The sequence below is a fragment of the Pinus tabuliformis genome, chromosome J, assembly GCF_031772625.1.
Source record: "Pinus tabuliformis cultivar Carrire ecotype Pingquan chromosome J, CPIR1, whole genome shotgun sequence".
NCBI classification, from domain to species: domain Eukaryota; kingdom Viridiplantae; phylum Streptophyta; class Pinopsida; order Pinales; family Pinaceae; genus Pinus; species Pinus tabuliformis.
The window spans coordinates 1,526,421,826-1,526,493,914 of record NC_142295.1 but is presented as its reverse complement, the minus strand read 5'-3'; positions in this window follow the sequence as shown (position 1 = coordinate 1,526,493,914).

Genomic DNA, 72,089 nt, shown 5'->3' with positions numbered 1-72,089 from the left:
AGTTACACCATTCAACACTCCCTCTTATTGAGGGAGGTATATCCACTGCTCGGAAGCATCTTGTCAATGTTTGTGACACTAGCCCAATCTCTAGCATTCACCACTGCAACATACCCTATAGAATTAACAACATTATTCTCACTAGTGTCTCTCCCTCAATCCCATCAGAAATTGAAGATTCAAACTTCCATAGGCCATACTCCTTTTGAAGCTAGACTCCCTCTATGTCTACACAACCTCCACTAGCTCACACTTCTACTGAACTTATGTCCTTCCAAGGCCAGTTTGAGCTATGGTAAAACATTGGGCCTCATTTAGACCACCACATCTCAACTCAGTACGTGATATCGTCCTCCTAGTCAAAATAACTCACATGCACATGACATCATTATCCAATGTGCAACTTCACAACGTAATGAAGATACTAGCATGGCATCATCTCATCCTTCACACAAAGCGAATTTTTTCATGCCAAAGAATCCTTTGAGTAGTCTCAATAATATTTGACAAGTCATCGGAAGTCCATGATCTACGACCTACCACACAAAAAATATTTCTCACCAAGTTCTCCAATAATCCACCATTACTGCCAACCTATCTCATCACTTAGCCAGTCAAGATAAAATTTCTATGTTCTTAGCTGAATCTTCTACTCCATGTTTTAGGAAATTCTAGTGACTCCCTCTTAAGACAATTCCCTCTACATACTCTGATTTAGATGTCCCTTCATAGTAGCTCAGATAATACCATGTTGATTTTCCCTTGGCACTTCATAATAAAGTCTATGTATAAAAACATGATAACAAAGACACTAAATTTCCAAAACAAAATCATTTTGCATAGTGGAAAATGTACAAAAGTGAATCAATGTTAACAGTAGCACACAATAGAAATTTTCAACCCAAAAATTGTATATTACAACTTTAATACAACAAACATAGGGCTCTTGTACTAGGGGTCATCACCCTTACATGTATCCCTGATACAAGAAGAATTAGGGCTTGAGATCAAATACACTTGACAGCCAATCTTCCCTATGAATAAGACACACATGAATTACTTGTTGAAGCATATTTTGACTCATCCATTTCAATCCATGTACCTTGAACTCCTAGCAGTTCCTTTTCCACTTTTTCTGCTACCCAAAAGCAGTTCTGCAAATTTAGAATTCTTGCATCTCCAGATAACCAATCTATCTCTATCAACCTTCTAGTTGCTTCTAGAATTACTAAACATAGGCCTCTAACTTTCCCTCTATCCACTCTCTTTCTCCTCCAATATAATCTGCTCTTAGGGTGTTCATAATTTTTCCCTCTTATCACTGATTTTCCAACTCAAATTATTGAACTAGGTCATCACCCAAACTGCCCTCTAGCAACGACAACATTGAACCAATATCATCGCTCTTAAGTGATTCAACCAATTACCCAATAATTGTCTCCTTTATACTCCTATGATGACAAAACTTAGGGCTTCCACATTCAATCCTCTAAACAACCTCTCAACTGCTATGAGTGATTGCTTCTTAGTGCATGCAATAATCTTTCTTCTATGATTAGTTTGGTTCATCAAACATACTAAACATAAGGGCTTCAAAGCATTACCTTTTAATAATGACAATTATGCTTCTTATTCATTATAATAGGGCACATAAATATTGCTATTCAATACCCTTGGAGAAACCCTACCACCATAGAAATTCAACAATAAAAGACAACAAGATTTACCTTTTTCCTGAACTCACTTTAGTCCATTTGATATTCCACGGTTTTGGGAAATATTATGACTATGATCCTCATCCTACTTTAGTTTAGGCCTATGGTTACATTAGGCTTTCAATTACCTATTCACTTAAAAAGGAGTTTTATTGGCTTGGAATGAAAAAGGAGGTTTCCAAATATATAACAAAGTGTAAGGAATGTCAATTGGGGAAAGCACAACACCAACATCTGGAAGTATTATTGAGACCCCTACTGATTCCTGAGTGGAAATGGGAGGTGATATCTTTGGAATTTATTAATAGTATACTCAAAAAAATAAAACAACACGATTCCCTTATGGTAGTGGTGGACAAACTAACTAAGAATACTCACTTTACTCTTGTACGTCCACCTATAAGGCTGCACAAGTGGTATAAGCTTTTATGAGTGAAATATTTTAATTACACAGAATGCCTATGACTATAATATTAGATAGGAATGCAAAGTTCACACTAAACTTTTAGAAATATTTTTTTGCTAGGTTAGGAATGCATATGAATTTTAGCACCACATATCATCCATAGATGGATCGAAAAATAGAAAGAGAAAATTAGGTATTGAATGACATGTTGTGCATGTATACTATGCACCAACCCACTAAGTGGGAATATTACCTACACCTGGTGGAGATTGCTTACAACAATGGGTATTAGGACTCACTTAGGATGAGTCCCTTCAAACCCTTGAACGAAAAAATATGTCACTTTCTTTTGAATTGGTGCAAAATAGAAGACATACCCATATTAGGACCAGAATAGTTGGAAGAACTCGAGGAAATGATAAAAAATATCAAAAATAATTTAAAATCTTCCCATTACATGAAGAAGAGTTATGTTGATCTCAAAAGAACACATAAATAATTTAGTGTGGGATAATTTCTCTATGTCAAAGTAAAACCAAAGAGCTCCTTAGAACCTGGGAACTTTTCTAAATTAGATCCACGATTTTGTGGACCCTTTGATATTTTGGAATGAATTGGGCTAGTGGCTTGTTAATTGGAATTACCAACACATGTAAAAGTTCATAATATTTTTCATGTATCTTTGTTTAAAACCTATGTATATAATCCATCTCACATAATTGATTGTAATGTGGTATAGGTATAACCAGAAGGAGAATTCTAGGCCGCCATGACACAAGTTAAAGTGTAGTGGAAGCACTTTGGACTTGAGGAGGCTACTTGAGAATTAGAATATGGAATGAAAAATTATTTCCCAATGTTTTTTAATTGAATATTAACCTGTGAAAGTACACCAAGGACAATGTTTTTCTTTAGAGGGGGAGATGTAATACCCTTTGAAAAGTACTATATGACTTATTCATTTTAATTTTTGAGTAAATAAAATAAATGACATGTGATGAGTGTTATAATGGAAATATTTTTTGTCAAATATGAAATTATGGAATTATATTAAGTTGTTAATCCTCTCTAGATAAAAAGTAGAAGGCTAACATAAGAGATTATCCCTAACTATCAGGAAAAAAAATTGGAGATGGTTGTGCCTAGGAAGGCAGTGACAAAAAAAAAATCATCCTTCTATCAATTCCTATGGGAGAGAAATAGAATAAAGATAGATCAATATACTACAATGTATTGTATGGTTGGGGATAAATGCCATAAAGTGGAATATGTGAAAAAATCAAGATCTTTGGGAGATAAAGATAATTCTTGAACATAAACTAGTGGGAGAGAAAGACTAGTAGAACCCAATGATTCTTGTAGGATACTACTAAGGATTAAGGAGGTATTAAATATAGATATTTGACTCTTTTCGTGATATTATTTTTCATGATAGTTGGGGATATCCTGAGGGGAACTAGTGAAGAATTAGTTCAAGGTTGGGTGGAAAGTGGTAGCCCCTTACTTTTTCTCCATAGAAAATTTAGATAAGAGTAGATTATTATTATTGTGTATAGATGTAACTAAGATTAGAATAGTAATATAGAAGAAAAAAAATTCATTTTGAAATGACTGTGTATTTTACAGGAAGAACAATACATAAAATGTGTACTATAATAGGAAGATCTAGGTTTTGTGTAGAAGAAAGATAATTGTGAAAGGCTAGTTGACTAACTATGACATGTTATAGGAAAGGAGAAGACTAAGCAAGAAAATAAATAAACACTTCTAAGACATAGGATCGGTATACTAATAGTATGGGTTGATTACAGGTATTCAACATTATCTTAAGTTGTTATGAATATCTCACTAGAACTATTTACGTATACGAAATAAATGTATGGTTCTGCGGTATTTAAGTACACACACATATACAATGTTAAATAAATAAATAAAAGTTATCCGGGTTAGAAGGAACAATGAGAGAGTAAAAATCCATAGAAAACCTTCAATCCTAGACGAATAAAAAATAAGACGTAGAGAAAGTGTAGGGATTCTTTGTTACAGAGATCCCTTGGGTTATCTCTATACTAGAATATATTATTTTAATAGGAAATATGTTTACTAAAACATGTAGAATATTATAGATGATTCTAATATCAGTACATCCGATTAGATAATTGAATATCTCAAACAAAGAGTAGTATAATAATTGTGTATTTAAATGTAAAAGGAAAACTCTAAGTATAAGCTAGATTGCTACTGTGCAGGAAACAAAACCATGTTAGGAAACAAAAGAGGCAGTTAGTTATCCCACTAGAAAAAGCATACAACAGTTCTTTCAAAATCTTTATTTTATGCAAACAAAATTTGATACTTAAATGTATATGTATTTATAATCGTTAGAATTGGAAAGAATAAATCAGAAATTTAAATTATTCTAATGAAATTATCTATTAAGGTTTCAATGTTAATAACTTAACCCTGATATATGTGTGTGTGTGTATATATATATATATATATATATATATATATATATATATAATCACTAGAATTGCAAAGAGGAGACCAAAAAAATAAATTCTTGTAATGAAATTGTTTATGAGAGTTTCAATGCTAATACCTTAACCCTAATTAATATCTATATATATATATATATATATATATATATATATATATATATATATATATATATATATATATATAGATAGATAGATAGATAGATAGATATATACATGATGTATGTAACTGAGAAAAGATATTTGAAATCTAGATACGAGAATCCATTACAGAGGCATGAAAACAATGTCACCTTACAATACAAAGGAGTCACAACTTTACTTTTGCTGGAAATAATACGGAATAGAAATTATACATAAAAATTGTTTCTTTGATAACCACTGGAACAAGAAAAGGATAGATATGTTCATTCGGACCTCACAGTCCGTCAAGCAAGGAAACTTAGCAAATACCAACCATAACCTATTTTTTTCAAGAAAAACACCTTTAACAGAGTTTATACATATTACAAATTGAATGTAGGAAGCATCAAAATATATACCCATCTACAATAGAGCTAGGGTTTCATAAAAATAATTATAGTGTATAATTCCATAATCTGGATTTTTAATCGTAACCTAGAGCCAACAAGATAAAATATTTAATCTCATAACAACTTGTCTTATATAAGTGAAACCCTTTCACTCCAAAGTGTAACTACATAGATGAAATCGTACCTACCACAAAGTCAAGTACAATAAAAGTATTAGAATTTTAGATGTGGAAATAAATTCTACAAGAAGGACCCAATTAAAACATCATATTTAGGGTCGAAACCTACTACCTATAAGGGTTATACAAGGTGTGGCCAATGTTACTTGAAATAAAAACCCAAGTGAATAAAGAACTTTAGATGTTAAACTTCTAAGGGACAAAGAGAAATAATCATGCATTAAATTCCCACTCTCTAATCCTCTTTGAGCATTAACGGAAACATAATTGAGGAGTTAGTTAAACAATAGGATCATAAATAAAGTCAGTAAGTCAATAACCATGATTTATGTCCAAGATTGCAACATATATTATCTACCAGTGGAAACATGTGGGCATTACTTATCTGTAATAATTCTAGGTAACTAAGTGTGGGATGAAACCTCTCCTTCTAACCATAGAATGGGATTGTAATATGATCTTTCCCGGTCACCCCTAAGCCAGATTATTAGGCATGAGGAGGGACCATAATCTCAGAAATGTTTCTCAAATCCTTTCTCTATATATATTGACTCTTTCTTCTTCGACTTAGTTCAATGTTTGTCTTATCTTTTCTCTCTACCCTTATTTTTACATCATGATATCCTTATCATTGCATGCACGTTGCTATCACCATCCATGCCCAATTCTCCCTCCTTCAATCCTTTTGTGTTGTTCGAGCCGTCCCTTCTAGTGGTTAGCGTCCAACTCGGTCCTCATTTGTAGGACGAACCAAAATTTCTCCATTTGCCCCTTACCATTTTATTTTTATGGTGGTTGGATCAATCATCACTAGTGAGTCTTGCTAGACAATGATCATCATGTCATTTGGTCCTTGACCCTTTGCTTTCCATCTATCCCAGGAAGCATGTCCACCTAAGCATGCGAACTTGTGTCCCTAACTCAACTTGTTTTATTTAGTTAATCCTTTTCTTCAATGTTTATGATAAAGGGGAAATGTGATCGGGGCTATTATAAGTTAGATCTCTCTAAGGCCCAATAAGAGATTGATGCAATTGAAAGAATTGGATGAGATTTGATAATATTCCATACATAATCTAGCAAAAGAGGGCAAGGTGGCATGATACGTTCATCAAATTCAAAAAGATCAAGCTAGGTGATTGGGCTCTTCCCTTTGATTCCAAGTTTAAATATTTTCAAGCGAAACTTCAAAACATATTGGCTAGGTCCCAATGAGATAGAAATTGTTTTTGATAATGGAGCAGATAGAATTAATACCATTGTTGAAGAATGAATTAATTTTCTTGTTAATGGGCATATATTAAAGCTACATCATAAGTATTTGATAAGATAATAATTTGTTCAAAACATGCTAGAAAATTTTGATTTAAATTTTGTAGGAAAAGGAGAGCCTTTTCCTCTACTACCAAAAGAAGTTTCATTTCTTTTCTCTAAAATAAATAAATAAAAAAATAAACAAACAAATTATAAGAATATTTATGAAAACCAACATTGTTTGCATACACTATGCAAAAAATATTAGTTGAAAACCAAAAGTCCTATGGCAGATTTTCTTCTTTGCACAAAAAATCCCAGTTCAAACTAATTGATTTGAATAATTTGTTTCTCTTTTAAAGAGAACTCGTCAACATTCATCAACATTATCATCCTTGAGCGAGCATCAATAGTTCTATAGAATTGAAACAAACCTTTTAGGATTGTCAACATTCTACACCTAGTTCAACATTTCGTAGTTGATTCATCGAAACTATAGATATTTGAGTTAATGGACCTATTATAACATTTCATTGGACTCTTAATATTAAGTTTATGGATTGCATGTATTTCAATGATGAAACTAATCACAACTAATTCCCTATCATTTTGTTCCATCATATTTTGAAAATATCCCTATCCTATACGAATAATTGAAACTCCGAAGCCTATGACGATATCAAAGGATCATATCCCAAGGGTTAATGGGAAATTATGATTTTAAAAGGGAAATTCCTATTATAATACTATCACTGAAAGTCATTCACTTTCATATAACCCATAATCCTTGATTGAATTTCTTCCATCTCACCATCCATTTTCCTCCACTGATAAATCATCAAAAAGGTGATTTAGAAGTGAGACTTCCTCTTGCAGAAACGAGAGTCATCATCCCCCATGAGCCTAAGGGTGTAAAATTCCTAATTTCTTATCCTAAAGTCAGAGAACAGTTGCACAAGGTGGGATGGTTAAAATTCTTTGAAAATTCAATGGTTTTGAATTGGAAGTGGTTAGAATATTTGCATGAGGATTTGATGGAGTTGAAGAAAAAATTGGGGATATCAAACCAAAATTGACAGAGTCATTTATTACCAAAGTTACAGAACTTCCTAGAAATGGAAAAATTTGGTTCAAGAACCAGAGATTGAAAGATGAGAATTGGACATCCTTTCTACATAACCCAGGTATGGAAATTTTGACATTCAATAAGGGTATCATGTTTCTACACTAAAATTAGAATGGTGAAATCTATGGTTTGTATTATGAAAATTCCTTACTTGTGACTGAAGGTATGGAACCCTTCCATTAGAGAAATTTAGAGGTAAAAAATAGGCCTAAAAAAAAATGTAAACAAAGATCAAATTTATATAAACTAATAAGATTCAATATGATGATGTCAACCACGGGGTATGATTCATCATTTTTTTAGTAAAATGGTAAAAAGATAAAAAAATAAAAAAAACTAGTTTTTCAGCTCATATTTTCAACTTATCTCCCTATGATTTTACTCAAATTTCAAGCACGAACAGTCATTGGATGCAAAAAATAATTTTCCATACAAAGAGTGCCCATGTTGCATAATTTTGGTGGATCCTAATACATATAAAATGTGAAATACATAAAAAAAAAAATGTTATTGCAATCACATTTTTTCATGTACTTCACATTTTTCACGTAGTAGGGTCCATCTAAAGTATGCAATAGGGATACTCATTGGATAAAAAATTAATTTATCCATCCAACGAGTGATCTTGCTCGAAATTTAAGTAAAATCATAGGGAGATAAATTGAAAACACAAGTTGAAAATTTTTTCCCTCCAAAACTTGTTGGATAATCTAATATTATTTTATTATTTCCACTATTATTTTATCATATTCATTAGCATACCAATTTTAGACGTCAAAATTTTTCTAATGTATTTTATCATGCTAGATTGTTAATGAATTTAATTAAAGGGAAATAATTTAATTTACCATATTATCTCATGTGGTGTTCAAAGAAGATGGCATTTAACATCCAACCAGACTCTATAAATACAAAAAAATCCATCATGGTTTAGTCAAAATTCTTGTTGAGGTAGAATAAAAGAACAATAATGATAATTGGGAAGATTTTTTCGTGAGAAATAATTTTATTTAAAATTTATATGAAGAAAAATTTAATAAACTAGGAGAAATTGAAGCGAGATTTCCTCAAACCCTAACCCTAATCATGAAGTTAAAGAACATGAGAATTTGACCGCAGACAATGTAGTAGAGATAGAGGCTCATAAAATTTAATATATGGAGAATACATCACACTCAAATAACTATTAAAGAAAGGAAAACCTTATAGGGCTAGACCAAGGAAAAAGCAAAGTAATGAAGAACATAAGGAAAATAAATCAGAGAATCTTAGAAGAAAGAGAGCTAGAGAAGCAAACCAAGAAGAACTACCTAAGGAAGGCATAGAAAAACCTTGGAGACATTACTAAAAGGAAAGGTAATAAAATAATTGTGGAACCAACATAGCAGGAAAGGAAGAGTAGAAGGTTCATAAGAAGCATGACTAGATAATTCAAACAACATCCACTAAATACCATACATATTGATGACACAAAGACAAAGGTGCCAACAAAATCTTCTATAAGAAAAATCCAAAAGTAGATTTTGTTCAACAATAAGCTTATGATTACTTTGAAACATTGGAGAAAGAAGAATGGTAGGAAAAGGTAAAATCTCCTCTTGAGCAAGAATTACATGATGATATTTTATATGATGATATTCCAATCATTGATCAACCTGAACTAGAAACCAGCATTCCTTCTCCTAAGTAACAAGAGAATATTAAAACACTAAACAAGGAGATATTTGAATACTAGTTATTAAATAACCATATGTTGATGGTCTTTGATTCCACCAACATGTAAGGGGATCCCCCCGATGTGAAGTACTAATTAGACCTCACACTATTGGGTGTAGAAGTCCCTTCTAGCTGTATGGTCTAGCCACCATTGGAAAGGTTTCATAGATGTGCCTTGGCTACAAAACACAAACAAGAGATCATAACACCTATTTGGGGAAGAAAGTATGTAATATTTGTGATACAAGAAATAAGGTGCACAGGGAACTTCCACCGCTGGTATATGAAAACGAGCCTCTGGTTAGGGAACTAATAGTATTATCCTAAAGGGGGTCTAGTGTTATAACATCATTTATCACCCTTGTATACTTGATGCTCTAAGTCATGGCCTTGGGTAGCCCTTTCCCTTCAGACTTGGTCCATTTACTAAAAAAACATTATTTTAAATTCCATATGTGACTTTTCCATTCAAAAAGCGCATGCACATGTGGGTCCATATATACCCAACCCACGTATATAATTTGAAATATTAAAAAATATGAAATCCCTATTTTATGGTAGGGGTTTATGGGTTACACCAGAAGCCCACCTAAAGGAGCCCATGGCCTAACTGTATCCCAACTAAAACAATTGTTTTTAGGTGGTATAAATACACCTCATGGGAAGACCTAAGGGGAGAGAAAGATATGATATTGATATTATATCCAATTGGTCCCTGATCAAGATTGATTTATCCCTATCCCTCCTACACTCCCAGCTATAGGAACCCCTTGTTTCCTCATAAATATGTCGATCTCCTTTATATGGCATCTATGTGTATGCATTTGAAAGAGGATTGTTGAGGCTTGGGTTGGACGGATCAGGAGGAAGGTTTCAATTGGAGCCATGGTTGAGTCAGGTTGTATTCTTCCACATTCTTTACAAACATCAATAAAGAAGCTATGTATTGTTCCCAATGTGATGATATTTAAGCTTTATCTCATGTTATGATTTAATTATGTATGATCTCATGTTTTATATCTATATTCTCATATGATCTAACATTCATATCTTGGACATGCTTTGAACTCCTACTAGTATATATGCTTTTTCTGAATGAGTTGCAAGTTTTGAAGCATTGGAGGAAGCAGAGGGTTTGGACCCTACGAGAAAATCCTCAAACGTAGGACTTACGGGTACTATCTCTTCATCCCACTTTAGTATTTTAAGCATTAGCACTGCTTGTTTGCTCAATTCTTGTTGGTGTATGCCCTTCGATCTATTGGGGTTCTCAACCTAGATCCTAGGGTGTTTTATCCCATAACACAATTGGAAACTCCACTAGGGAATACAATTTTGTATTTCCTTGTTTGGGTTGTTTCTCTCTTGATCTCGGCCTTCTTGTTTGGTTTATTGGATTTTCCACTATCTTTGACTTGTTTTCAATCTAGGCAAAAAGTCTGATCTTTTGGATCATGCTTGAATTTTTATTTTTTCTTTGATGGCTTTTGTATACACAATTTTTAATTCACACAGTTGAGTACACATGCATTTTTCTCCAAAGAAACACACATATACACATGTTTGCTTGATTACAGTCACGTATACACACAATTATGTCACTAAACAATCGCGTATGTTTGGTTTTGAATGTATTCTTCAAATTCTGAGTCCAGTGAAGGCTTTTGCCTGATTTTTATCACTTATATTTAGTCAATGATTGTCTTGGAGAGTCTTGCTTCTTGCAAATTTTCAGTTTCCCATCTCCCTTTGTGGAAAAACCTAATCAACCTAGGGTTTTCTTCTTGGTGAAGTGTTAGTTTTTTGTGTTTGGGTTCAAGGCTTCTTAGTGGAGTTCTTGGTTGTTTTGAGCCTTCAAACATGGAATTGGTCTCAATTCACTTATAACCTAGCTTTTACATTTATTTATTTTTCTTTCTTGAAAGTTGACATATTTAGTTTTTTCTTGGTTTTAGAGAAGGTCCTTGCAATCTTGAAAAGTTTTTCTTGGTCTTCTTGAAATATTTCTTGTTTGCTAGAGTTTGCATGTTGTTTTTTAGATCAATTTGTTTGAGTTTGTAACCTATTTTCACTTTAAGTCTTGTCATGTTAATGATTCCTATGGCTTGTGAAATTTGAGGTTATTTATGATTGAATATTGATATTGAAGTCTTTAGTAGTTTTTGTTTTCTCAAGAATTCTTTTTTCCCTTAGAAAGAAAAACAATAAAAACATATTTTTGTTGCATTTCTTTTTCTTTCTGGTTTTTTTTTTTCGGTCTTCTTATCATTTTAGAGCAAGTGTGAAGTCTTTTCACTAGGTTTAATTTGCTTGATTTTGGAAAAAAGTTTGTGAATGAATTTGTTCCTCCTTTTTGTCAAGTTTTGGTTTGTTGGTCTCTTTGAGAAACACATTTTCTTGCTTTAAGAGTAATCCTTAGAATATTTCATTCAGAAATTTTAGCTTTCATTAGGATAGTTGCGTTGTAAGAATTTTTAGTCTTTTCTAGATTTTCAGTGTGTGGGCGTGTGTTTTCAAAAATAAAAGAAAATTTTTCTTTGTTAGTTTGTTCATAGAACCTTTTGTAGAAATATATTTCATCGAAGAAAAAGAGTTATATATGCATGTAGCCAAGTTTTCTATTGATTTACTCTTGTGTCAAATAGAATCATAAGTTTCACTTCCATTATTCCTTGACTTAAGATCAGCCACTAAAATCAAGCGCTAAAACTAAAATTAACTATAATATTTTTTATTTGTCATAGTTACATTAACTAGTTTAGGTCACTTAGGGCCTAGGAATAGGTGTGTGGAGAGTTAACTCTCCAATGGCCAGTCTAAATTTAAACATAGAAGTTGATTAAAGAGTGAAATCCAGTGTCGTTAAGTTTTCCTGGAAAGATCTTCTCTTATGGGAGTTAAGCATGAGGGCGAGTGAAAGTGGGGAAGAGAGATACCTCCTCTCCTACTTGTTGGATCTCGACCAAAATACTATTCCACTCAGATTCCAATACGAAGTTGTGACCTTAGTTTCCATTCCTAGGCACCACATAGGTGACTGCAGGGGGGAATACTCATGATAACTAAGGTCGACATTTTATCACTCTCATTAGTACTTCTGGAGGGTTCCCTTGTGAAGTTCTGGTACTTGCACCGACAAAGGCTTTCATCTGTGGGTCAGCATAACTATTTTTGTTACCTTCGCTAGTAGGCTTGGTCCATAATTATCCCAAACTATATTTGGAAGGTCCTTATCTTTGCTTTGTTGTTTTTTGGTGTCTGGTCCTAATCACTCAAAGCGGAAATACCTAAAAGTAGCTTGATTGGTTGTATCTTTAGGGAAATTTTAGTGAGTTCTCTTTGCTCCTATATTTCCATAGATTTATAATTTTTTGAGTCTTTACAAGTTCTCTTAATAATTAAAAGTGGTTGATAGACCGGTTCATCAGTGCAGAAGGCTTTTTGGACTCTCACCTATGAGTGTTGAGCCTTCTTCTAGAAGGCATAGGAGCCATTCTTCTAGTGATTTTCAATCAGTAGAAGTGCACAAATTGAAGATTGATCCTCTGTTTCAGGTTGTAGTTTCATAGGGTGGACCTAGTGTAAGTCGTGATTTGGAGAAGTACACTCCAGTCCTTTCTAGGGTTCTCTTCGAGTCAGAAGACGAATTTGAAGTTGAAGAGATTCTTGAGTCCCTTGTGACTCCTGCTTCACTTCTTGCTCCCAATTTTCTAAACATTCTATTATAGGTTAGGACCCAAACTCACAAGCCTAGGAGCCCTGGTATTTATCATCCTTTTCCTTTGATGACCACTGCTTGGAGCACGAATCTAACTATCAGTGCTACTAGTGTGCATACTCCTCTTTCAGTTCGAGGGGAGGTACTATTTCTATATCTACTATCACTCCTAGCACTACAATATTTCACTCTACCTCCATTCCATCCTCGACTGGGGGCACTAAATATTTTCTACCACACTGGTTCCTTCCCCTTTGGGATTCCTTCTAGTGCAATTTCATTAGTTCCTCTAACCCTCTCATCTATTGCTTCCACAACTATGAATTCTATGGCTAGTGGTTCAACCTCTTTCCAGGGTTTTCCTTTTCGAGTGGTCATATACCTCATTCTAACCCTTCTTTGGGATCACTCCCTTTCTCCACTCAAGGTTAAGGTTATAATCCTTTTCAAGGATAAACTAACCCTACTTTTAGTGGTTTAGGAGCCAAGAATTAGTTTTCTTTTGGTCAACAGGGGAACATGCCTTACTCCTCTGTAAGTACTTTTCAGGGTTATTCTCCCTTCGCCAATGCATGTAACCCTTACCAAGGGCTTTCCCCTCCTTTTAATACTTCACTTGGGGCAAATTTTCCTCGTTATGGTAACCTTTCAGCAGGAGGTGGTCAAACTCTAAATTTTTCTAGACCAAAATGTTTTCCTTATGGTTTAGTTTCTTCTATGAAAAATCCTCGATGACCTGGTGCCTCTATAAATCCAAGATATTCTTTTCAAAATGTTGGGAATCCTAGTCATGGTGGGTGGAATTATTAAGCTCCTCTGCGCTTACCATTCTTGGCAACCCTAAATATTCCAAATCTTTCAAAATTGAAAATTAATCTGATCTAATACAATCCATATTTATAGGTTTTAACCCCGTACAGAAATTACCTGCATACGAATTCTAAAACACAGAAAATAAACAATGTGAGAGAATAACACATAAAACACATATACACAAAGATTTTCCCTAGATCCCAAAACTGGGACTACCAGCTTGATTTTTCATTATGTTCCATTCAATGTTATAATACATATTTATACATGCTGAAGCATCCAATACCATGGACTGAAAACCATCGCATCCAAAACTATGTGTGAAAATCATGCACAAAACTATAGGTAGGTCTTCCCAACCTAATATAGGGTCCAAAAAAATAACACAGCCCAACATTATACTAGTTATTGCTTTGTTTCCGTAGGGGGGCACAAGAGAGCTTAGTCATTTATCCACCCGTGAAATGCCCATTGTTTCTCTACACCAACAGAACTTCTCATAGCTCACATATTTTGTCAATGCATTTGCAGTATTCTTTAAAGTGTCCACCTTTACCAGCAACACCTTTTTGTCTTCTATCATATCCCTCACAAAGTGATACTGAACATCAATGTGCTTTTTCTTTGAGTGGTAAGCAGGGTTCTTTGCCAAGAAAATTGTACTTTGGCTGCCATAGTCTATCCTTATAGCTCCATGTACTAACCCCATACTTGAACACAATCTCTGCAACCAAGCTGCTTCCTTTCTTGCATGAGTGGTTGCCATGTATTCTGCCTTTGTAGTTGATAGTTCCACTATATGTTTTTTCTTACTCATCCAACTAACTGCACCTCTAAATAGGTTAAACACATACCCACTTGTAGATCTTCTCTAATCTAGATCTCCAGCCCAATCCACATCAACAAAGCCACGGATATCCAAAACTCTGTCCAGTGTTGGTCTTCCTTGGTAGCACAAACCATAATCACTATTTCCACGCAAATACCTGAAAACCCACTTCACTGTTGTCCAATGATCCTTCCCTAATTTTGACATAAACCTGCTCAATACTCCCACTGCATGTGCAATGTCTAGTCTAGTACAGACCATCACATACATCAGGCTACTGACTGCGCTTGCATATGGAACACAAGACATATCCTCTTCCTCTTGTTGTGCCTTGGGACACTGTTCAGCAGATAACTTTACACCTATAGGAATAGGAACCTTCACAAGTTTACTATCCTGCATATTAAACCTCTCCAATATTCTCTCGACATACTTCCTTTGGTTTAACCAGAGCTTCTTCTTTGCCCGATCTCTTTTAATTTCCATGCTCAAAATATAGTTTGCAGCACCAAGATCTTTCATTTCGAATTTGGAGGATAATTGGGTCTTCAAATCCTGGATAATTTCTTTGTCATTTCCAACCAGCAACATATCATCCACATATAAGACCAGATAAATAACACAGTCACCAATTGATTTAAAATACACATAGTGATTTTATTTTCTTCTGGTGAAGCCAAGTCCCCATATAAATGTATCAAATTTTTGATACCACAACATTGGTGATTGTTTTAACCCATACAAAGACTTCTTTAACTTGCATACTAGTTATTTCTTAGCCTTCACCACAAAACCTTTGGGTTGCTTCATGTGGATCTCCTCTTCTAGATCCTTGGGAAGAAATGTTGTCTTCACATCCATCTGTTCTACCTCAAAATAAAAAACAACAACAATAGATAAAAGTAATTTAATAGAAGTTACCTTGGAAACAGGAGAAAAAATATCACCAAAATCAATTCCTGTCACCTAGGAATAACCTTTCTCTACCAACCGAGCTTTGTATTTCTCCACCTTGCCTTCTGCATTTGTCTTCTTCTTGAACACCCATTTGCTGTCAATGGGTTTCCTTCCCGCCATCAACTCCACCAAATCCCAAGCCTCATTTTTATGCAAAGACTCCATTTCATCGACCATGGCCTCTTTCCAGAGTTTTCCATCCTTTGAATCTACTGCTTCCTTCACAGTTCTGGCTCTTCATCTTCTGATTCCTCCTCTGCTGTAAAGTCTGATTCTTCCTCCTTTAGCTCAAACTCTATCTTCTCAGGTTCCTTTGGTTGGACTTAATGTTTAATAACATCTTTTACCTCTCTGAACACCACATCTTGGTTGTACACAACCTTCCTTGTTACTGGGTTCCAAAGCTTATAACCCTTTAAACCATCCTTATACCCAATAAATATGCACTTTTCAAATTTAGTATCTCATTTTTCCTTTAGAACATGTACATATGCATCACATCAAAATACCCTAAGATGTGAAAGAGAGGGTTTCTTACCATTCCATACCTCTTGTGGAGTCTTATCCTCCAACGCTGATGAAGGTGTTATGTTGACCAAGTAACATGTTGTCTCCACCACTTCTGCCCAGAAGTCCTATCCTAACCCAGCACCACTGAGCATGCTTCTTTCCCTTTTCATCAACATCTTGTTCATTCTTTCTACAACTCCATTTTGATGAGGTGTATATGGAGTAGTCTTCTGTCATGCTATACCACACTTCTCACAAAATTCTTCAAATTCCTTACTACAAAAAGCTCCACCGTTATCTGTTCTCAGCACCTTTATCTTCTTCTCTGTCTAGTTTTCCACCAAAGCCTTAAATTCTTTAAACCTGTCAAAGACTTCAGATTTCTTCTTAAGGAAATATAGCCATGTATTCCTTGAGAATTCATCTATAAATGATACATAGTACACAAAATTACTCAGTGATGGAACCTTCACAGGTCCAAATACATCACTGTGCACAAGCTCTAATATCTGTTTCACCCTCTTACCACCAGAGGGGAAACTCACCCGATTTTTCTTCCCATATACACAATTTTCACAGAAATCAAAATCCAGAGAGCTATTACTCATACCTTATACCATAACTTTACCATGAAGTATTCAAAGGCCCTTCTCTCCAATATGTCCAAGCCTTTAATGCCACAGTGTGGTCTTCTCTCCAGAGACCACTAGATTTTCTGCTCCACTTTCAAGAACCACAGAACTATTGCATCCATCAATAATAGTGCTACCTTGAAACTTGTACATAGTTCCAATTTGAACTCCCCACATCAATACGAGTGCTCCCCGAACCATCTTGTAGGTGTCCTTCTCGAACACTATCTTTACACCTGCATCATGCAGCTTGCTTATAGAAATTAGATTTCTGGCTAATGCAGGAATATGCAGAACACTCGAAGTGTTCTAACCCTTCCTTCTTGCAGCTTCAACTTTACTTTTCCACGACCAACGATTCTAGCCTTCATGTCATCCCCCAAGAAGACATCACACCATCATATTTCTCATACTCGTAGAACCACTCTCTATGGGGAGTAAAGTCAAAGGATGCACCTGAGTCAATAAAACATGCCTCATGATCTACATATGTACTTGAAGAAGCCAAATACACATCCCCACCTTCATCTGAGGTGGTTTCCGCCTCTACAGAAGGAGAATCATCAGATCCCTTTCCTTTGTTAGGAGCTTTAGATTTATAATCCCTTTTGTAGTGCCCTTCCTTTCCGCATTTCCAACAAACCACCTTTACAGTTTTTTCAGGAGATTTAGATCTCCCTCTAGATTTAAATCTCCCACTCGATGACTTATTTTTGTTTCTGTTCTGGGACCATCCTCGTACAGACAAGGCATCACCATTCTGGCTCTCCATATTTTTCCTTCTTATCTCCTCTGTCAGCAAGGATGAGACTATATCATCAAACTGTAAGGTTGTTGCATTGCTACCTATTGCAATAACAAGACTATCCCATGAATCTGGTAGAGAACACAACAAACTAATTCACTTATCTTCATCTAAAATTTTGATATCAACAGATGATAACTAACTTAACACAGTATTAAATGCATTCATATTCTCTATGATGAGTATCCATCTTTCATCCTTAGGTTATACAACTTTTTCCTTAGGAATAGTTTGTTCACCAGAGACTTAGATTGGTGTAAAGTCCCTAACTAGTCCCATAAAGCCTTCATAGTAGCTTCCTCTAATACATTCAACAATACTGAATCTAAGACACATAATTGTATTATGCTCTTTGCCTTTTGATCCAATTTCTTTCATTCTTCATCAGACACTCCCGTTGGTTTAGTACCCAGATCTACCATGATCCACTGATCTTTATCCATCAACAGATCCTCCATCTTGAGTTTCCACAACTCAAAACTCTAACCATTAAATTTCTCGATCTTTATCTTTCCACTACTCGCCATCTTATTTCACCACTAGAATTGATCCCGCAGATCTCCCAGTGAAAGGGGTCTACCACAAGCCCTAGTGAAACCCCTCAGCAACAAAGGCGTTCCCTTAAAGCCAAAACAACTCTGATACCAAATGTAGGTTTTAACCCTGTACATAGATTATCTGCATACGAATTCTAAAACACAAAAAATAAACAATGTGAGAGCATAACACATAAAACACATATACATAGAGATTTTCCCCTGTATCCCAGAACCAGGACTACCAGCTTGATTTTTCATTATTTTCCTTTCAATGTTACAATACATATTTATACATGTTGAAGCATCAAATACCATGGACCAAAAACCATTGCATCCAAAACCATGGAGCGAAAACCATTGCTTCCGAAACCATGTGCGAAATTCATGCACAAAACCATAGGTAGGTCCACCCAACCTAATATAGGGTCCAAAAACAATTTCCCAGGGCACTACCCTAGACCCCATAGAGGGGGGCTACGCACCCCCCTAAAACACCCCTATGACCCCCCCATTGTGCAATCAATGCAACAAAGGGGGGACTCTACCCCCCTTCTAACCCCTCGGTTCACTACATGGCCTAGTCGTGGAAAGAATAACACAACCCAACAGGCTTGGCCTCGTTTCCCACCAAACTTCCATTGGATGTTACAAAATTTGAAGGAAATTTTGGGGAGGATCTAGCTGACCATATGTTATGAAACCAACTCACAAAAAGATAAAAAAGAAAGATCAATGCCTTAGAATTCAGCCTTTTCGAGGGGGAAACCTCTTTTACGTTACACGAATGAAAAAATTTTGGATGATACAAATGACAACACCTCCTTTCTATATATAGGAGTCTAAAGGGTCATAATATAATGAGAGCCGACATAACAATATTAATGTAAGGGCACAATAATAACAATATGGGGACTAAATGGGCACACCAATATAATAAGGGGGTTGTAATAATAACAATAAGGGGTTACACTAGTAGTATAAGGACCTAATACCACATAACAACATTCCATTTCTGGTTTTCATCTAACTCCGTAATTGACGATTTAATTAGTTTGAGATTGTTCCAATGCACCTTAACTGGAAATGATGTTAAGTGGTATATAGAGCTTAGTGGGGGTACCTTTGCCTCATTTGGTGAATTGGATACTATGTTTCTGAACCATTTTTAGTTTCCCATTTGATATGAGCTAGAACTAAGCCATTGACTAGTTTCCAACAAGATAAGGCAACCCACATTTCTGACCATATTCAGGAATGGTGAAGAAGAAAGAGGCTCATCAAAGCCTATATTCCTAATGAATTCCTTCTAGGGGACTTTTGAGGTCTAAAAAGGGCCTCCTAAGAAAAATTTACAACCAAAATAAACTTTATAAGAACGAATAGGATTCAAGATGATGATGTCAACCATGGGGAATGATTCACCATTTTGGAGTAAAAAAGTAAAAAGACTAAAAAATAATAAAACTATTTTTTCAACTCGTATTTTCAACTTATATCCCTAATTTTTTGTTGAAGTTGTGAGTGGGAGTACTCATTGGATGTAAAATTTAATTCCTCATCCAAAGAGTATCCATATTGAATACTTTCGATGGACCCTACTACATGAAAAAATAAAAATACATGAAAACACGTGATTGTAATCACATTTTTCATGTATTTCTCAATTTTCGTGTAGAAGGGTCCATCAAAAGTATGCAACATGAGTAATCCTTGGATGAGGAATTAAATTATGCATCTAATGGGTGTTCCGCTAGAAATTTGAGTAAACCCATAAGGAGATAAGCTGAAAATACAAGTTGAAAAAATAGCTTTTTATTTTTTCCCTATAAAATTTGATGATGTCATCTAATCTTATTTTATTATTTCCAATATTATTTTATAATTTCCTTAGGAGGCCCATTTTATACCTAAAAAATCACCTAATGGATGTATCACTCTTCGGGGCATTCACTCAAGAACAAGCTATCTTTAGATCCCAGCAGTTAGAACTTATATACTATCATTCAAGGATTCTTGAAAAGATTTTTCCTAATGCTCCTCAATCCAAGATCGATTTAGCCAAACTGAAGCCAGGTCCCCATGCCGACGGTAGCTTATCTCTGAAATGTGTTATAATGAGGCTCAAAGGCCTATTTATTGTTGAGAAACAATGGAAAATCCTAAAAATCCAAAAACATAACCCTAGGAGATGAAACAGCAAACTATGGGCCCCGTTTCAAGTAAATTGGTACATCAACTTCCTAGGCTCGTAACTTTGGCATAGAATCTTTGTTTGATGCACACAATAGCTTGTTAGAAATATCTATCCATGGAATACAACTTTCAGAAGATAAACATTGATACATAGCCCCATGTTGCTGCTAGATTTTACAAAAAAGGTCGTTTAGGGCCTCAAAATGTCTCCGGAAGTTCAGGACTCGAAAAACTAATAAAAATAGTAAATTGTGCTACAAATAATGAAACAAAAAAGCTGAATGAGATAGTTGTGGGGGTGCAAGTGGGATAGGTGAGTGGCCACCAACATCCACCTGGATCATTCCTCCCCCCTTAGGAAGCAATGGTCCCCATTGCGTTGAGTTCCTCCATCTTCTGAACTTGGTCCATGATGAGTTGTTTTGTAATCTCTGATGTGTCTAGTAATGGTGGGAAGCATGGTAGAGGTTGGTCCACATTGAACACTCGATGCAAGAAAAAGAATGGGGGAATGTTGTGCTCCAAACTATTATTCCCCACAACCTTGGTACTAGTGTAAGGACCATGTCGCTTCTTGTACTTGTCATTTTGCAGAATGGAGTGGTGATATATTGGCCCATTGGGTAGAGGTGCTCTAGGAGTCAGGTAGAATGAATGGTTCACCTAGCAGTGCAACGATACCCCTGTGGGTGAGGAGAAGATGTTCATTTGTTCTTTCATGACGGTATCCATCTACTGCTACTGCGGGGTGGAGGAACCCTTCATGGGGATCATGGATGTGTCGATGATATTCCTCTTACTTTTGGAGTGAACCAAATAGAAAATGAATTTCCTAGTCTAGGAGATGAGCTTGCTGCATTTCTTAGCAGTGATCAAAGAGGTGGTGATAGGTGGGGCTACCTCTGGTATCCTCTATAATGAATTAAAGTAATAAGAACAATGTGAGGCCTTGACTCATACACAACATGTCGCCTCCATAAGTATTGTTGGCCTAATAGTACACGACAAACATCAAGAGGTGCAACATCACACAATACCTCATCTATGAAGGACTTGGTGCTATAGGGAAGGCGGCACTGTTGGCGGACTCGGAGATCTCGTCCTTCGTGAAGCCACCCAATACTGTACGGATCCAGGTGTGGTGTAGTTGGTAGGACCAACCACTTCATGACCTCTGCTGAAATGAGGTTCTTTTGGCTCCCACTGTCAACAATGAATTGCAACAGTGAACCCTTTACCCACATCTGTGAGTGGAAAATATGCTACCCCTCATCTGGATCTTTAGGCTCATTCTTCTGGACCTTGGTGGTGGCAACAATGGCATTGGGATCTGCATCAATGATTTGCTTCCCTTTGTCATTCTCCTTCTCGGGTTCTAACTCAAGGTCAAAACATGCATCTGATTTGGAAGCCTTCAACTTGACCATCGAAGACTGCTTGGTCCGACACTCACTTGTGTTGTGAGTGGAGCTCTTATGGAACTCACCCACTTTCTTGTGTCCTTCTTTGACTTCATGGTGTTGTTCTTTTCTTGCGGCTTCAATGGTTTGTCTTGGGTCCTTTATTATTTGGATTCACAGATCCAAAGTCTCACTTCTTTTGTTTAAACTTCTGCTCGATTTTGATAGCGTATCGGTACACTGTGTCGAGCGAGGAGATGCTCAGGAACTCCATCTCATCCTGGATGTACCTATGTAGGTAGACGCGGTTCTTCAGTACCAAATTCAGCTTAGAGTCCTTGACACCCAACTGTGTGTGAAGGGTATGGAAAATGTTTCTGAAATCCGACAGATCTTGGTCCCTTCCCTGCCACAGTGTGGTACACTTTATGTATTTTTCCTCATAGCTTTTGACACAGCAGTACTGCTCCTTTATGGCATCCTAGAATGAATTCCAAGTGGGTCTGGCTGAAAATAGTGAGCCCGTACTTTGATCCTTCTACTCATAGTAGGTTTCCCACCAATCCTTGACGTGGGGGGCTACTTTGAGAATAGCAAAAATAATCTTTTCCTAACTGGAATGTCATGAACAGAAAAATACCTTTCTAGAATATTTAACCATTTATCTACAACATCTATGTCTATCTGACCCTTGAATATGAGGATTTCAAAATTAACTTGTACCTTAAAGGGTGCGGTGTTTCCAGAGTAGCTGTTGGAAGCCCATGCGTCACCCCTAGGTAGCTGCTAAAGGATCTGGGCCAATTTTTCCATCATCGCGTTCCTTTGTTGCTCAAGGGCTTCTTCAAGCAAGATTTTGATAGGATCTCCTACCCCCTCATCTTTCTTTTCATCCACCATGGGATGCCGTCGAGATTTTCAAGGTTGGTCTTGCAAAGGTTTGACCAGTTCAAGCCCTAACTCCTTATATCCCAACCTTGTTGGCGACATGCAAATAAAAACAAGGAAAGAGAAGACCTCTCTAATACCACTGATCCGGATTTAGAAAAGAATGCAACAAAATATAGAAATACCCATATACACAGAGATGTATTGGAAATAATACTTCATTTCATTACTGTAAAATACTAAAATATGTGTACAAACAGAAATTGAAATACACTAGCTAGGGCGATGGTAGCTTATCTCTCAGAAGAGATGCCATGGCTACATGCCTTTGAACTGTGTTATAATGAGGCTAGAAGGCCTATTTATTTTTTAGAAAGAATTGAAAACCCTAAACATCAAAAAACGTAACCCTAGGAGATGAAACACCAAACTATGGGCCTCGTTTCAGGTAAATTGGTACACCAACTTCCCGGGGTCATAACTTTGGCATACGATCTCCATTTGATGCACATAATAGCTCATTAGAAAGATATATCTGAGGACTACAACTTTGGGAAGAGAAGCATTGGTCCATGGACCTATGCTTCTCCCATATTTCCCAAAAAATTTCATTTAGGGCCTCAAAACGGCTCCGGAAGTTCAGGACCCAAGAAACAGCTAAAAATAGTAAATTGTGCTACAAATAAGGAAACTGAAAAACTGAAAGAGATAGTTGTGGGGGTCCAAGTGGGATAGTTGGGTGGCCACCAACATCCACCTGGATCATTAGTGTAGTAGAATTCTTCTAGCTCCCAAGATTTTCTAACTAACCTTTTTCCCCAAGGGCAACAAATGTTTGCTCGCACGAATGCTAATACTGGAACCCCCAGAGGGGGCAACGAGGAAGGGGAAAATCTGTCGAATGTATACATGATGAGTTCTCATGTTGATGTTGCTACAAGATCACATGATTACGGTGAACCAGAATCCTCTAAGGCTAAGGCCACTCCCGATGTTCTAGAGCCACTCCTTATTAAGAGGCCTGCAGTTGAGCCTATACCTTAGATTCCAAAAGGCTTTACAAGATGTTCAACGATCAAACCTAATGCCAAGGCTGCCCATAAATGCTCCATTATTGAAGATCTAGCTCAAGGTCCTTGTGTGATGTCTGCATTGGAGGTGTTCCAATCGTTCCATCATAAATGAGTGCATTTCTCACTGTGACTGGGGAAATAGATAAGAAAAACTCTCTTATTGTTACATTTGACATGTCAAATATTAAGAAGAGAATACCTCACCACATGGATTTTTAGATTAAATCTACATATGGAATGACCAATGCCTTTCAACCTATAGTTGATGAGGGAGCTTTCACATGTGTCATGTCAATTGCATGTTGGAAAGCTATCATATCTCCTCGAGCTATTCCTTCACCTACTCTCTTGAATGCATTTGATGGTCATTCTCATAGGACGCATGGAATTATTCTAGCCTTTTCCGTCTATGTTGGGGGAAAGGTGGTCAATATCGAGGTGGAAATAGTCAATGTGAATTTGGATTATAATATTTTATTGGGAGAAAATTGGATTCATGAAATGGATGCCATTGTATCATCATTATTTTGTATCCTATGCTTTCCCCGTCAAGGGAAAATTTTTGTTGTTGATCAGATGGATTATTCTCTGAAAGCATCTAATGCATCCCTTGATTCTACCATTCCCTTCTTGAAGAATTCCAAGCAGCCTGTTCAAAATTTAAGAATTGGAATGTATTCCTCATTGATGGGTATTTTTTATCTTCCTTTTCCTATCACTCGAATAAATTCCATTTCATCATCCAAGGCCCCTTCTCTAAGAGAGTTCTTTAGAACTCATCATTTTTCAGATACTTGGTCATTACCCTCTTCTACAACCACATTAGAAGAAGGGCAAGTGGGTGGAATGACGTATCCCATGCCTGTAGCTGAAGTTGCTTACCAATATATAGTTAACACTAGATATTCCGATGCTGCTCCTCATTCACCTAAGGATTTGGATGGAGATGTGGCTCCTTCTTGGACTCTTGAATCTATTTCTTCTATGGACTGCCTTGATATTATTTTACAATCTGAGGAAGAAATCCTGAAGCAATGACGACTATAGAAAGACTGTGGGATGAATTGAATCATCGATCATATTTTCTCCCAGACTTGCATGAAGTAGAATCATGTTTTTCTATCCCTTCATCAATTGTTGGTGTTCACACAATTTTAAACCCTTTGGCTCCAGCATAGATATTTTCCAAAGGTAACATGTCTATCATTTTGGAAACAATTATGATGAACATATCTAGGGATCCTATATAATTGAGAATGTTTTCATCAGAGCCGAATGCTCCAATTTATACCGAACTTTTTAAAGAGTTCCTTGATGTTTTTGCTTGGTATTTCGAGGAAATGCTTGGAATTGGTCCATCAATAGTCCAACATGAGATTAAGACTTACGCGAATGCGAAGCTTATATGGCAAAATATTTGGCCGGTAAATCCTAGGAAAGCGGCAGCTATCAAAGATCGGGTTGAGAAGCTGCATAAGGTGGGTCTCATATACCCCATTCCATTGGCTAAGTGGATCTCAAATCTAGTCCCGGTTGATAAAAAGCAAGGAAAGATCCATGTATTCATAGACTTTAGGGATTTAAATTAGGCTTGTCCAAAAGATAATTTCCCCACACCTTTTATTGATCAGATTATATATGAATGTGCGGGAAATGAGATTTTATTATTCATGGATGGCTTCTCGGTTTATGATCAAACTACTATTCATTTTGAAGATCAACATAAGACAACTTTTATCTACCCCTGGGGCACCTTTGCATACGAAAATATGTCTTTTGGCCTTAAAAATGTCGGAGTGAGTTTTCAATGGGCCATGTCCTACGCTTTCCATGATATCGAACATATCATCGAAGCTTATTTGGATGACCTAGCTGCTAGCTCTTGAAAGATAATTGATCATCCTCATCATCTTCGATTAACTTTTGAGTGATGTTGTTATATAAAATTTCGTTGAATCTGAATAAATGTGTTTTTTTGTCACATCTAGTCGATTATTAGTATTCATAGTGTCTAATGAAGGTATTTGCATATATTCTTTCAAGATTGAGGCAATACTTCAATTGCCTCCCCATCTACCATCTGTCAAATTCAAAGTCTCTAAGGAAAAGCCAATTTCTTGAGGATATTTATCGTCAATTATGCTCAGATCACAAAGGGATTTATGAGATTGCTGAAAAAAGGAGTTCCATTTATATGGGACGATTTCACTTAGCACTCATTCGATACTTTGAAAAAAGCATTGACCTCTACTCCTTTACTGAGTCCACTAAATTATAGCAAATATTTCTTCTTATATCACGTTGTGGCAGAATCAACCATTGGTATGGTTCTGGTTCAGGGAGACAATGCTCTCTAGGAGAACATAATTTATTATTTGAGTTGAGACTTGGTAGGTCCTAAATTACGATACTCTCCTATAGAGAAATTAGCTTTGGCAGTTGTTCATGTTGTCCAGTGACTTCAACAATATATTTTACTTAGAAAAACTTTTTTCTTAGCAATTGTCAACCCATTTCAGTTTGTTCTTAGTAGGCGAGTGATTGGGGTAAAATATAACAGATGGATTGTTATTTTACAAGAATTCTATCTCGAGTTCTTTTCAGCCAAATCTAAGACATCTTTTGTATTTGCATAATTAATCTCAGACTTTCCTTGTGAAGAAGAAATGGTTTATGAGGAATCATTCCCTGATGAACATCTTTTCCTTATTTCTTCACAAGATCCTTGATACAAAAATATTATAATATATCTTCAGACTTCGAAGTTTCCTCTCACTTTTTTAAAGGATGAGTGAAGAAAATTGCGTCACTTAGCTAAAAGTTATGTTATTATTGGTGACACTTTATATCGTCACGAGGTTGATTCAATCCTTAGACGATGCTTGAATTTAGAAGAAGCTGAGTCAATGCTAAATGATTTTCACAGTGGAGCTCGTGGTGGTCATCTATCTTGGATTGCTACAACCCAAAAAGTCTTACGTGGAGGTTATTTTTGGCCTTCGATTTTCAGCAATTGTGTTGAAGTGGTCAAAAAATGCCATCCTTGTGAGGTTTATACTTGGAAAATGCATTCTTATCTAGTTCCTCTCTTTCCTGTTATTACCATAGATCTGCTCACAAAGTGGGGGCATGAATTTTACAAATTGTAACCAGCCTTCGACAAAGGGTCATAAGTATATTATTGTAGCAGTGGACTACTTTACTAAGTGGGCCAAAGCTATGGCCACTTTTGTGAATGATGGTGAGACATCAGCTGTGTTTCTTTTCAACTAAGTCATTTCTCATTTCAATATTTCAAAGGATATTGTCACTGACCATTGGTGACCATTTCAAGAACAATATGATGATTGAATTGGCTCTCAAGTTGGGTTTCCAACAGGAGCATTCATCTCCTTACTATCCTTAGGCCAATGGTTACGTGGAAGCCGTGAATAAATCCTTGAAAGTTATGCTGCAAAGGACAATTAATAAATCTTGATCCAAATGGAATATCATGTTATATCCTACGCTTTGGGCATATTAGATGTCGGTTAACACTACTACAGGTTTCACTCCTTTTCAACTAGTTTATGGTTTGGAATTAATCTTCCCTGTGGAATGTGAAATTTATTCTCTTAAATTAGCTATAGAACTTCTTCTAGACACTTCAACTCTTGAAGAACTCCTCATTTATTTGGAATCTCTTTATGAGCAGTGTCGAGATGCAGCCACAATTAATGAAGCTCATAAAAAGAGAGTGAATACCCAATATGATAAGGTTGTGCGTCATAGGATTTTCTCTAAAGGTGACCCTGTACTGGTCTATGACTAAGACAAATATTCCTTGGGGGCAGGTAAGTTAAAACCCATGTGGTGCACTCCTTTTATCGTTAAAAAGGTCTTGAAAGAGTGAGCTTATGAATTGGTTGATTTTGATGGAAACAAGCTGGAGGAGCCCAGAAATGGGCTCTATCTTAGAAAGTGTTATGCCTAGGATTATGCCTAGCATTTTCTTGGTGTTGTAGATATTGTATATATTTGTGCATATCTATCTATAGGTTTCATAGTGATATCGATATTTTTGATCTGCTTTGGCAGGTATCGATGGATGATTTGGTATATCTAGGGTTTTCTGATGGCACTAGTCGAAATACTCAGAATTTGGCAGTATCTCTTGGTATTGATTCGTTAGTAGTATACTTGGATTCACAACTAATGGTGTATCAGTTAAAAAACATCTATTGTGTGAAAGATCCTTATTTATATCACCAATTTCTAAGAGTGCATTTATTACAAAGATCATTTAATTTTATCACATTTATTCATATTCCACAATCAGAAAATTCATTTGTTGATTCCATAGATAATCAAGAATTATATTGGAATATTAATCATTCATCACATTAAAATAAAAAATAGTCAAAAATCATTTGTATATATGGTCGTCACATCATGAAACAGTTTGTATATAGATAGAAGTTATATGTTCAAAATATTATACAAAATTGGGACAAAAATGTCCTACAAAATTAGGGCTTAAGCCCAATCATGTCTATGAAAAAGATGAGGATGTCCCTAATATATATTTGTAGGCCCTGCCTTGGATGTGCATCTCAGAAGAATACGATGGCAGTAGCCAGCTATTGTAAAATCCGCACCCAATCTCATGGCACTCCTACCACACGTCTTTGCATTGCCTCTGGTAGATCCTCTACTACTGCCATAGGTACCTTGTGAGTCAATCTCTCCAAGTTCCTCTGTACGACATGGAGAACTCTCTCAGTATCAGATGCGAAAACCTCTGCATCTCTTCCACGACACCTATACCTGGATAGACCCTTAGATCTTACCAGTCCCACATCTGTATCATGATAGAACAATTTTGTAAGAATTTTTGTCTCATCAAAAATAATTTCAATTGATAATTTTGAAATCCAAAAAATCTAATAATATTAAAAACGTAAAAATAAATGGCACCCCATGTAGCACCGAATGGAAACATGAGATCTGGATCCACTCTAAAATCCATGCCTGCATAGGGGTAGTCCTTGATGGACATGACTTGTTCTTCCCGCCAACGGAAAAAATCGTGATCAAATGTCATTCTAGGGACCTCACCACCTCATAGTCTCTTCATTAAGTCATCCCATATACCTATCCATGGATATCTTGGGTTTTTGATAGTGGAAATCACTTTGCGTCGAAGTCCTGGTAGTCTCTCAGAGAAGAAAGTACAAACTATAGTACCATACCCAAAATGTTTTGTATTACTCTTCTTGATGGAAGTCGTTATCACTGAAAACGTTTTCTAAAATTTTCGACAACCCACATGGTTCCAAAGTTTTTGTGTTAGACATGGTCAAGTCAATTTTATGTTTCTTAAAGTCTAAATCATAGAGTGGAGTCTTGTTCCCATTATCAAATAAGGTCAACAATCTTGTTTTACCTATCATTGATCCCACATTATTTCAAAAGTGTCATGTGTTAAGGCTGTTTCAAAATTGACATGTGCTATGAAATTGCCTAGGAGTTTTCATAGCGCAAAACTCAGAAAATACACTATATGTGCTACAAAATAGGGGATTCGTAGTTAGGAGTTTTTGTAGCACAAAACCCAGAATTTGCACTGGATGCGCTATGAAACTGTTGTAGCTGCCAGTTTTGTTTTTTGTGGATCTATTTCGAAAGGAAAAGGAGATTATTTTGGAAAGGGTGTTGTTGCAGAGGTGTAAGAATATCACTTGAGAAGTTTTGAGCCCTAAGCAAAAGGTAAATTCAAGAAATGAAGACATATACACATACCAAACCTTGCGCTATGAAATCACTCAAGCATCTTTTTTCAGCAGAAAAATTGTTTTAAGTAGTCAAGTTCCAGGAGGTCTCTTGAGCCACTAAAAGTATATTTTGGAAAACTGAAAGAGTTTTTGATTCCTAACATACTAAACTACAACAACCTCTTTCATTTTCTTCAAATTCATTATGAGCTGGAGAAATTGATGACTAAAATTGTGCTACGAAACTGTTGTAGGAGCGGTTTTTCAGAAATCACAATTTCCAATTTACACCTGATATTCAAAAACCGTTTCTGGGAATTAGGAAAGGTATTGCAAATAATCAAGAGAGGTTTTTTTTCAGAATAGAGTGTTATAAAAAATCCTCCTTCGTGTTTTCAAAATACATTTTTGATGATGAAAAAAAGGCTCTGTCCCAACACCTATAGCTAGAACAGAGCAGGGGACAGTTTCCTAGTTTTCAGGGCAGATGAAGGAGAAGCTATCGGAGGCTAGCTGGGCAGTTATGGACATCACCATGTTCGAATTTAAGAAGGAGTATCTATCAAAAACCGAATTTATTTCACAGTCAAGGTTTTTGCCAGCATAATAAGGAGTTACAATCCTAGTTGTATTAGGTGTCTAGGACTGTTAATTAACAAATAGTTGTAATTAATAGTTTGTTTAAGTATCAATAGGTGTCAGGTCAATTAAAATCCAAATTCCCCTCATGTTGGAGGAAGGAATCCAAGATTGTAATGAACTCTATATATGACAAGAGATGTAATGCACCAGAGGTTGGAAATTTTCAAAAGAAACAGTCATACTGTGTCATTGTGGGAGACTGTGTTTTTTATGTTAATACAGGGATGTTTGGCTTCACTACTCAGGATTCAAAAGAGAGTTTTAATGTTTGATTTTCTCATGGTTTCCTTTATTTACTCACTTGCATTGGTATGAACACATGTTACTTAGAATTCATTGGCAATGCTCTAACTTCCTTCATGTGTTTATAGACTGTGTTCCTTACATTATTTCTCTGTTTTGCTGATATATTAAGACTCTTTATGCCCTAACTTCCATGTTAAGATAATATTCCTATGATACTAAAAAATATTCTGACTCCATAAGCCCAATGTATGTTTATTGATTGTGTTCAACCATTATATTTTTTCACTTGTTTTTTCCATAGAGTTAGCCATCTAATATTTAAACTAAAATCTTTAACCTAGGGAGAGAGCCCTCTCAGGTTGAGGAGGCTAAGCCTCAGCCAAAATTTTGGTTTGAAATAGTTACTCAAAGTCTTCCTCATCAGCAGCCTATCAGGAGAAGGTTTTGTGATAACAGAAGTAAGTTATTTTTTCAGATTGGTTAGGAGGGCTATGCACCAATCAAAAACTATGGTAAGGCAATCTACTGCTAAGTTTAGTGTAACACAAGAAGCTTGGTGCAATGAGGCTGATCTAGCTACCCTCACAATGGTAAAATTGAGAATCCTTAGCGATAGACTTTCCACATGCTTGATTGGGATCTGTATTCCTACCTTCTTGGGGTTTTCGGGGCAATAAATATGAATTTAATCATCCACACTAAGGCTTCCTCAAGCCTTCCCTTGCAAATTAACTGACTCTCCTCTACGCAAAAGTCTAGCAATGAATTATATGTATTATACTTCAATATGTAGGGGAATCTGATCAATCATGAATGCATCTTCTTCTGGATCCTAGTAGTTGACGAGCATTTCCAGCAACCTTGTATTGGTTTTCATATTTGGCATTTTGAAAAACTTCAACAATCCACATCCTCTCAGTGCATCTAGTGCTAATGGATCATTCATAACTTCATTATCTACTGTACTATTCTCTCTTTCCTTCCAAGTAATTGTCATCCTATAGTTTCAAGTATTTTGATCCATTAAAATCCATGATTTAAAATCTTTGACTGCGCGCACGTAGGTTTGCTTCATACACAGTCGCATATAGGGCTTCCAAATACACGACTTCAATATACCCAACCCATGTACGTGTAGAGTAAAAATCCAAAAATAAATTTCTTACGATAAAATTATTGAAAAAATACTTGAAATGCATGAAATTTCATTGAGAAATTGAATTAGGAGATTACCTGGAAGATTGATAGCTATTCTAGCTGAGAAATTTGGTGGATTTTGATTGTCAGGTTTTTCTCCATAGCTCTTGCACTCAATTGTCTAAAACACAAATGAGGCTTGGTAAGTCAAAAGGTCTATTTATAAGTTGTAATTTCAAAAAATTTAAAAAACCCACTTTTTCAAAGTTTATGTTTTATTTCTTTTAATTTTTTAAACTTTGTGACCTTTTGGCTTTGAGTGCAGGGATAGGTTTTTTTCAAGTTAAATGGGAGATTTTGAGACATTTTTTACCACTTCGATTCCATGATCGATGACACGTCATGGCAAGTATCGTTTTCGTAACTGGTATATAGGTTAGGGAAGACCACTTTTTCCATTGCATTAAGCATTCTAACCTCCATATTGTGATATGTTGCCATAAAGTCAACCCCATTATGCTATGATTCTTAAACCATTTTCACTCATTGACTTATAAAATCATGACATGATGGTAGAGCCATCCTTTACATCAGATTCTTAGTTATATCCTCACTAGCATATGTTTCCCTTGCTGCAAAGATTGAGTAGGCTTGGGAGTCCTCTCTAGTCCTGCCATGACTTTTGCGACGAACCTTCATTCTCCTTCTTCTTTGCTACCTTTCTGGATTTATACTCTAGAGGCTCCCACATGTTGAGTTGTACTACTACATTTCATGTTGACTATTTGTACCTTTTGGCCTCAAGCCAGCTTCACTTGGACTCATGTATAAGACACTTTTTGACCATGTCTTTCTGCAAAATCAACCTTGCAATCACTTAGCCTCTGTGACTTGACACCTTATGCCTGTGGAAAGAACATTCCTTTGAGTGTCATTGACCAATTTTGTCACCTTGCATTGAGCATAGGAATGTTCCACTCCCATGAATTAGTGCATCTATATTTAGACACTCGTTGTTTCAATTGTACCATAGGCATTATTTTATTCCTTTTCAGGATTTTTAAATATGAAAAAAGACAAAAAATTATATATTGTAAAAAAGAGAGGGAATGGGTTATACTTCCATAATTGATGGCAGCAAGATTCAGTTGTGTCACCCTTGAACAAATCATTCAAATAAGTCTTTCCTTCATTGGGACAGGTTTTAATTTGACTTAGGAGAGCCATAACCTTGTCATTGAGTCAGTACTCCTCTTATTGGTTATATCTTCGAATCAAATTGAGAGTTTTTTTATGCCTCCTACATGACAAACTTATACAAAGTTATTGTATGATTTCATGTAGTCACATTTCAGTCGTGCTTTTGTTCAAGGGAAGCAAACCTGAGTTTCCCTTTCTGTGGTGTCTCTTGACACATTTTTAGTTAGCCATACACAGTCTGTCAAAGTTATGTTCAGTATCACATAAACTATTTGGCCCTTTGCTCGTGCGAGTTAAGAAGGTCTCCATTGACATCTTGCTGGTAGGTCTTCTCTTCTCGACTTCAACAATTTTCTCTGAGAGTAGGCCTAGAGCGCACCTTCGCCCTATTTCCATCACTGATAGGTGACCTTGTACTCAACATAAATCAATATTATGGGTCTTTGACTAAGTGGTTTCCCTTGTGTTTGACGTCATATTACATTATCACACATTGGGATTCATGCAGTACCTTGGTGTCCATTTGACCCTATTGGTGGATTCCTCACCTTTGTGTTAGTTTTCATTATTGGTTGGTTTAGAGGGTTTCTGTCATGCGCTAGCCACATCTTGTGTACACCAGAAACGTGCTCCGGTATGGTTACTTCATCTTTCTTCGTTCGATTCCTTCCAAATTATTGGCCTGTAGGTTACACTCACACTAGATTAATGTGGGATACCTTAATGCATTCCTTCCAGTAGATATTTTCCCATTGACTCCAACTCATTACTCTGGGAATAAGGTCTAGAGTTCTTTTTCAGTACCTTAGGGTTTGCAATCATTAGTGGCAGAATTCTTCACTATCGATAGTGAGAATACATCAATGTCTCCTGATTGATAGATTCTCTCAAGTGTTTGACTTCAACTCGTTTATTTGCACTTGTTAGATTGTACTGGGGTACCTTGAATCTCATCATTATTATTGGTGATTTGTCTCACATTTGTTAATGGTATACATCAATGACTGATAATCAAACGATTTCTCACATGGTCGACTTCAACTTATTTATTCCCATAGTGTAGAAATTTACCACGGCGATCGGTGAAGACCTCGATTTTCATCAACATTTTTTGGTTCACTTGTCAATTCCTCCAATTTTTTGCTAGTGACACCATCCACCTTATACGTTGCAGTTCATCACAACAACATTTTATATGTTGGCACCCGAGTTGCATGCAATACCATTATTCCACATTTTGACTTGGTACTTTGAGGATTAGTTGTGTGAAATCAATTATCAAATATCTCCTTCAGCGTCATTGATCAGTTCTTTTATATCTGAAATTGTGATGTGGCCTTGATATGTACTTTTGTAGCTAGGATCGGATGATCCACTATGTATTCCTCAGTTTCCTTTGTACTTTTATACATATTGGATATGCTCTACACCTAATATGCACACGTTCTTTAGTATCTCTAAGCATGGGTATGCCTGCCTCAGACATGAGATTTATTTCTGATCTTTTCCACTGGTTTGGCAGCCTGGAATTTGGAGATCTCCTCCCAAGTGCTCGCATGATTCTTTCTATACACTTAATACATTTTGCCCATCATGTACCCCTTCTAACCTCATATATTAGGGGGAATCTATTATAACATCATTTATAACCCTTGTATACTTGATGCTTTGAGTCATGGAATTGGGCATCCCTTTCCCTTTAGACTTGGCCCATTCACTAAAAAACATTATTTTAAATTCCATACATGACTTTTCCCTTCAAAAAGTGTGTGCACATGCAGGTCCAGCTATACCCAACCCATGTATATAATTTGAAATATTATAAATGTATAAGATCACTATTTCATGGGAGGGGTTTATGAGTTACACCGGAAGCCTACCTATAGGAGCCTGTGACCTAAATGTATCCCAAATGAAACAAATATTTTGATGTGATATAAATACACCCCATGGGAAGGCCTAAGGGGAGAGAAATATAGGATATTGATATTATATCCAATTAGTCCCTGATTAGGACTGATTTATCCCTGCGCCTCCTACACTCCCAGCTATAGGAAACCCTTGTTTCCTCATAGAGATGTCCATCTCCTTTATATGGAATCCAGGTGTATGCATTTGAAAGAGGATTGTTGAGGCTTGTTCTGGATGGATATTGAGGAAGGTTTTTCTTGGAGCCATGGTCAAATCAGGTTGTATTCTTCGACATTATTTGTAGACATCAATAAAGAAGCTATGTCTTGTTCATGATGTTATGATCTTTATGCTTTAACTCATGTTATGATTTAATTATGTATGATCTCATGTTTTATATCTATATTCTTATATGATCTAACATTCATATCTTGAACATGCTTTGAACTACTACTAGTATATATGCTTTTCTGGAATGAGTTGCAGGTTTTGAAGCATTGGAGGAAGTAGAGGGTTTGGACCCTACGGGAAAATCCTCAAACATAGGACCTATGGGTACTATCTCTTCATCCCACTTTAGTAGTTTAAGCATTAGGAATGCTTCTTTTCTTGCTTCTTGTTGGTGTATTCCCTTCGATCTGTTGGGGTTCTCAACCCAAACCCTAGGGTGTTTTATCTCATAACACGTGGGAACAAAGAGAAAGGCTTGTTGATTACCTACAAATTACTCCACATAATAAACAAAAATCATGAAAGTAAAACAACACCTATTCAATAATAACCATATCTATCAAACAAAATAGTTCATTAAACTTAGTATGTAATTAAGTCAACATATACTACAAACATAACAAGAATAATCGTACTATATTCATGATACATGTATGAAGAAGTGTCAACACGTAGAGATTTGGATTACAAATGAATGATCCCACATACACTGTTACATAGATGAAACACTACTTCCAGTAGTGGAACTTGAATCCACAACTTTCTCCTCCAAAGAATCATCTATCTCTTATGTACTACAAGAGAAGCCTAAGCAAGGCACAAAGAATCCAAGCCTCCAAAAGCCCTTTTCTTGAGTTGTGAGGAGCTATTTATAATAAATGAAAATGACCTTTGGGCTTTTTTGTAGCTTTAGACAACACCTTCAACACTAGTGCTTTAGGGGACATAGAAAGCATCCTAGAGACAACCTCTGGGTTGATTGTAGACTAGTGCCTAGGACATCTTAAATAGAGGAGTGCATGGAAGATTATGAGTGGTGTTTCTATTGCACTCCAATTGTCACATAAGTAAAAAGATTATAAAGGGGGCTTGGTTCAATAGTCCATCATGCAGGTAAACTCAAGCTGATACATGGATACAAACACTCAGGGGGTAAATTGAGTCAACCTCAAAGAGAAGTGTCTGGATCTGGTGGCTAGCACACAAGAAAAGGTAGCTTTATATTGAAGTTGTAGTAAAGTGAAGAGGAGGGAAGGAAGGATGGAATTTGATGCAGAGGGATGTAAACATGAAAAAATCCTAAGCAGCAATGTTCTGGCCGAAGGATGGAATTCCATACATAGGGCTGCAAACACCACAAAATCCTAAGCAATGATGTTCCAACAAAAGCATGGAAGAGAGAGGAGCTGGAAAGATAGAAACAATGGAGTTATTATTGGGTTTTTATACCAGGTGTAACATGGGTACCCCTATCACCAAACAATGTGTGTAAATCTTTGCTCATATAGGTACTATGGGTTTATCTAATAACACAAGTAAATCTATCATTACTATTGATATTGTAGGCTATTGAATAACACAAGTAAATTCATAATATACACAGGTATTGTTCTCTATTTAGTAGCCAGTATAAATCCATGAATCAGGGAGAAACCAACAGTCTCATTACACTATATCAGAGAAGGGAAAGAAGATATGAAATGGGGTTACAGAAGGGAAAACATACTGTACATTCATTTTCTTGGAATCACCAAATAGTTTCGTTAATCTTTAAAATGGGTTCAAGTATGAGTCCATCACATTCGTTAATTTATCACTCAAGTCCTCACGAATAGGAAACTTAGAACCAAGAATGGCATCTTAGAATTTGACCACTACGGGTGCAGAATTCTGGAACCTTTACTAAGAGTTTCTTCCCCCTATTTATAAGGGGGGGAGCTTTCGGTATAATAAAAAAATATCTTCACCGGAGTATCCATATGTCTGCTAGACTAGCTGTCTTGGTGTGCATGGCCCTACTGTCCAAAATTATTACAATCAAGATTTGATCCCTTATTGGAAATAGATAAAATGACAGAATAATTGAAAGAAAGAGGAAAGCTAAAAGATGATGGAGGAAGCTATTTTCTTGTGCTTCCTGTGAAGGCCCCTGGTCAAGCCACGTCTCGGTTATTTTGCGTCCCTCTAGCTGCTCAGTTGGTCCCTATCACTTTCACCTTAACTGCCTTAGTAGCTCGTTCTCCAGAGTTGGGAATGGGTCAACTGTGAATGCCTGTTGCGAAGTAGGAATGGAGCATGTCTCAAAAGTCCCTTTGCTATGTGATAGAGTGGATCATCATACCTCCATTAAGTCTTCTTGAGTCTCCACATACTAATTTTCCCCCATGTGCCATGTTTTCATTTAATATTTCAATTGTCGAACCATCCACCTTCAAATCCTTGAACCATATTATTGGGGATTTGCTGCATCGAGACTTTTACTCTTAGAGGCATTGTAGGATGGTGGGTTCTGATGCTATTTGGCCCTCTTTGGTGTGGCCCCTGTCTACATTTCTTCTTATATAGTCGGGGGGCTATGACCAAGTGCTTAGTTCTCAAGCGCTAGGGCCTTTGGCGGGAGACAGTGTAGGGATGAGTGGTTTTCGAAGGGGGTCGTGAGAGGTAAGTGGTGAGTGGGGGGGTGCGAAATGATATGATAGGAACACATGTCAGCGGGGCCCAACAGGGAAATCACTTTTCGGACCCCCCCTACCGATAAAGGAAAACATGGTGGGGGGGTCGAAAAGGCCTCTGAGCCGTTGCTCAGGGCGGAGTTAATTTGAGCCATCTAGAGAATGGGGGTGTCTACTTAGTATGTGTCCTTTGAAAAGGGATGAACCCAACATCCTATTAAATCAATTGTATAAAATATCACATCCGAGAGAGACCTCGGTGGAGGAGGGACCTTTGCTTTGTGAAATCACTGATTTTCAATGGGTGACATCATCAATGCCACATGTTTAGTTGTGATAGGTGACATTTGTCACCAGAAAATGCCCCCTTAGCACCCTGAAAATGCCAAATCATAATGCCACATGTCATTCCATACCGCCACATCATGTTGACGTCATCTGCCATTGTTATAGACATTTTTGTGCCTCGCGTCAAGGAGCATGGAATGTCAATAATTACAGGGATCCTCAGTCCCTAAACATGTTGTTCTTACCCCTAAAAGAACAAGGTCATCAAACAACAGCACTTCCAATCAGTTCTCCACCTGAAAACACTTCAAAACAGGCTTATTTTGGATCATGTCAGCTGCTCCACTGAGCTTCTGCGCTGGAATGCAACTGTCCCTCCTTGTACCTGCGCTGGAAGTCAAAAGTAATGAAGGCTACCTGCGCTGGGCGAGATTGGCCAAGTGGCACAGTCATCCTGCAAAGTGTCAACTGCCCAGGAAGCTTCCAAACTGACACTTGGTTCATAAGATTCGCCCTGTGATGAGTAAGAGGTACTTGATCACCATGTGTAACCAAGGATCTCCAAGTGGACTCAAGAACTGAAGATAAACTGAAGAGGGAGAGGACACAAGGCAGCTTCATGTCAGTCTCAAGCTGACTCATCCTCTCTTCTTCTATCCTATATATAGAGCTCTTCTATGAGGTCTAAAGAGGCTGGAATTTTGTGTTAAGCAAGGAGGTGCTGTTGGATTACAGTTAGAGCTATTGGGTGATTGTTTTACTAGAGGTGAAGAGGAGAGTTCTTGCTGCTGGGGAGGTGCTGCTGGATTGGAGCCATCATTGGTTGTAACCTTCTCAGAACCCTGTTACTTCTATCAATAAAGTTTTGCATGTTCTCCTATATACTTGTATTGCATTGATGTATTGTATTTACATGTATATTTGATTCACTCTAATCCATGCATCAGTTATGAGTACTTGTATCTTGTAGTTTCCTCTCTTGTTTTGTGCAGGATCTGTGTGTAGCTGGACCGGCAAAGAGAGCAAGGAGCTGGGAACAAGAGACAAGGAGAGAGGACAAGGATCAACTAAGCGAAAGACACCAAGTTGGTTGGCTTTCTTTTCACTCTCTCTGTACTTTCATAAAGGAAATCATCAAAGCTTTACTTTCAGTTGTTGCTAAAGACTGTCACCTTTAGAGTAGGGATAGGGTCATCCGCATCGGATACTTTTCCCCACAACAAACTGGCGACTCCGCTGGGGAACCCAGTATCTTGTTGGTGTTTGTAGTATTTTGCTATTCATTTCTTGAAGAAAAGAGTACCAAATCGAAAAGCTTTTGACTATATCAAAAGCGAAGTAGAGGGACTGCTACTCTTGCTCTTTTGCTGAGCAGATTCAAGATTTGAAGAGCTAATCTACAAAAGACTCTTTACTCTTTGTGATAGATCTTCATCCTCTTGATCATCCCTTAGCCTGTACTTGACCTATAGCTTTTTATTTCAGCAAAAACAGTGCATTTTTGAGCTTTTTATGACCCGGAAAACTTTGTAGACGAAACTCTCGTGAGTCAGTGCAGGCTGTACACAAGCAGCCTGCATTATAGCGCAGGTACTCCCTTCGGGAACTGCGCTGAGAGTCAAATTGGCAGACTAGAACCTGCGCTGGTCCAGTTAGCCATTGTCTTCCAGAGGTGTCCCTTTGTGTCTTGGCCCTGTTTTCACTTGTTTTTGCTGATTGCTTGCTGGTCATTGTACTTGCTGTAGACCACTTCTCCTTGACATTATTCCGCCTCAGTTGTGTGATGAAACTGTGAATGTTCTTTCAGTATTTCTTGTTTCAGTTACAGTTTCCCATTGTGAAAAACGAACCAGTATAGCTGTGGCCTCTTAGATCCTGAACTGTAAAAGTGTCTTTGTGATCTTATGAGCTAGTTTTATTACTGTTCATGGCTGTTTGAGTTTGTTTGTTTTTCATTTTATGGTTTGAATCTATACATTTCCTGTGTTTAAACAAGTCTATCATAAGGTGTCTTTTTGATTGTGGACAAGCTTGTTTATTTCTACTTGAAATTAGATTCAAAATTATACAACAGTTTCCTTTTTGTCTAGCATCAACATTAAGGATAACGAAAAGAAATACATGCATTGTGCATTTTGCATTTGACTGTATGCTTGACGATTTAGGAAAATGTGCATTTTAGTGTGTGTTCTTTGATCTGTGGAAAAAGTTGTGTCTTTCTTTTCCCTCAAGTAGATTAAGGTTTTCAAAGTTGAAAGATTGAAAAGATTTGCTTCTCATCTTAGATTGCATATAGGAAGTTGTATATATACATCTCGTGGCGAACATGAAAGGCAAACTGTTAAGAAAGATCAACATTAAAATAAACTCAATTTACATAACAACGCTTTGGAATTTAACGCAAACATCTAGAGGTCTAGGTAGAGACGTGTTCCGGCGTCGTTAAACATAGTGACTGTCGATCTCTACGAAGGTGGGTGATTCCTCCTGAGAGTCGGTGGCACTAACACGGACTTGAGCTCCCGCGTAGCGTCGCGTATATTGGGAGACCCCTATAGGCTTTTATCCTTTATCCTTAGGAAACCGTGTCGGCCGCCCTACTGATCGCGATGCAGTGAACACAGCATTCACGAAGATCGACCACCCGTACCGTAAAACGTATTCTGTGGTTTCGCGAAAGGTTTGGCACACCCTCTGCCTAGATCTCCAGAGCAGTTTCTTTTGGCCTTTTTCAAACTCTATAACTGAAAAAGTCCAACCGAGCATTTGTCACTTCGGGCTCGTTAATACATCGAAGGCGACTAGAGTCATCTTTAGCTTTTTCTCGACTCTTAAAACATGAAAAAGCAAGTTTGTGTCTAAAAGCGTCGTTAATAAAATTTATTTTAAGCGGAACATAATCATCTGTTATTCCCACGTTGATCTTTCAGTTGAAAAGTATGGAGCCCACCAACCAAGGAAGTAACCTTGGCAGAAGTCCAAATCCCTTCTCCTCTTGGGGAGATGTTGGTGCGCCTCATATGGCTACATTGTCGCTTCCAGGATTGACAATCGGCCTCCCTGTATGGCTCTTTTCAACTAATGTAGTCCAAATCGCCACTAATCCTGAGCAGTCGAATCAACAGTCAGAACAATCTAGAACTACCCACCAGCCTTCCACTTCTTATGATACTTACTCTGATCCTTCATCTTCGCAAGGTAGAGCCGGCAAAAGTCAGCCTCCCAAGGAGAAGAAGGAAAAGAAGAAGAGAGAAAAGAAGCAGAAGGAGCCTCTGGCGAAGGCGACTGGGGGCAAGCAGAAGAAAGCTGACAAAAACGCACACACTGCACCGACCGGGCCTAAATCGCCATGTGTCATTTGCAAAGGGATCCACTTCCATCGTGATTGTCCTTGTATTCCCCGGATACTAAGGGACTGGTCCCCAAGGTTGCACAATCCGGTAGCATCAACCTCTGGTTGTCATGTTGATTGCATTCCGTCAACTAGCGAGAGTGAAGGACAAAGAAGGGGACCAAGATCACCCTGTCTATTGTGTGAAGGTAATCATGCCCTCCACAAATGTCCATTCTTAGATGAGGCAAAGAGAGTTTTGGAAGATCGCCCGGTGTCGCCGGTGCAACTTCCTCCTGGATACCGAAAACTCGCGCCTAATCCCTCGATAGTTGAAAATCCAGTTGAACCACTCAAGTGGTCAGCTGAAGTGTCGGTCATTGAGAATGAACCTATTGAATCTAGACCAGACGGAAGTCTAAAGGTCGATACGGCAGTTGGCCCGGTTCTTCCTTCAGAGGTTCTATCGTCCAATGACTCCGTCATTGAAGATCCGTCTTCAAATGACACCGTCGTCGAAGAGTCATCTTCATGCGACACCCTCACTGATGAGAACAAGGATGACACCATCCAGGTTCTCTTCATCAACACCGACTCCGATGAGCATCCGGGCAATGCGCCCATTCCTTTATCGCAGGAAGGAACATCATCAGAGTCATATCCGGCCGTATATTCGGTCCCACCACCAAGCAACCTGGTTGTATCCTTTGATTGGAATCAACTAGGCAGGCCCCAGTTACCAGCCAGTGTACCATTCAGAATCATTGTCCAGATCTATAGAATGATTATGGCTGGTACTATCATTGATGAAGGGGCGTCTGTGAGTATCCTTTCCTCTGTTGCTTGGAAAGCACTGGGTTCCCCAGCGCTTTTACCTGAGTTGAGAAATCTCTCAGGTTTTGATAAAGGAACCAGTCGACCATTAGGGATCCTCCCTGATGTACCTGTTACATTGAAAGGGAAGACCGTCAGGATGAATGTGTTGGTAGTTCAAGGACCCTTGGATTATAACCTACTCCTTGGACGCGACTATATTTATTGCATGGGAGCGATAGTCTCCTCACTCTTTAGAGTAATGTGTTTTCCACATAAAGGAAAGGTGGTCAAGCCCGTAGACCAACTTTCATTTCCGGGATCTCGCATCGCAAATAGTCAAATACCAATCCTAAATGGTCTATTCACTCAAGATTCGCCTCCGCCCCCGGTCCTCCTTCCCGATGAGCGCGAGTAATTCGGAAAGAAAGACTAGGACCCAGGGGGCATGCACCCTGGTCTGCTTCGGGCAGAAGAAACTCCGGGTATAAGAAAGAATTTCCGCAGAAGAACATGACTAGTCCGTACCCCGTCCGTAGGAAGTGGGGTTGTTCTAGAATAATGATCTTTTGTTAAAGTTATGTGTCTGGGAATCATTCACCTTTGTCTAAAAAAGTGGGCAATGCCCAAGTAGGAATTCCCTTATTGCAACAAGTAGTCACCATCTTTAAATTCAAGCCTCGCCCATCGAAACATATGTTTTGAAGGATAAGCAGGGGCAGTCTACGAAGAAGGAGACCGTATTGTTGTGACAGAGGGTAACCATCTTTGGACAACCCAATGATAGACACCGCCGAAGAAAGAGATTGATTTGCGGCAGCAAATCGAACCTTCTTTGGAATAATAAGAAAGAGGCAAGCCTCCCTCAATAATGCCAATGTTTTATCTTTGAGTGATGTTCTTCTATTGTCACAAATAGCTGTTTGTTAAAAGTGGGCCGACGGGAAGCCTGAGTACTGCGTAAGACCCCTTAAAATAACGAGAAGACAAGTATCGTTAGCATTAGATTGGCAAGATGACAAGTAAATGTGAACACCCAAAGAAAAGCAGAAGTAGGGGAGAGGAGGGGCAGCCTCGAAATTCTATCCTATACCTGGGGGCATGCAAACCTTCTGAAGTGCAAGCTAGGGGCGGTTATTTATCTGGTTTTAAGATTAGCCGTTTCCAAACTTGCATGAAAGAAGCCTGTGGGGCAAAAGTAAAATTTGCCAAAATTAGAGCATAGCTGTGGTAAGGCATAAGCTCTATAAAAATTGGTCCTTACGAGAGGCGTTCTTCATATGACTGGTATATCGAGCAGTTTTAGCATATAGTTCATGCTCGTTAAAAAATAAACGCAAATCCGAGCAGTTTTAGGACTGAATTTATGCTCGTTAAAAAATAGAAAAGTGTGAGCAAAAGTTTCCCCCAGAGTTCAAGCTCATGGAAAAAATGAACCGGTAAATAACCTTTTGAGATCGTAAATTCATCAGCCATAAGAGCCTTGGTCGTGTTTTCATCCATCACCTCCACCATCATTTGGCCGATCATTCACTTCCATTTGTGTGTTTACCTCTTTTGAGAAACAGCTGCGAAGAGTGATTTCACCTAGCCATCCTTGTGACACTGCCGTGATTGGAAAATTCCAACCTGTACCTGGAATCTGTAGCTATCCCTGTTTATCACTCGTTCCTCAAAAGACGAGTCTTCTTTCAGCTCTTTTCACTGACTCGTAAAATATGAAAAGTTTGCCGAGTTTTGGCCTTCCAGCTCGTTAAATAACCGGAACGCTATCCCTCCTCTAAATTTTAATCTTTTTGGACCTGAGGGATTATTGCACAAAAGGATCGAGAGCTTGTCTTGTTCGGCTCGTTAAAAGTACCGAACAGCCATCCCTTCTGTATTGTTTTATACTTTTTCGGACTTAAGGGATTAGCTGACGAAAAAGGAATTATGGAGTTGACTTTCTGTACCTTTTCAGACTCTCTAAAAATGAAAAGGACCGAGTTTTCATTGTCGTTAGACTCGTTAAAATGATTAAATAGCGACAAACTTGTCTTTAGACGAGAACGAGTTTCCCTATCGCTAGGCTCGTTAAATCATAGCGACGGGCTTGCCCGAAGGGTAGGTTATAGAACAAGCATATGTTATCCTCCTCAAGCTTGACAAAAATAAAGAGGTACTGGTCAGAAATGACTGGGGAAAAATTGGGAGAACATTCAAAGTTTAAAGGTAGCAAGTCACTCTTGAACATGACACTTTTCCTCCGTACCACATCGGGTTGGGTTGTTTCATTCACCGGTCTCATCACCATGGTCCTCGCCACACCATCCACATTTGGGGTAATGCTACCGATCCATCGCATCAGTGTCGTTATATGTTCAAGAGGGGTCATTCTGAAAGTGTCAACCGTGTCCCATCCACTACCATACATTATCCTTCATCCATTCATGATCGCCACCCTGAATCATATGTCACAGTTTGTTTTCACCTCCACTAAAATCATTAGCTCCGTTCCGTGTCATTGATGTGGGATTCATTAAGGCCCTCCTTTGACGGATCGCTTCTTGTCGACTTCAGCTCATTATCCAAGAAGTTGATCTAGGAACACCCCCATCAGTACTTTGAAGCTTGCATGCCTCAATGGCAAGTTTCTCACTTCCGGCGACAGGTATACATCAATGACCTTCGACCAGAAGATTTTGCGTGGCGTTCGACGCCAAGTCCTTTATTCACGTCACGTGAATTGTACTGCAGTACCTTGAGGGTCATCGTCATTATTGGTGATTCCTCTCGCGCTTGTTAACGGTTTTCATTATTGACCGGTAATCAAGCGATGTCTTTCCATGTTCGACTTCAGCGCAATTCTCACATGGATCGACTTGTACTTAGAGTGAAGATCGAACGAGTTTGAAGACCCCGGATCTAGTTTCATCCATCCGGGCTGCGATATATATTCAGGAAATATAAAAGCATTTGCCATGTACATCATTGCAGCAGATGATCATCCTATTCAAAGGATGATAATTTCAGCAGAAAATTATCAGTCTTCTTCAGACGATCGTCTGTCATATGTACCAAAATGTATTTATAAAAGCTGAGCATGGGAATGCCCGCCTCAGCTAGATCATGAAAGTTGAATGAAAAATAATGTATTATATTGTATTGTATTACAGGGCACTCTCCTCAGCACTGGAACGAACTTCGGACCCTCTAGCTAAAGCATTTCACCCGATAAACGGCCTCATACTTTAGGGGGTGTCACACGGAATTTGTCAAGGGTGCGGACACGACTGACCTTCCTAGAAGTCTAAGACGTTCTAATGACAAACAAGACAAAATGGAGTGATCTTTCTCTAAATATACCTTTTAAAACATGAAAACTACAAGTGTTTAGGCTTACCTTATTCCAAAACGCGGTTGTTGTAGTCCGTTCTTGACGATCCGGATGAGCTCCTCCTTCAAGTCAATTCCTGCAACCACAAACAATCAAACAATTACCAAGCACTTGCATTTCATATAATAAAACATATATTCAACATGCAGACCAAGGAACACATGAAATAACTCATTAACACAAGCTATTGAGAAAAATAAACCAGTTTGTATTAATAACGAAACAAAGAAACTCTTACAACCTGGCCTTGGTGTTGTGCAAGTTCCTCCCAGGATCCATCAAGGGTTTTCCTCTACTTTGACAAAGCTCACCCTCTTCCAAGTAGAATCAAGTGAAGACAATCTCTCCTCACAAAGGCTCTAATGGAAGACCTAAATCCTGCAGCATTTACCCAAAGAAAATGTATAGCTCCAACCTCTCCTCCTTCTGGCTCAATGCCTTTATTTATAGTGCTGTAAAGAGGTTATTCAGGTCCACTATCAATGGGATCATCCCCCTCTATGGGTGGGATAGCTCCCTTATTGATGGGATAAGTTCCCCCTTAATAGAGATACATGAACCAACTGGAGGCGCATCCATTTCATCAAACCGACCTCTAGAATGTTCTAGAAGTAACCACAAGTAACTTTTTCAAGATAAAACTCACGCATTTTGCCTTTTACAGAGGGACGCACCTGTCCCTTAACATACAGAGCGTCCATGGATGCAGATTTTGTGAACATGGTCAGCGTCCCCGCAGGTAAGGCTAGAGAGAACCTGCGACCCCAGAGATAAACATAGTTTTTACAAGACTTTCTCTCTTCTTTGAGTTTGAGATGGATAACAGAGGCATGAGACTTGCCTAAGAGGGTAGCATGACTGTTGATTTGAGCCATACTAACTGTAAGTAGTCAAGGTGACATTTTTTAGTGTAACAGATTGCCCCCTAAAGTGCGAAGCCTGGAATAGAATAGGGTTTTGTAATTCTAGGAAGGGTGAAGCGCTTTATCATTTCAAGGATTGTCTTGTGGATGGCCTGGTTGGAACCTGCAATTTTCAACACAAAATACATGGATAAGATTATATCATCACTGAGGTAGGCATTCCCATACTCAGATTCAAAACTTTAACTAATGGACTAACTATTCTGATACAGGAATGATCTTGCAGTACATCATTTTTTATAGACTTTTGTAGATACAGTATGGACGCAGCCATCTGTTTATGATTAGTCTACATAGATAATGAATACAAAACTCCTCGCAGCCTGGATGGTAGAAACTAGATCCAGGGTCTTCACTTCTACTTCCCGAATTGGTACGATTCTAGCCATGTGATTAAATGATTTGATGTCGAACATGTTAGAAACCACTTGATTACCAGTCGATGATGTAAACTGTTAACAAGCGTGAGAGAGACCACCAGTAATGTCAATGGTTCTCAAAGTACCAAGCACAACCCATGAAATGTGAATAGATGTTTTGATGTCGAACACTTCACGGAATCCTTTGATCGAAAGTCAATGATGTAAACTGACGTCAAAGGCGAGAAACCTACCATTGATGCATGCAGACTTCAAGGTACTGTCGATTCCTAAGTCATCTTTCTAGATAATGTGTCGATGTCGATAGAAAGCGACCCGTTGCAGGCAAGCCCGCAACACGAAATCATTGTTCAAGTTGAAGAAATGTTGCTGTAAGGACTGACTCAGGGATGGTCAAATGGATGACAAGTATTTTGCAGATGAAAGTTTTTTCTTGCAGACCTCTTGAACACATAACGACACAACAGATGGCTTGGTGACGTATAACTCAAAGTTAACCCCTGGAACCCGGTTAAAGACTTTCAAAGTGATTTGGTCAACTGTGAGGTAAAAGATTTCCCAACCCAGGTGAATGAAAAGTGTCGTGTTCAAGAGCGGTAATAAAGTTTCTTCTGAGACAAAAGGTGACAAATAGGTTCATTCTTCTCTTTTTTCCCCCACCATTTCTGGCAACTACCTCTTTATTTTTAACAAGCTTGAGGAGGATAACATATGCTTGATTATAAGCTCATCCTTCGGACGAGTCCAACCTAGTTTAAATTCGAACCCTAGGAAGGAGTGGTTCGTTCCTGTTTGTAATTGAACAGGTCCTCTACTGTAAAAGTTTAACGAGCCCAGTATAGGAGAAACTCGGCGTTTTTCAATTTTAGAGAGTCTGAAAAAACTAAAGGAGACTCCACGTTGAACTTTTTCGTATATTTGTGTCCCTCAAGCCCGAAAAAGTATAAAATAATACCTGGGGGAACCGCTTGATCTTGCGACCAAGGAGTACTTTCATAATAGTGTCGTTAACCTGAAAAGTAAAAAGCGATCAAGGACACGTCGTTTTATTTCCTTATCGAGTTCGAAACGACAAAAACCCGGCAATCTTTTCCTGATTTTGCGGTCAAAAAAGAGCTAAAAGGGGACCGTCTTTTAATTCCGTTTTAACGAGTGAAAAAGAAACACTCGGCGATCTTTTCATGTTTTAGGAGTCAGAAAAGGGCTTAAAAGATGACTCTGAGGTTTCACTTTTTCGTAAGTTTTAACGAGTTTGAAAAAGGGATAAAAACGTACTCATGGTTTTCACTTTTTCGTAAATTTTAATGAGTTCGAAAAAGGGATAAAAATGTACTCATATGGCCGACTTTCAATTTAATTTACGAGCAGGAAAAGACGGAAAGAACTCGGCATTTTCATTTGTTTTACGAGAATGAAAGATAGTAAAATAATCTCGGTATTTTCATGAGTTTAACGAGTCTTGAAAATAACTGAAATTGACTCGAGATAGGTTTCATTTTTACAAAAGCTTGAAACAGACAAAAACTATGCTTCAAAAGTAGTTTCATTTTTACACAAGCTTGAAACAAAGATAAAACTGTGCTGGATGCCCCCTAAGCATAACTGCTAGAGCGCATGCCCCCCAGCTTCATTTCATTCAACCAGTTGGATGAAATGAAGGTTGAGTTACGAGATCATTTGAAAGACTGGACCTAAAACTACAAGAAAATTACACAAAAAACTGAAATAACTAACCTAAATACTTAACGTTTACGAGATCTAGTCAATCTTTCGACTCAAGTAGAGGAGGATTTGTTTCATTTTTTAACGAGCTTGACACAGGAAAAGAACTATGCTCGGATTCGGTTTCATGTTTACACAAGCTTGAAACGAAAAATTATGCTTGTTATAAGTTCACATGCCCCCAGCATAATGACGCAAAACGAGGTACATGCCCCCCAAGCTTTATTGCATTCAATGAGGTGGATGGAATGAAGCTTTACTTTCAATATCTTGGAAAGACTGGTGGGAGTTGTTTCATTTTTTAGGGAGGTTGACACAGGAAAAGAACTATCCTCAAAATCCTTGTTTCATTTTTTTAAACGAGCTTGACACAAGATAAGGAACTATGCTCATAACTACTCTCTATAATTTACCTAACAAAAACTCTACTCTAAAAACCTTGATTCATTTTTTAACGAGCTTGACACAAGACAAGGAACTGTGCTCTAAAAACCTTGATTCATTTTTTAATGAGCTTGACACAAGACAAGGAACTATGCTCTAAAATCCTTGTTTCATTTTTTAACGAGCTTGACACAAGACAAAGAACTATGCTCATGACTACTATCTAGAATCTACCTACTTAACCTATCCTTGTTTCATTTTTTAACGAGCTTGACACAAGACAAGGAACTATGCTCAAAAAGTTCGCATGCCCCCAGCATAATGATGCGAAATGAGGTACATGCCCCCCAGGCTTCATTGCATTCAACCGGCTGGATGAAATGAAGGTTTACTTTCAATATTTAACTTGAAAAGGGAGTTGTTTCATTTTTAAAGAGGTTGACACAAGAAAAGAACTATCCTCATACCTAATTCATTTTTTAACGAGGTTGACTCAGTAACAGGAACTATCCTCATACCTGATTCATTTTTTAATGAGGTTGACTCAGTAACAGGAACTATCCTCAAAACCCTACTTTCTACAATCTACCTACATATCCTAAAATCTAGCTGATTCATTTTTTAATGAGGTTGACTCAGTAAAAGAACTGTCCTCATGCTAGCCTATTTCATTTTTTAACGAGGTTGATACAGGAAAAAAATATCCTCGTACTCACTGATTCATTTTTTAACGAGGTTGACACAGTAAAAGGAACTTTCCTCGTACCATCCAGTTTCATTTTTTAACGAGGTTGAGAGAGGAACAAACTATCCTCGTTACACCCTATTTCATTTTTTAACGAGGTTGACACAGGAGCAAAACTATCCTCGCGCCTGATTCATTTTTTAACGAGGTTGACTCAGTAACAGGAACTGTCCTCGCACACACTGATTCATTTTTTAACGAGGTTGACACAGTAAAAGGAACTTTCCTCGGACCATCCAGTTTCATTTTTTAACGAGGTTAAGAGAGGAACAAACTATCCTCGTACTCACTGATTCATTTTTTAACGAGGTCGACACAGTAAAAGGAACTTTCCTCGTACACACTGATTCATTTTTTAACGAGGTTGACACAGTAAAAGGAACTTTCCTCATTATAGCCTATTTCATTTTTTAACGAGGTTGATACAGGAAAAAACTATCCTCGTACTCACTGATTCATTTTTTAACGAGGTCGACACAGTAAAAGGAACTTTCCTCGTACCATCCAGTTTCATTTTTAACGAGGTTGAGAGAGGAACAAACTATCCTCATCAACTGATTCATTTTTTAACGAGGTTGACATAGTAAAAGGAACTTTCCTCGGAACTCCTTGTTTCATTTTTTAATGAGCTTGACACAAGACAAGGAACTATGCTCATGACTTCCAGTTTCATTTTTTAACGAGGTTGAGACTAGAAGAAACTATCCTCACAACAGCCTATTTCATTTTTTAACGAGGTTGATACAGGAAAAAACTCTCCTCGTATCCACTGATCATGGCTTCCAACTGGAAGAAAGACATGTCAATGGACATACCTTGATCATGGCTTCCAAGAGGTCTTCATCAGAAGGAAGAATACTTCTTTGGAAGGAACACATGTCAAGGGACTCAAAAGGGATAAGAAAATCGTGTTCAAGTAATCCCATAGAGTTTTCCATGTCAATTACCGGAGCTAAATCAAAGGAAGATGAGCAAACAGTGAGAGGCTCACTTACATCGGTAACTGAAGTCATGGGACCAGTTGCCACATAATTAACCCGTGGCAGGGTAGATACCACTTTAGAATCAGGAACATTTAGGGGTGTCATATTATTGGTAGTTGAAACAAGACTAGGGAACTAAAGCTGGTCTACAGTCACAATACTGCCATCGTGAGGGAAAGACATCACGCGAAAGAGTGTCGATACGACAGCTTTCATTGCATAAACATAGTCTCGCCCAAGGAGTAAATTGAAATCCAAGGGACCTCGAACTACCATAAGATCAACACAAACAGTTTTACCTTCCAAGGTAATAGAAAACTTAGGAAGGATCCCTAAAGGTTCACTAATTGTTCTGTTAAAAGCTTTCAGATTCTGCGTAATAGGCGCAAGCTGAGGGGAACCCAAAGCTTTCCAAACAGCTGAGGATAAAATACTAACAGAAGCACCTTCATCTACTTGAGTACGATGTATGTCCCTACCACCAGCCTTGACAATTATTTGGAAAGGGATGGAGGAAGGAAGACGAGGTTCTGTCAGTCTATTCCAATCAAAGGAAAAGACCTCAGTACTTGGAGGGGGTTCTGTAGAAACAGGTGAAATGCCCCCCGGCATAGAAGAATCCGATGTAACAAGAAGAACATCAGCGGTATAAAATTTACTCTCGAAAAGGAGAGTGTGATCGACCGAATGTGAAATTGAATCGACCACTTGATCAACTAATGGATCATCAACCTGAGTGACATGAGTTTCACTCTCCAATGGGAGAGTGTGATCGACTGTACTTGAATTTAGATCAATCACTCCGTCAGTTGACGGTAGGTTGGGAGAAAGTTTACGGTAACCAGTTGGAAATTCTTGCTGTGGAACAGTAAGGTTTTCCAACAATGTTGAGGCTTCATCCATGTGAGGGCAAATGTGAGTTTGATGACTCCCTTTGCATAACTTACAAGGAAACCTAACTTTACCCTTTTTCCCAGAAACCTGACTATCACTGGTTGATGGATCAATGGAAAGTTGATGAGATTTTTCTGACCATACTTCCAAGACCTTTGGAATACCAGGACAATTGACAAGGAAGTGGTCACCCTTACAAAGCCTGCAAGGGTATTTGGGTTTACGGTGCATGTTGGAATTTTCCTCAACACAACTAACACTTACAGCCATGGTTGGTTGGTTGACTTCTTTCTTATCTTGCTTCTTCTTCTTCTTCTTCTTCTTCCCTTTCTTCTTCTTCTTAGCCTCCTGGTTACTAGCATCAAGGCTTTTACCAGGCGAAGAGGAAGAAATGGAGGAAGAAAAATTAGGCGAAGAAGGTAAAGGGTCAACAGAAGGTTGGTCATGTTGAGATGGTGAACTCTGTTGAGGTGAAGCATCCGGTTGAGGTGGAACAATTGGAGTATTTTGGGCCAACGAAGTTGAAAATAACCATATCAGTAAACCTATTGTAAATCCAGGTAATGACAAAGTAGCCATATAAGGAGGACCAACATTTCCAAAGTAAGGAAAAGTACTAGGATTCTCATTAGGAGGGGTTCCTAGGTTGATAAATTCCGGAACATTTGCCATTATATTCAACTTCAGTGAATTTTATTAACAATTTAAAACTAAAATTAACAATTCACAATTCACACTTAACAACTAAAATTCACAATTCACACCTATGGTCTCTAAAAGTAAAAACAAACAAATTAACACGCGCTATCAAATCTAGGAGTCAAACCACACACAAACAGTAGCCTTCCGGACCGAAAACACTAGTTGGTGATTAAGCCCAACCTCGCAGAATCCAGTACAGAAATAGTGGGTGGAACAGTTACCCCGACAACCTGCTTAATGAATAGACTGGACCAAGTTCCTCCACTTTAACCGTCTCGAGTGAAGTGAACCCCCCAGAAAATCCAAGTGAGTATAGCCGACGTCTGCTCCAGGTACAGTGGGACCTTCCCTCCACCGTCACCTTGGGTAGAATCCTAGAGATTATGGTCACTAAGGTTACCAACGGCCACAAGTACACCTGGGGGAACAGTCTAAACTCCGACAGCACGCAAGGGCAGAGTAGCAAGCTCAATCCCCTTACCGGCTCCTTGACAGTAATCCAAGGTTTACCGATAAGTGACCCCTGGCTCCTCGACAATGGTTAATCCGAGGTTTACCGTTTGTAATACGTACTGTCTGGCGTCGTTCTCAACGAGGGGGGAATGATCCCCTCACTGGTTCGGACACGAGCTCGTGCTTCTCCTTTAAGAGGAGCTTTCCCAGAGTGTAAATGTAACAATTGGATTTGATTCTATCACAAGATCGACTACTTGTTTGGTTTTACTGTCTTGGAGAGTTAAGTACTCACCTACTCCAAGACACTAGCCTAAGCTATGTTGGTGCTTCAGAGCCCTAGAAATGTTAAAAATACTAGATGAATTTTAATTAAGTGTTGTGTTATTAAGGCTGTTATTACTCAAATGGGTAAATGGAGATGAAACCAATGGTGTTATGACCCGACTCAACTGAATGCAATCGAATATGATAATGTAATCTTTTCAATTCGATGAATCCTAACTAAAGTAAAGAGAGAGTTTCCATTCACTTCCGACAATGCAAAAAATTGATGCACTAATTTTATCAAGAAAAACTAATGCAAATCAATTCCAAACCATTTTTTATTTTTATTTTTTGTGCAAATTCAAATCAAAGAAAGCTGATCTAAATCTACAATAGATTTTTCAGAATGTAAACTATGCAATTGTAATCTAAGCACAATTCACTTGAAAAGTATGCAAATGTAATCTATGCACATTTTTCAATAATATTCTGAAAATGAGAATTCTAATTGTGCAAATGTGATCTATGCAAAAGAATTCTCAAACACAAGACGATTCTAATGTGATCTAAGAACCAATCAAGTGCAAATTGAAAAAATTGGGTGAGAGTTCCAAAGATCAAAACATAAAAACACTCAAAGGCGATTAACACTCATACACAATTTAGCCCCCCCCGGCGAATGAGGGGGAAATTTTTTTGCAAAAACAAAAGCAAAAAGATGCAAAATTGTGAAAAGACTGAGACAAACCTCCAAGCAATGATCAAAGGAAATCAAATCAAGAATTTCTCAAGAAAGAGACTCAAAACACCCAATTGATGAAAGCTAAGAGCAGGAACAAGCTTAGGTGAAGATTCTGGACAAGGGACTAATGAATCTGGGCAGAAAAAACTAAGAAAAAACAAAATCTAAGAGTAAAAAAGGCAAAAAAATGGAATTTTCTCAAATTTTGGCAGGGGACGCAGGCAACCCGTTAGCACATGTGCGGGCCCGCTCTGTGCACACAGCAAAAGTGCGTCTAGGGACGCACTGTGCAGCACTCAGAGGATGCGTCCGTCTGAAAAACTCAAGAAAAACCAAAATAAAACTAATCCTAAGCTAACCCACCCAGAGACAGAATCACAGAGCCAAAACCAGAAAAATAAACCAATTTTCTCAAAGCAAAGTTCACATAAAGGAAAAGACTTTCTCATTAATGGTTTCCCCAGCGGAGTCGCCAATTTGTCACACGGAATTTGTCAAGGGTGCGGACACGACTGACCTTCCTAGAAGTCTAAGACGTTCTAATGACAAACAAGACAAAATGGAGTGATCTTTCTCTAAATATACCTTTTAAAACATGAAAACTACAAGTGTTTAGGCTTACCTTATTCCAAAACGCGGTTGTTGTAGTCCGTTCTTGACGATCCGGATGAGCTCCTCCTTCAAGTCAATTCCTGCAACCACAAACAATCAAACAATTACCAAGCACTTGCATTTCATATAATAAAACATATATTCAACATGCAGACCAAGGAACACATGAAATAACTCATTAACACAAGCTATTGAGAAAAATAAACCAGTTTGTATTAATAACGAAACAAAGAAACTCTTACAACCTGGCCTTGGTGTTGTGCAAGTTCCTCCCAGGGTCCATCAAGGGTTTTCCTCTACTTTGACAAAGCTCACCCTCTTCCAAGTAGAATCAAGTGAAGACAATCTCTCCTCACAAAGGCTCTAATGGAAGACCTAAATCCTGCAGCATTTACCCAAAGAAAATGTATAGCTCCAACCTCTCCTCCTTCTGGCTCAATGCCTTTATTTATAGTGCTGTAAAGAGGTTATTCAGGTCCACTATCAATGGGATCATCCCCCTCTATGGGTGGGATAGCTCCCTTATTGATGGGATAAGTTCCCCCTTAATAGAGATACATGAACCAACTGGAGGCGCATCCATTTCATCAAACCGACCTCTAGAATGTTCTAGAAGTAACCACAAGTAACTTTTTCAAGATAAAACTCGCGCATTTTGCCTTTTATAGAGGGACGCACCTGTCCCTTAACATACAGAGTGTCCATGGACGCAGATTTTGTGAACATGGTCAGCGTCCCCGCAGGTAAGGCTAGAGAGAACCTGCGACCCCAGAGATAAACATAGTTTTTACAAGACTTTCTCTCTTCTTTGAGTTTGAGATGGATAACAGAGGCATGAGACTTGCCTAAGAGGGTAGCATGACTGTTGATTTGAGCCATACTAACTGTAAGTAGTCAAGGTGACATTTTTTAGTGTAACAGGGGGCAACTGTTATAGACATTTTTGTGCCTCGCGTCAAGGAGCATGGAATGTCAATAATTACAGGGATCCTCAGTCCCTAAACATGTTGTTCTTACCCCTAAAAGAACAAGGTCATCAAACAACAGCACTTCCAATCAGTTCTCCACCTGAAAACACTTCAAAACAGGCTTATTTTGGATCATGTCAGCTGCTCCACTGAGCTTCTGCGCTGGAATGCAACTATCCCTCCTTGTACCTGCGCTGGAAGTCAAAAGTAATGAAGGCTACCTGCGCTGGGCGAGATTGGCCAAGTGGCACAGTCATCCTGCAAAGTGTCAACTGCCCAGGAAGCTTCCAAACTGACACTTGGTTCATAAGATTCGCCCTGTGATGAGTAAGAGGTACTTGATCACCATGTGTAACCAAGGATCTCCAAGTGGACTCAAGAACTGAAGATAAACTGAAGAGGGAGAGGACACAAGGCAGCTTCATGTCAGTCTCAAGCTGACTCATCCTCTCTTCTTCTATCCTATATATAGAGCTCTTCTATGAGGTCTAAAGAGGCTGGAATTTTGTGTTAAGCAAGGAGGTGCTGTTGGATTACAGTTAGAGCTATTGGGTGATTGTTTTACTAGAGGTGAAGAGGAGAGTTCTTGCTACTGGGGAGGTGCTGCTGGATTGGAGCCATCATTGGTTGTAACCTTCTCAGAACCCTGTTACTTCTATCAATAAAGTTTTGCATGTTCTCCTATATACTTGTATTGCATTGATGTATTGTATTTACATGTATATTTGATTCACTCTAATCCATGCATCAGTTATGAGTACTTGTATCTTGTAGTTTCCTCTCTTGTTTTGTGCAGGATCTGTGTGTAGCTGGACCGGCAAAGAGAGCAAGGAGCTGGGAACAAGAGACAAGGAGAGAGGACAAGGATCAACTAAGCGAAAGACACCAGGTTGGTTGGCCTTCTTTTCACTCTCTCTGTACTTTCATAAAGGAAATCATCAAAGCTTTACTTTCAGTTGTTGCTAAAGACTGTCACCTTTAGAGTAGGGATAGGGTCATCCGCATCGGATACTTTTCCCCACAACAGCCATGTGTCTTTATTAGGACCAATCCTGTGCTACAATGTGTCTTGTTGGAGGAGAGAGAAAAGGCCCACCTTCCCTTGGGTTTCCACTAATTTTCTTTGTTAATATTTTTTCAGCCCTCCCATCTCTTTACCACTAATCATATCACAAATCACGATATCACAACTTTTTCGAGTTGAAAACAAAGGAGAAACTCGTGACTTGAGTGATCTTCGATTGTGATATCACAATCAGTGAGGGAGGGATTATCAAAATCAGAGAGAAGGAGTGGTGATGGGACTTGGATGTGGCAATAGGTGGAGAACTTTTGCGATATGCCGTATCGGCAGATGATTTGCGATATCACAATCTGCGAGCAGAGAAGGGACTTATATGATGATCATCAGGGAAACTGCAATATGTGATATCTCAATCACAATAGGGTAAGTGAGGTGAGCGGAAATGTATGACAAACGGGAATGAGCTGATATTGATTTGAGGTGGACTCCTAGACCTCCGATATGGCATCTCTTTCATTTCAAGGCAACATAACCCCCATATTCAAACTACTCTATCTTCTGATCCAAAAGTCTGTTTTCGGACTTCCATATGCCATTGGAAAGCTTGTTCTAAGCACTATGCAATGGAGAGGGTATGATTAAGCTTAGATAACCTCTGTGGCTTGGAGGGCGGTTTCAAAATTCATTGCTCTTTATTACCCTTTTCACAGCTGAAAACATATTTGGTAGTGAGTGACAACAAACTTCATCATGACTTTTCACCTCTTATGATTTTTCATATTTTATACATGACAATTTACATTCCATATGTGTATTTTCACATTCCACATGTGTCCCTTCGACTTATTACATACAAATTTAATGCAAAAGAAAAATTACATATGAGATAGTGGCTATATGATGCAAAAAGGATAATAGGAAAAATTCTTATCAAATTGACAAATCATTTGCTTCCTCATGGAGCTCATTAGTGATGTATGTGTGCCATGATCTCAACTATGTGGAGCTGGCTTTGACTCGTACAGGAAATTCCACTGCATACCGCATATTCACCTCCAATGCCTCTGTTAGTATGGTCTTAGAGCTTGAGTGTACATTATTCCACATCCATGAGAGTTTCATACGAATTTTGGTGGGTGCGATGGGATATTGTTGAATAATTCCTTTGGTGGTCTCCAAGTATTCTTGTTCCAATGTTTTCTTGATATATTATATGCCTGATCTCCTTGAAGATCATTTCTATGCCTTTGATTTCTCTAAGTGATACTACTGAAGGCATCATGTGTTTCTGTGCTAGAGACTCGAAACTGTAGTGCAAATGATCATAAGTAATAATGGTGTTAGTCACCTATTCTCTAAGATGGTTGTAGTCTTGATGATGGAGTCTCACTTGTACTCACTCCATTTCAGCAGAAATCCTATCCTTTCTAACCAACTATGGTGAAACATTTAGATACTTGGCAGCCCATTCCTAAAATTGGTCGACTGCTCTCCTTGCCACTTTTAGGGTTTTCAAGACCTCTTGAGCTTTCTTCTAAATGACAATGAGGGGAGCCACCACTTTCTATAGAAGTATCATCTCATCATATAACCATGCCATGGTGTCCTCCATTGGCCCTAGTTTTGCCTGCATGGTTGACTGCCATTCTACTATACTAAATATTTATGAAGATAATCATTAGTTCTTTATAGCAAGATGTTCCACTTTTTTCTTCACAACAACTAACTCTCTTCCTAATCTAGCATTCTCTTTTACCATATATTTAGAGTTATCTTGCTTTTTTGTAGCAAAAGAAACATTTTCTACCATTATTTCCCTGGGACTCCTTCTGGTATTGGTAGCTATCATCTTCTTTGTAGATATTGAGACTCGGTTCTAAGGATCATTCAAGAAGTATCTTCCCCAATGTTGCACGATCCTCTTCTTGAGATGATCAAACATGACATTTCACACATACATGACTCTATCTTCAGGTGGAGTTGTGATTTCCATTTCACCAAATGGGAAATGACCACCCATGAGATGAGGTTCTCTTAGAGAATTAGGTTCATTGTCTATGGGATGGATGATGACCTCTTCCTCCAAATATTCCTCTATATCCTAAGTCAATTATTTTTCTGCAAGTCTCTATGATGCTTCTTTCTCCTGGGAGTACCTTTGTTCTTCTTCTTTTTGTTTCCTTCTTTCCTTTTCTTCTTCTTATTTCTTCATGAGAAACTCATTCTGCATGTTCAAAGGATCAACTTTCCATTTCCTATTGCTTCTCCTATTTAATCATACTTGATCCTTTTCCTAGGAGCTACACTCTTTTCGTGAGGGGTTATCTATTTAGCCTCTTATACATGGATATCCTTTGATAGTGGATCTTTGGGTGAATTGGTCTCCATTCCTGGATATATCTTTCTAACTGCATTGTACCAATTCTTCACCTTCTCATCTTCTAGGCTAGACATTGATGAATATGCCCAATTAAAGTTCCTTTCACAATTTTTCTTGCACACTCTCCTGGGATCATATCCATGAAATTCCTTAGTTGTGAAGTGAAAGCAATCCAACTCTTGTATTTTTATAGCTATCCCCTTGTGGCTCTTTAATTCATATAATCTGATCCTCAAAGGGAAGGTGGGCCAAGGACCTTTCTTCCTTGTATGAAGGACTCCTTATAACACTTTGTCCAATTGATATGCTACTTCTTGCAAGACCACTTTATAAGTCACATATCGCGACATGAGGTGAGGGGATATTTGACAACCAAATAATTTGATGTATGTACCTTCATGCACTATAAACCAATCTGTGATATGTTGTAGTGAATCCTTCACCTAATCAGTCATGCAAGGAGGATTGATCTCGAATTTCATGTGGAATATAACCGCAAAGAAGTCCTATGCTAACCTATCATATGTGCCTCTAAAGCATGATTCTGACAACACTCTACAGTGGAATTATACTGGAAGCTTGTCTATGGGGTCTAGTTCTAGTACATTCATGGGAACACATATTTTGCACATATTCTAATAGAAATGCATAAATATAGAATTTTGGTGCCTGGTTTGCCCTCAAAGATGATTTTTCCTGCCCCACATGATGCTATAACTTAAATGAAAATATATCTACCCAATTGAAGATATTACCATGGGTAACCACCATATTGAGCATATATATCTAGTTTTCTTGAAACACCTCAATGATCTTGCACCCATGCAACCGATAACACATGGAAATAAGATACTCATATAGATTTCTAAGAATCATGGTCGAATACACTGCAGATGGTAAGTGACAAAACTTATAAGGCTCTCACCAAAAAGATTTGATGATGTCACTTGTGTCAAGATTAGCCCATCTGATGTAGATGTCATTATTTTCACATTTTGTGGGCCTAAGTATCTCGTAGTAAGTGTGCATGCCTTCTTCATAATAGGTTTCAAGATAACCACCACTTTCACTATGAAGCACAAGATGAGAGTTATCCATGTGGGTAACAATCCACTCAATCACTTTTGCACAGGGGATGACTATGAATCTACAAGTGACCCTATGTATCCTGGACTGCTTGATGTTGATGTATACTTCTAGATCCTCCAAGTTTTCAGTGACCTGTTTGATCTAGGTGGATACTGGTGGCCACCCGCCTATTCCAGTTGGAGATATTCAAAACAAGGTATTACGTTACCGAAACAGAGATCGTATGCAAAAGTTATGACCTTGTGAAGTGGATGTACCAATTTACCCAAACGAGCCCCACATTTTTGGTGCTTTATCTCCTAGGGTTAGGTTTTTGGATGTTTAAGATTTTCCATTATTTGTTAATAATAAATAGGCCTTTGAGCCTCATTGTAACATACTTTAGAGGCATGTAGCTACCACATCTCTTCTCAGAGGTAAGTTAAGATCGCCCGAGCTACTTTATTTCCATTTAGGTATGTAAGCATATTTCAGTTTTATTTTATTTTAATGAAATGAAGTTTTATTTCTATTGCATCTCTTTGTTTATGTGTACATCTTTATTTGTTGCATTGCTCCATAAACCTGGATCACTATTTCTACATGAATGTGTCTTTATGTCACTCCATGTGACCTCAGTAGACTTATCTATGAAGTGTTGTGTGCCTTCAGATATCGGAATGGTAGGCTTTGTCACTTCAACTATTTCCTCAGTGCTTGCCTCCTAAGCTTCATTGGAGGGCACTTTAGGTGTAGCAGGACGCATGCTTCCAACAAATGAAGAAAGAGTAACAATATTTGTAGCTCAAACACCTACTTGTGGAAGGACACTCATAGAATCAATAATTAGCTTCATAAAATCCCCTATCTATTACAAGAAACAACTTATAAAATCATATTCAAAGAGCCATGTGATCTAACTAAGAATGTAATCATGCTAATAATGACACATAATTACTTACATGGGTGAAAAATATGCATGCAAAAAAGGAGGGTGCACTTTCAAAGAATGAAGGTAGTTCAAGGGTCATTTGAGGCTTTGTAGTGCGCTCATTCGCTCATGCACTCAAACAAGAGAAGGGAAACATCAAGGGCACAAGGGTGTACTCTGAAGAGATGAAGGAGTGAGGCTTTAGGTCTTCAGGCCTTCAAGGTCTGATCATGTGCTCAAAGAGATAGAGAGGGCACAAGGATGCACTCTGAAGAGATGAAGGAAATAAGATTCAGATCTTCAAGCCTTCAAGGTGCACTCATTCACTCAAGGACAAGGAGGGTGCATTGGAACATGCCAAAGAGATGAAGGGAAAACATTAAAACCTTTGGGGTGCACTCATGTGCTCAAAGAATCATCCATGATACTTGAACAATCATCACCATACAATTCATATAAAAGGAAATCATTAGGGTCATTGTTTCTTTTCCAAGGAAAAAAACAGTAACCTTTTATTAAAGAATTAATGAAAAGTTACACTAGTAGATGCAATGAAGCATTCAGATAATTGCCACTTGGGCACGAGTGCTGACGCACCCCAAAGAAGAAAAGAAGAGAATAGAACAGAGACAAAAAAGGGGGAAAAAATGTCTCCAGCAATGAGCGAGGCTCATGCTTCATGTTTTTCGCCCCTTTTTCTTTTCGACCTTGCGCCACTCACCCAGAGTGGGCTCGATCGAAGCAATGACTATCTGAGTTGTTTCGTTCGGCTGCCCTGATTCTTTATCTGAATCTGAAGTGTCTGAGTGGTGGTGCCTTTTGTTGCCTCCCATGCTTTGATCCACGCTTATCAGCTCTGCATTGTTTTGCTGGGTCTCTGCCTGAATAATATGTGGTTTTGGTTCCTTGTTGACTGCTCTGTTTTCCTTCTGATTCTCTATTTCAACTTCCTCTATGGTGGTATCATCCTCTTCTGCTTCTGTTTCTTCCTCTTCTGTTACCGGAGGGGTTTTCTTTCGTGCTGTTCTCCTCTTTAATACTTCATCTAGGTTCTGCCACCCTTTGTGCTTCCTTTGTTGTGGCTTGCTCTTGCTGGGACATGCATTGAGCAAATGACCTGTTTGTTGACATCCCCTGCACCTGAATGCTGTGTTTTCATAATCCAAATGTTGTTTCCACTGAATATTGTTAAAGTTCAGGATGATGTTTTCAGGTAATCCTTGGCTGAGATCTACCTCGACGCATATCCTAGCAAAAGTAAAAATTCCTTTTAAATGTCTATCTGTATCAATCTTTAACATTCTTCTAAGGGTATTCCCTATAGCTGATAAGGTCTTGAAATGCCAAAAGTGCATTGGGATATTATGCAACCTTACCCATACTGGCATCCTTGATACCACCATAGTGTTTGCATCAAACTCTTGGAACCATGGGGTGACAAATAACCCCGCACTACCCCAGAACCATGGTCCTTCACTGAGAATTTTTTCCTTTTCTTCTTCTACGAGGAATACTACTATGAAGAAACCCTTTGAGCATAGGTGGATCTGGCAGTTTTTTGTCCAGACCGTGTGAATCCATTGATACAAAGCCTCAGTTTTAGGCCAGAAACCGTTAAATCTACAGATAACAGCATTTTTTTTCAAATCTGAAAAAATGCACTTTACCTCTGGAATATCCAGCGAGATGGAGGGGCTCTCTGGCATTTGATCCATGATATACTGCCCCGGCAATATATTGGCTGCTGCCGGTTCTTTCCCCTTTAGAGGTTTTGTCCCTTTGGCTGCCTCACGATAAGTGCCAGTAGGTTTTGTTGTAGATCCCTTTGACCCACCTCGCAGACGGTGATTGAGGATAATTGTTGAGTCCTTTGCTACCCTGTAGTGCTGGAGGGTGTGATGTTCTTGCATGCATATCCCAGAAAAAATTAAGATTTGAAATGCAATCGGGATTCCCAGTTTGTCCTGGATTTTTTTTTTGAGCTCCAGAACCCTCATGCTTCCCCAGATCTGCAGACAAAAATGTCTGCCTTCTGTTGCTCTGATGAAAATTTGTTTCGCTGCAGAGAGAGGGACTTGATAGCACGAATCCGGGTCCCTACGCCCCCCCCTTTCCAGATCTACAACTTTTCCATTTAAAATTTTCCCTGGGGCGGACGATCGAACCCACGGCAGACTGCGATGGGGCAAAGAAACTGGTAAACGCCTCACTCCTTCACATTCGCAGATAGATTTATCTTGTCTGTGCAATGCTTTCTCGAATATTGGTGTAACAGGGCGCCTGGCTAAAACCTGAACCCTTTCTGCTGCCGCCGTGAGGTGAACCCTCTGCACCCTGTCGGAAGGGAAGCATACCAGACTTATTTTCCTGTGGATCGATTCGTTTGAAGCCTTTTCCGCTGCAGATCCAGTCCAGGGCTCTAGGGGGGCGTCGAAATCATAGTAAACAGTGGCCTGCCGTCTTGCAGATCCGTATGGGAGCTGGTCTGATGGGGTCACGGCGGCGCAGAGAAACCCTCCTGAAACCCTAGATCCGTTCGTCGCCGCCATCGCTCCCTCCTCCCAGGTTCAATCAAAACCGGAAAACCCCATTAGGGTCATTGTTGTTCAAGGATTCAATTTGATTAATAGGCTGAGGGTTGACAAGAGAAATATCAAGATTCAAACTTGATTGATTGATAGGATCAGGTAAATCATCCTCAAGGGAAATATGTGAAATAAAAATCATTTCTTCATCAGCAAATTGATTTTTCAGTCTACTAATTCGTTGAGGTTCAAAACACGGAAGATCAAAATGAGTTGAACAAGGAACAAAAGGAATATCATATTGTTCTTCACGATGCTGAAATTCCTTTTGAAAAGGAGAAAATGATTAATATGGTTCAAAAGATTTCCTTGACATCTTGACTAAGAAATAAAACTTTTCATCGAGAATTTTTCAGTCCACATCCGTATTTTGGAATTCATAGTAAATATGAAGGAACTAGTCAGCAAGATGTTCCAGTGATTCATTTGATTCCATTCTAAGTTGTTCAATTGTAAAAAATGTGACGAATTTCATTAACCAAATGTTTAAAAGATGAGATAGAAGTAATGGTGTAATAATAACACCATTGCTTCACACCAACCATCCAACGTAAGGGTAAAAAAGCTTGCAAGGATTTCTTCAGAATAAACACCACTTGAAAAAAAAATTTGAACAAACTAAATTACGTAATCAAGGATGGTTTTTGTACCCCTTCCATCGAATTTTAGACGTGAAAAGTTATGTAAAAATTCCATGAGGATTGAAAGATATAAATATTTGGAAAAACACCTTGGGATTATGATCTGGGATCAAGCCATTAAAGGTAAGAGTTTCAAACTGACTGCACAGACTCATCTTGTTGTCTGGCCATCCTTCTAGCGCTAAAATTTTGACAGTGCAAGATGCAGACAACATATAAGGGGATCTACCTTATGTAAGGTCCCAATTAGACCTCACAATGTTTTGTGTAGGAGTCCCATCTATCTCTATGGTCTTGCCACCATTGGAAATGTTTCATAGATGTGCCTTGGTTATAAAACACATACAAGATATATGAACACCTCTTTGGGGCAGCAAGTACGTAAGCTTCGTGATACACCAAATGTAAGGTGCACAGGGAACTTCCATGAATCATAAAGGAAAATAAGACTTCGGTTAAGGGAGTAATAGTACTATCCTAAATGGAGACCAAGGAACAAAGAGAAAGGATTTTTTATTACCTGTAAATTCGTTCACATAATAAACAACAATCTTGAAAGAAAAATAATACCTATTCAATAATAAACTTATCTATGTAACAAAATAGTTCATTGAACTTAGTATGTAATTAAACCAACATATAACAAAATCATAAAAAGGATAGTCCTACTATATTCATGATACATGTATGAAGAAGTACTAACTCATAAAGCTTCCGATTATGAATTAAACATCCCAAATACATTGTTACATAGATGAAACACTAGACCTAGCAGTGAAACATGAAGCCACAACTTGCTTGTCCAAAGAACGATCTATCTCCTATGTATTCCAAGAGAATTCAAGGCAAGACTCCAAGACTCCAAGCTTCCAAAATCCATTTGCTTGAGTTATGAGGAGCTATTTATAACAAATGACCATGACCTTTGGGCTTCCTCATGACTCTTCACCTACTATGACTTTTCATATTCTATACATGACTATTTACATTCCATATGTGGCTTTTCACATTCCACATGTGTCCCTTAGACTTCATTACGTACAACTTATTACAGAAGAAAAATTACATATGAGACAGTTGTCATATGAGAAAAGAATGATAATAAGACAAAGTCTTATCAAATTGAGAAATCATTTTCTTCATCATGGAGCTCATTGGTGATGTATATGTGCCATGCTCTGAACTCTGTGGATATGACTCTGATCCATACAGGCAAGTCCATTGCATACCACATCTTCACATCTAATGCCTCTATCAGTATGTTATTAGAGCTTGATTATACATTATTCCACAACCATGAGAGTTTCATGTGAGCTTTGACTAGCGCGATGGAATATTGTAAAATAATGTCTTTGATGATCTCCAAGCCTTCTTGTTCCAATGCTTGCTTGATTTGTTCCATGTACTACTTGATATCTTGGAATATGATTTGTTTTCCTATGATTTATTTAAGTGATCCCACTAAAGAAATCTCGTGTTTCTGTGATAGAGACTCGAAACTATTGTGCAAACCATAAGAAAAAATGATGGACTCTTAGTTGTAATCTGTCCATTTCAGCAAAAATCCTATCCTTTCCAATCAATTGTGGTGGAAAAATTTAATACTTGACAACCCATTCAGAAAGTTGGTAAACTTCTCTACTTGCCACTTTCAGGAGTTTCAAGAGTTCTTGTGCTTTCTTCTGAATGCCAACGATGGGATACAACACTTGTTGTAGAAGTATCATCTCATCATATAAATATGCGAGGGTGTCCTCCATTGGCCCCAATTACTCCTGCATGGTTGACTACCATTCTACTATACTAAAAATATATGAAGATAATTGTTGGTTCTCTGCATCAAGATGTTCTACCTGTTGCTTCATTGCAACTAACTCTCTTCTCAATCTAGAATTCTCATTGAATAGATATTAATATTTTTCATGTGTTGTGTAGCAAAAGAAACATTTGTTTCCATGGTTTCACTTGGATTCCTTCTGCTATTGGCAGTTATCACCTTCTTTGTAGGACTGAGACTAGGTTCTAAGGATCATTCAGGAAGTATCTTCATCTCTGCTACATGATCGTCTTCTTAAGTTGGTCAAACATGACATTGCACACATCCATGACTCTATCTTCAGGTGGACGTGCGATTCGTATTTCACGAAATTGTAGATTACCATCCTAGAGAGGAGGTTCTTCTAGAGAACCTAATTAATTGTCTATAGGATGGATGGTTTCCTCTTCCTCCAACTCTTCCTCTATCTCCTGAGTCTGTTATTCTTCTTCCATTGTTTGTGCTACTTATTCCTCCTGGGATTACCTTTTTTGTTCCTATTATTGTCTCCTACTCTATTCTTCTTCTTTCTTCCTAAGAAACTGATCATGCTTGCTCTTCCCCTCTTCTTCTAATTATCTCCTTTCTTGTTTTTCTTGAACAATGCCTATGTTCAAATGACCAAATTCCCATTTCCCACTACTTCTCCTATTGAATCGTACTTAATCCTTCTCCTAAGAGCTAAATTCTTTGCGTGAGGGGTTATCTGTTCTACCTCCTTTACCTTCACATATTGAGCTGGTAGATCGTGGGGTGAATTGGTCTCCATTCTTAGATCTATATTTCTAACTTCATTGTACCATTTCTTCACCTTCTCATATTCTGTGATAGACATTGATGAATATCCACAATTGAAGCCGATCATTTCAAAATGTTGCTTGCACACTCGCTTGGGATAATATCCATGAAATTCCTTAGTTTTGAAGTGAAAGTGATCCAACTCTTGTATTTTTTCAACTGATGTATTGTGTCTCTTTAGTTCATACAATCTGATCCTTAAAGGAAAGGTCGGCCAAGGGGATTTCTTCCTCCTGTGAAGGACTCTTGACAACACTTTGTCTAACTAATATACTACTTCTTGTGATACCATTTTATTGGTCACATATCGCAGCATGAAGTAAGGGGAGACCTCACAACTAAAGCATCTAATATATGTACCCTCAGGCACTACAAACCAGTCCGTGATATCTTTTATTGACTCCTTCACTTGATCAATATGCAAAGAGGATCGATCTTGAATCTCATGTGGAATATAACTACAAAGAAATATTATGCTAACCTATCATATGTGCCTCTGGAGCATGATTTTTACAACACTCTACAATGTATGTTAGAAACTTGTTATTTAGGGTCCAGATCCAGTGCATTCATTGGAACACATATCGTTTATAAATTCCATCTAACAGAAATGAAAATATATAGAATGCTAGTGCCTCGTTCACCCTCAAATATGTTTTTCCTTTGCCACATGACATTGTAACTCAAATGATAATATATCTTCCCAATTGAATATTTTACCATGGGTAACCACCATATTGAACATATATATCTATTTTTCCTCAAGCATCTCATTTTTCTTGCACCCATGCACCAACAACACATGGCAATAAGATACTGATATACATTTCTAAGAATCCTGGTTAGATACACTGCAAATGGGCAGTGAAAAAATTTAGTAGGCTATCAACACCAATATTTGATGTTGTTACTCATGTTGAGATTGACCCATCTGATGTAGAAGTCAGTATTTGCATATTCTATGGGCCTATGCTTCTTGTATTAATTTTGCATCTCTTCTCCATAATAGGCGGTGAGTTGACCACCTTTTTAATTATGAAGCATGAGATGAGAGTCATCCATGTGTGTAATAATCCACTCAATCACTTCTGCATAGGGGATGATTGGTAATATACATGTGACCTTCTATATCATGTACCACTTGATGTTGATTTATACTTCCATACCCTCCAAGTTTTCAATGAACTATTTATATATGAATGTTTCTTTTATGTCGCTTAATGTGACCTCGGTAGACTTATCTATGAAGCATTATGACTTTGCATTTATGGAAATGGTATGCTTTGTCACTTCAACTTCTTCCTTAGTGGTTGCCTCTGAAGCTTCTTTGGAGGCCACTTTAAGTGAACAGGGAGGCATGGTTCCAATGGTTTATGAAAGAGTAAAAATACTTACAGCTCAAACACCTATTTGTGGAAGGACAATCATGGCAACAATGATTAGCTTTATGAAATATCCTATATGTTAAAAGAAACAACTTATAAAATCATATTCAAAGAGAAAATAGATGTAAATAAGAATTTAATATTGTTAATTATGACACATAATTACTTACATGTGTGAAAAATATGCATGCGAAAAACGAGGGAACACTTTCAAAGCAAGAAGGTAGTTCAAGGATCATTTAGGGATTTATTTTGTGTTCATGCACTCAAGCAAGAGAAGGGAAACCTCAAGGGTGCACTCCTAAGAGATGAAGAAGTGAGGCTTTAGGCCTTCAGGTCTTCAAGGTGTGCTCATGCACTCAAAGGGATAGAGGGGGAATAAGGATGCACTCCGAAGAGATGAAGGAACAACACTTCAGACCTTTAGGCCTTCAAGGTGTGTCCTTGCGTTGAAGGAAAAGGAGGGTGTACTAGTGCATTCCAAAGATATGAAGGGAAAACATTGGAGCCTTCAGGGTATGATCATGCGCTCAAAGAAGGCACAATTCTTCATTGCAAAGGAATGCGCTCAAGAAGCAAACTTGTCATCTTCTTGAAGCACTTCTTGGTTAGTCGGTGCTTTGAGTTCCAGAAGTGCAGTCTGCCAGAGAATAGCTCAAGGAAAAGTCTTGCAACAATATTGCATGATATAAATATGAAGAAGGAGGATCTAAAAGCTCTTATGGGTGCTGTCACAATGATGATAGAATGTGAAGAGTTTAGGAATATGTGGAATCACAGCATGCGACAACAAATTAGCACTTGTACAAGAAAGAATGAACATAAATTCTAGTAAATAAAATGAAAAGAAATTTAAATGGCAACAAGAATACCAAGAGAGACAACAAAATCATAAAAGTAAATTAACATATTTGACATGCAAAACTTACTTGGAATGCAGATCGATGAAGAGTTTCTTGATCCAAATATGTGCACCAAAGAATGATTATCAGAATAAATGATTAACTTAGTTAATTTAAAAAATATTACAAGCAAAATAGTTTCATACATGCTCACCACTTTTCGACAAGTGACTAAGTTAGTTAAGGGAAGTTAAGTGGGCTCTTATTTTCTAGGAGTGCACCCACATGTAATAAAGAAGCTTATGCATGCATTCTAGAAGGGTGCATGTCTTCATGCCAAAGGAATGTGCTCACGGAGGGCACAATTACTAAGCATGAATGCGTGTGCTCAAGGAGAGTGCACTTCCTCAACCCAAAGGAGTGAAGTCAACACAAGATCATGTCTTCATCAACTTGACGTGCTCTTTTTACTTAAAGGGAACTTTTCTTTCCTTTTGTTTTCTTTTGTGAAATTTTGTGTGCTTTTCGTGTGTGTGCATGGAGACAAAAGCTAGTTTATAAGTCAAGAAAAGTTATGAGTTCACCTGACCATGGATGAGATAACATAAGTGCTTCAAAGGGTTAGGTGAAGACACTTAGGAAACATTAACTTGGGAGAATGTGACACTTAGAGAAAACATACAAATAACAAATCAAGTAATGTGACAACACTAAGGGGCTTGAAACAATAGTTCACGTTGATCTGGATTTAAATAGGAATGCAACAAATTACAGAGATAACCATAAACACAAAGATGCAATGGAAATAATACTTCATTTCATTAATGTAAAATACTGAGATATGCTTACAAACAGAAAATGGAAATAAACAACTATGGCAATGGTAGCTTATCTCTGAGAAGAGATGTGGTGGCTACATGCCTCTGAACTATGTTACAATGAGGCTCGAAGGCCTATTTATTGTTGATAGATAATGGAAAACCCTTAAAATTTCCAAAATCTAACCCTAGAAGATGAAACACCAAATTGTGGGCCCTGTTTTGGGTAAGTTTGAACATCAACTTCCCAGGGTCGTAACTTTGGCACGCGATATCCGTTTGACACGTACAATAGCTCATTAGAAAGATCTGTCTGAGCACTATAACTTTGGGAAGTGCAACATTCGTCCATGGAACCATGTTTCTCCCAGATTTGCCAAAAACGTCATTTAGGGCCTCAAAACGGCTCCAGAAGTTCAAGACCAGAAAAATTGCTAAAAGTAGTAAATTGTGCTATAATTAAGGAAACTAAAAAACTGAAAGAGACAGTTGTGGGGGCTCAAATGGGATAGGTGGGTGGCCACAACATCCACCTAGATCATTCCTCCCCCCTTAAGAAGCAATGGCCCCCATTGCGTTGATTTCCTCCATGAGATGAGGAAGCTGCTGCTGAACTTAGTCCCCGATGAGTTGTTCTGCAATCTCTGATGTGTCTAGTAATGGTGGGAAGCATGGTCGAGGGTGGTACACATTGAACATTTGGTGTAGGCAAAGGAATGGAGGAATTTTGTGCTCCAAAGCATTATTTCCCACAACCTTAGTAATGGTGTAAGGACCATGTTGGTGTGGTCAGAGCTTCTGATGGGCTCTTGTAAGGTGTTCTTTTTGTAGATGCAACCAGACTTTGTTGCCCACCTGAAGCTTGTGTAGTACCCCTATGGGTGAGGAGAAGTTGTTCATGTGTTCATTCGTGACTGTATTCCTTTGTTGCTTCTGTTGCATGGAGGAACCCTTCGCGGGGGTCATGGATGTGGTGACGATCTTCCCCTTACTTTGGGAGCGAATCAGATAGAAAATGAATTTCCTAGTCTAGGAGATGAGCTTGCTGCCTTTCTTAGTAGAGATCAAAGAGGTGGCAGTAGGTGGGGCTACCTTCGGTATCCTATATAATGAATTATTCAAAGAAATAATGACAGCACGAGGCCTTGACTCATACACTGCATGTCACCTCCAGAAGTATGGCTGGCCTAATAGTACATCACAAACATCCAGAGGTGTAACATCACACAATACCTTATCTATGAAGGGCTTGATGCTATAAGGAAGGCAGCATTGCTGGCAAACTTTGAGATATCGTCCTTCATGAAGCCACCTAATATTGTACGGTTGTAGGTGTGGCATAGTCAGTAGGCCTAACCACTTCACGACCTCTACTAAAATGAGGTTCTTTTGGCTACCACTGTCGACAATGAATTGCAGCGGTGAACCCTTCACCCACATCTGTGAGTGGAAAATACACTCCCCCTCCTCTAGATCTTTGGGTTCATTCTTATGGATCTTGGCGGTGACAGCAGTGGCGCTAGATCTGCATCAATGATCTACTTCCCTTTGTCATTCCCCTTTTCAGGTTCTTGCTTAGGGTCAGAACATGCACCTGATTCAGAAGCCTTCAACTCGGCCACCAGTGACTGCTTGGTCTGACACTCACTTGTATTATGAGTGGGACTCTTATGGAACTCACAACACTTTCTTGTGTCCTTCTTTGGCTTTGTGGTGTTGTTCTTTTCTTGTGGCTTTGATGGGTTGTCTTGGGTCACCTCGCCTTGGCTTTGTCCTTTCGTCTTCGGATTTGCAGATCCAAAGTCTCACTTCTTCTGTTTGAACATTTGCTCAATTTTGATAGCGTATTGATACGCAGTGCTGAGCGAGGAGATGTTCAGGAACTCCATCACTTCCTGGATGTATCTGTGTAGGCAGCCGCGGTATATGAGTACCAGATGTAGATCAAAATCTTTGATACCCAACTATGTGCAAAGGGCATGAAAAATGTTTGTGAACTCTGGCACATCTTGGTCCCTTCCCTGCCAAAGTACTGCTCCTTTATGGCATCCCGGAATGAATCCCAAGTTGGTGTGGCTGAAAATATTGAGCCTATGCTTTCATTCTTCTGCTCGCAGTAGGTTTCCCACTAGTTCTTGACATGGGGGGCTACTTTGAGAAGAGCGAAAACAATCTTTTCCCGACTCGAAAATTCATGAATAGAAAAATACCCTTCTAGCAGATTTAACCATTTATCTACAGCATCCGCGTCTATTTGACCCTCAAATATGGGGATTTTGAAATCAACTTGTACCTTAAATAGTGTAGCACTTCCAGAGTAGCTGTTGGAAGCCGAGGCATTGCCTCTGCGTAGCCGCTGAAGAATCTGGGAAAAGTTGTCCATCATTGCGTTCCTTTGCTACTCGAGGACTTCTTCGAGAAAGATTTTGATAGGATCTCCTGCCCCCTCGTCTTTCTTCTCATCCACCATGGGAGGTCGTCAGGATTTGCGAGGCTGGTCTTGCAAAGGTTCAACCAGTTCAAGCCCTAACTCCTTATATCCCGACCTCGTTGGGGACATGCAAAGAAAAACCAAGAAAAAGCAAAGCGCTCTGATAACACTTATCCAGATTTAAACAAGAATGCAAAAAATTACAGAGATA